This window comes from Rhinoraja longicauda, chromosome 30 (genome assembly GCF_053455715.1).
Source record: "Rhinoraja longicauda isolate Sanriku21f chromosome 30, sRhiLon1.1, whole genome shotgun sequence".
Lineage (NCBI taxonomy): Eukaryota > Metazoa > Chordata > Chondrichthyes > Rajiformes > Arhynchobatidae > Rhinoraja > Rhinoraja longicauda.
The window spans coordinates 27,334,759-27,406,847 of NC_135982.1; the positions used below are offsets into that span (position 1 = coordinate 27,334,759).

At 43.3% G+C, this 72,089-nt stretch overlaps 3 protein-coding genes across 4 annotated transcripts in view; 1 reads left to right on the top strand and 2 right to left on the bottom strand.

The window, feature by feature from the left end:
* Window positions 1–4,217: 4,217 nt before the first annotated feature.
* On the bottom strand, window positions 4,218–34,989 carry padi2 (peptidyl arginine deiminase, type II). Its single transcript, XM_078425116.1, has 16 exons — window positions 34,881–34,989; window positions 28,601–28,781; window positions 28,047–28,119; window positions 26,150–26,211; window positions 24,446–24,563; window positions 23,268–23,396; window positions 21,757–21,902; window positions 20,677–20,780; window positions 18,681–18,792; window positions 18,033–18,140; window positions 15,779–15,924; window positions 14,536–14,683; window positions 13,722–13,815; window positions 8,112–8,188; window positions 7,889–8,017; window positions 4,218–6,048 (listed from the first exon to the last, which is right to left on the bottom strand). Exons 1-16 carry the CDS (start codon window positions 34,970–34,972, stop codon window positions 5,815–5,817), a joined length of 1,953 nt encoding a protein of 650 aa, XP_078281242.1. The 5' UTR covers window positions 34,973–34,989; the 3' UTR covers window positions 4,218–5,814.
* A 13,438-nt stretch (window positions 34,990–48,427) lies between these two features.
* Window positions 48,428–65,733, top strand: sdhb (succinate dehydrogenase complex, subunit B, iron sulfur (Ip)). Its single transcript, XM_078425117.1, has 8 exons — window positions 48,428–48,981; window positions 54,295–54,434; window positions 57,713–57,798; window positions 60,006–60,142; window positions 61,019–61,135; window positions 62,721–62,822; window positions 63,254–63,376; window positions 64,606–65,733. The coding sequence occupies exons 1-8, from the start codon at window positions 48,919–48,921 to the stop codon at window positions 64,684–64,686; spliced, it is 849 nt and encodes a 282-aa protein (XP_078281243.1). The 5' UTR covers window positions 48,428–48,918; the 3' UTR covers window positions 64,687–65,733.
* Window positions 62,165–72,089, bottom strand: part of atp13a2 (ATPase cation transporting 13A2) — a 66,785-nt gene continuing 56,860 nt past the window's right edge. The window contains exons 26-29 of one of the 2 annotated variants that reach the window (XM_078425114.1): window positions 70,987–71,210; window positions 69,689–69,837; window positions 67,872–68,044; window positions 62,165–67,005 (exon numbers count right to left, since the gene is read on the bottom strand). In XM_078425114.1, the coding sequence (XP_078281240.1) occupies window positions 66,835–67,005; window positions 67,872–68,044; window positions 69,689–69,837; window positions 70,987–71,210 (717 nt within the window). In that variant the 3' untranslated portion in view covers window positions 62,165–66,834. The remainder of the gene's footprint in view (window positions 67,006–67,871; window positions 68,045–69,688; window positions 69,838–70,986; window positions 71,211–72,089) is intronic. The other variant, XR_013549151.1, reaches the window with a different exon arrangement.

Genomic DNA, 72,089 nt, shown 5'->3' on the forward strand with positions numbered 1-72,089 from the left:
GTGCCTCGCTTCCAGCGGCTCTTCGGCCCCTCACCGCTCCTGCTGGCCCTCCACCCCTTCTCCCCGCTCGCCCTCTCCGTCAACTGGGCTCCGCTTTCACTTGGCCGGCGCTCAACACCTCGTGGCTGGGGCCGCCGGGCAGAGCCATGGCCTGGTCCTCCGCCTCAGCTCCCAGCCCAGCTCCCAGCCCAGCTCTCGCTGCCGATCAGCCTCTCCCCGGCTCCTCTTCGGGCTCGACGCTCCTCGTCTTCCACCGTCTTCTCCAAGGCCGTCGAGCACTGCTCCCTGGGCCCGTCGCCCTCAGGCCCCGGCGGGTCGCCGACCTCCAGCGCTCGCTGCTTCTGCCCTTGCAGACCCTCAAAAGAATCCCTTAAATTATTGGCCCCACCGCGCGTATATTCAAGTGCCCCTATCTATATATTAAAACTCTTGTTTGTTTGTTTGTTCGTTCCTGAACCAGAGCCAAAACGGTACACGATAGTGCGACAACTTTAGGCCCACCTTACTCACCATCGTCCCTTTGGTGCTAATGGAAGAGGTTTCATTGAAATCGGTGTTATATTTTTTAAGTTATTCATATTTTAAAGTTTAAATCTATCTCCTAGTGATAGGAGGGGGAGGAGGGAGGATAAGGGGTGATGAGGGGGGAGAGGGTGTTGCACCAATGCAGGAGAGGTTTGGGCCCAACGGGTCCACTTGTATCAATTAAAACTTCAATCTCCAATCTTTTTGCTCTTCGATCTGGAACTCGGTGAGTTTGTGCTTGGAGTATTGTGTTCAGTTTTGGTCACCATGTTTTAGGAATGATACCATTAAGCTGGGAAGGGTGCAGAAATAGTTTATGAGGATATTGCCAGAACTCGATGGATTGAGTTATTGAGAGGTTGGGCAGGCTGGGGCATTATTCCTTGGAGTACTGGAAGCTGAAGGGTTATCGCACAGCGGTGTATAAAACCAGGAGGGAAATAGATAGGGTGAATGTACAGAACCTTTTTCCAAGGGTTGTGGAATCGTCAACGAGAGGGTAAAGGTATAATAATAACATATGGAGTGACTTTTTCACACAGAGGGTGATGGATTAAGCAGCCAGAGTAAGTATTTGAGACTATAAAACCCGTTTGACCAATAATGCTAAGCCATTGCCTCTGTTCTTGCCACAATTTACACATTCTCTTTCTGTCATTTCACATATTTCTTATTTCCACTTCTCCATGGATATTTGTTTGACTTCTCCTTCATGGATCTTCCTTCCTGATAATCATTCTCAAGGACTAAACACGTCTGACGGAGACTGCAACTCAATTTCTGCGGGAGGCACGCAGCATCATCAAAGACCACAGCCACCCAGCACACAGGCTGTTCTTGTTACCGTCAGGCAGACGGTACAGGAGTATGGCTGCGTGTACCACCAGACTTAAGAACAGTTTCTACCTTCAGGCCATCAGGCTTCTGAACTCATAAACACATTTCAAATCATATATGTTGATTATTTTTAATATTGTCTTTTTACCGTACTAATGTCATTAAAAAAATCTTATTTATCCTTGGAATACTGCTGAGGTGACCCGTTGTCTTGTCAAATACATTTCATTGTACCGTTAACCCTGTGCCAACCTACATATGACAAATAAAATTATTTATTTATTATGTATTATTTATTATTTCTTTCTTTCTTTAAAGCCTTAGCCAGTTTGTCCCCCCCCCCCCCGTTGTATGGACAACTTTCTCAATGCAGGAATGTCTACCATAACTGGGTCTCCCAAGTCAGAAGCCAACATGGCTTCAGACTGATGGTGTGAAGAAGGATCTCGACCCGAAACGTCACCTATCCATGTTCTCCGGAGATGCTGCCTGACCCGCTGAGTTATTCCAGTACTTTGTGTCCTTCCATGGCTTCATTCACAGCAGGTTCTTTGCATGTTGTCAAAGTTCTTGACTAACATGGAGATTGTCTCCTGACAATTGATTCCAATCAAATCCACCTCTGTATTTCACTGTAAAAAGCCACAATCTGTCAGCAAATGCTTCTTGGTGCTCCTCCCTCTGGAGCGTATAACCACTTCAACACCTGCAGCTGCCCGTGTGTGTGGTTGGGTATCATCCCAAGTTACTGTTGATTAAAAGACTTGCTGCCTTTGGAGAGTGAATTTAAAAGTATTTTTTCAGATGCTTCAAACCACTGCATCATAGCTAGAGTTCCCAAGGAAACTTTCATATCTCCTGGATAGAACAGTACGGAACGGCCCTTTGGCTGAAATGACCATGCCAAACATGATTTTAAGTTAAACTAATCTCCCCTACCTGCACATGATTCATATCCCTCCATTCCCTCCATATCCATGTGCCTATCTAAAAGTCGCGAAACACCACTGTCATATCCACATATGAAAGTCCTGCCGCCTTGCTTCCTTGTGAGGGAACTGAAGCTTCTACATAAAACTCCCTGTATCATTATCTCTGCAGAAGTAACTCCTATTCCTCAGCCTCCCTAATAGGACGATGCTTCTCCCAATTGCTGTGATTTTTAGAGATACAGTGTAGAAACAGGCCCTTCGGCCCACCGAGTCCACACCGACCAGCGATCCTGGGATCTTACATACTAGGGACAATATTACTGAAGCCAATTAACCTACAAACCAGTAAGTCTTTAGAGTGTTGGAGGACACCAGAGCGCCTGGAGAAAACCCACATGGTTATGGGGATAACGTACAAACTCAGTTCAGTTTAGTTTATTGTCACGTGTACCGAGGTACAGTGGAAAACATCGTACAGACAGCACCTATAGTCAGAATTGAACACTGGTCTCTGGCGTTGTAAGGCATAAACTTTGCCACCCTTGCACATTTTCCATATCAGGCCTGGCATTGGGTGCTATCGGGGTCTCAGAATTGCTGAAATGAATTTGCCAGAAACTAGATTCAGGGCAAAAAACAATGAGTGAACTGGAGTAACCAGAGCTCAGCAATTAGTCTGTCCTGGTTATAATTGCTTAAAACTAACTCGGGTCAGTGTAAACCGTACCCTTTTATTTGGACCAATGTAATGAGGTAATGCCAACTGACCTCCCAGGGAGCAGAACCAACAGGGAAGAAACACGACCCAGGTAGTGGGTGTGGGTCGCTGAGAAACAGTCAAATGAGGGTGTGGATATAATAAGCTTGTGCGTTACTGTTGGTAGATGTGTCTCCTCTTTTCTGAAGACATTTAGTTTAGTTGTCACTTTGTTGCGTGCGACCCAGTCAGCAGAAAGACAAGTCCGATAAATGATAGTCCAAGGGTCACCAAAGAGGTAGATAGTAGTTCAGCACTGCTCTCCGGTTGTGGTAGGATAATTCAGTTGCCTGATAATAGCTGGAAAAAACTGTCCCTGGATCTGGAGGTGTGTGTTTTCACACTTCTGTACCTTTTGCCCGATAAGAGAGGGGAGAAGCGGGAGTGGCCAGGGTGTGACTTGTCCTTTATCATGCTGCTAGCCTTGCCAAGGCAGCGCAAGGTGTAAATTGAGTCAATGGAAGGGAGGTTGGTTTGTGTGATGGTCTGAGCTGCATCCACAATTCGCTACAATTTCTTGCTATCTTCGGAGTTGTTCCAAAACCAAGCTGTGATGCATCCTGATAAAATGCTTTTTCTGGTGCATCTGTAGAAGTTGGTGAGAGTTGTAGGGGACGCCAAACTTCCTAAGCTTTCTCAGGAACCAGAGGCGTTGGTGTGCTTTCTTGGTTGTTGCTTCAATATTGGCCCAGGAGAAGTTAGTGATATTAATTCCTAGGAATTTGAGATTTTCAACACATGTAAGTTGTGAATAAAGAAGCCATAAACTTAACGCTGGACTCCATGCGTTATTAAATAGCATGTTCTAACAGGTGCCAAATCTGTCACTGAATTGCTCTTGCATCTACAGCCTGAACCTGTCCAAGGCGGGACAATACAAGGGAGTGCAGATATAATCGGCCGAAAGAAGGGTCCCGATCCAAAAAGTTGCCTGTCCATTTCCTCCGCAGACGCTGCCTGACCTGCTGAGTTCTTCCAGCAATGTGCTGTGTTTTACTCAAGGTGGGGTGAACCAAATCAAAAACCCAATCAAATCCTCAGAGAGCAACACAATGCAATTCATTGATAAGTTTATTAAGCTAAATAAACACTACAACTAAAGCATAAATGCAAGCAATAGAGGCATTATAATATAATCAAATTACAAAGAATCATATAATTCTCAGCATTACAGCACAGTTCCAGAAAAAGTCTAATGTCCGCAATGGTGAATCGGACAATACCCTAGTTTATGGAAGGAATGTTCAGAAGCTCGACAACAGACGGAAAGAAGCTGTTCCTGAATCTGGTGGTACGCGCTTTAAGGTTCTACCTTCTGCCCAATGGGAGCGGGGACAAGAAGGAATGGCCGAGGTGGGACAGGTCTTTGATAATGTTGGCTGCTTTTCCAAGACAGAATGAAGGGAAGATGGAGTCAATGATGGGGAGTCTGATCTCTGTGACGGACTGGGCTACATCCATGACTTTCTGCAATTTCTTGCGATCTTGGGCAGAGCTGTTCCCAAACCAAGCTGTGATGCAGCCCCACTGTACGCTTTCTATGGTGCATGTGTGGAGGTTTGTAAGAGTCATTGTAGACATGGCGAATTTCCTCAGTCTCCTGAGGAAGTAGAGACGTTAGTGAGCCTTGGCTGTCGTCTCAATGTGCTGGGTCCACGACTGATCGTTGCTGATATTTCCACCTTGGGACTTTTAGTCTCAACCATTTACAACCCATTTAAACCTTCCTTTAGTGGGATCAGAGCACTGGCTGAGTGGAGGTGTGGATTTAGACTTTAGAGACGCACACATGGCCAAGTGCTTTGGCACCCATGCCCCTGCTTCTCGTGCTTTTCTTTGGTGCATTGATTATTGGGCAGAGAGAATTGATGGAGGACAACCAGTGGAACTATCTCTGTAAGATCTCAGTCTAGCACTGTGCTGGGAATTTCCAGGCGTCCCAGACGTGAGTAATCTTGGGACAACATGAACTAAATTCCTTGGCAGTTCACAAAGAGGTAAACAGTGTGACACTGAAATCATGTCAGACCTGCAAGGAAATTCATGTTAGAAGTCCTTAGGTGGCATGATGGCACAGCAGTAGAGTTGCTGCCTCACAGCGCCAGAGACCCGGGTTCGATCCTGACTAGTGGTGCTGTCTGTACGGAGTTTGTACATTCTCCTTGTGACCTGCCTGGGGTTTCTTCGGGTGTTTCGGTTTCCTCCCAAACTCCAATAATGTACAGGTTTGTTGGTTAATTGGCTTTGGTAAAATTGTTAAATTGTAGGATAGTGCAAGTGTATGGGGTGATCCCTGGTCAGCGCAGACCTAGTGGGCTGAAGGGCCTGTTTCCACACTGTATCTCTAAAGTCTAAATTCTAAAGAAATACTCATTCAACTTCCTGAGTGCTGTCAAACTCCACCCTCAGAAATGTTTCTTTTTGGTGCTGAGATGCAGGCATAAGGGGCAGCAGCTCTGATTATTTAATTTCCAGACCCTGTGATAAAACTTAATGGAAATGATGTTGGCCTGTGTGGGCTAGTTTGGCTAGTTGGGCCAAAGGGCCTATTTCCATGCTGTACGACTAAATGAGTGTGAGAATAGGACTGATGGGACTGCTATGAGATATAGACAATTGGACAAAATAACTTCCTACGTCCTGAGAAGGTATGAGCACAGGTTCCAAGTCATTAGATAACAGACTTTCCAGCAGGTTACACTTTTATCAAAGCTACAGAAAAATAAGGCAATGCTTGTTATGTGTGGGAACTGTAACTGGTGATTATATCTCCATGTTCCACCACTTGAAAGTAAAGGGTTTCCGACGAACATTGGAACCACAGTGAACCTCTCCCGAATATTTGTGGTAGGAGGTGAAATCGTCAATGAAGGTGCAATTCAGGTCAAGTGGTTCCAATGCTGAGCGCACTGCAGCTTCCAGTGCACATTCTCCATTGATCAGCGGCCCAAAGGGTTTTGGAATTCCCAAGTATTTGCCAAGAACTATCATGTTCACCTGACGAGAGACAAAAATAAACCCGTTTCAGCCCGTGGTGCCACTTTCAGACACACAATGATGGTTAGAATGTCTGAAGTCAAAAGAAACCTGATTGCCCAAAAGACAAGGAACTTGATGGTTAATAAATGAGTTAAGGACAACAGCAGAGAAGAAAGATTATAGAATGTTGAGGAAGATGGAAAATAAGTTCATAAAACATAGAAGCAGAATTAGGCCATTCGGCCCATCGCGTCTACTCCTCCATTCATTTGTGGCTGATCTATATTTCCTCTCAACCCCATTCTCTAACCTTCTCCCTGTAACATTTTGTTTATTTCTATCAGGTCTCACCTCAACCTCCAATATTCTGGAGTAAACAATGTCAATTTATCCAACCTTTCCCTGTAGCTAAAGAAGTCTGAAGAAGGGTCTCGACCCGAAACGTCATCCATTCCTTCTTTCCAGAGATGCTGCCTGTCCCCCTGAGTTACTCCAGCATTTTGCGTCTCTCTTCCATTTAAACCAGCATCTGAAGATCTTTCGTACACACTCTCCCTGTAGCTAACAGCCTGGGATCGACCTGCCCATTCTTAATAGATTTCACTCACCATAAAGACAAAAACAGGCTGCAGATGCACCAAATCCAGATCAATAAATAAAATGTGATAAGAACTCAAGACACACATTGCTGGAGTAACTCAGCCGGACAGGCAGCATCTCTGGAGAGAAGGAATGAGTGAAGTTTCGGGTCAATACCCTTCTTCGGACTCAATGGGTCATGCAGTATTTGTGGATGCAAAAGGTCTAAGAGGACTTTGGAATTGAGACGTTGCCTCAGGATTGAGAAGGAACTCTGGATTTGCCTCTACAGTAGGATGAAGAGAGCATAGCTTTGTACATTCGCATTCCAAGAGCTTCAGAGATGTTTACCAGAGGTTCAGGGGAGACCTGAGATATATATATAGAATTATGGAAGACAGATATAGGGTAGACAGTCAGATCCTTTTTCTAGGGTGGAACTGTCAAAGACTAGAGAGCATAGCTTTAAGGTGAGAGGGGGGAAGTTTAAAGGAGATGTGCAATGTTTTTAACAATATGGTGGGGAGTGCCTGGAACCTGCTGCTGGGGTTGGTTGTGGAGGCAGATACAATAGTGGCAAATCAGTGACTTATGGATAGGCATATGGATATGTGGGAAATGGAAATATATGGATCATGTGCAGATAAGAGGAGGTCTTGGCAACGTGTTTGTCACAAACATTGTAGGCCAAAAGGCTTGTTCCTGTGCTGTTCTACGTTCTAATTTCAGGTAACCCATCCACCTTGAGTTCTCCTACACACACTCACCCATCAACCTTGTTTTCTTCTCATTTGGTTCATCACTCCCATCCTTTTTCTCCCCTTCTTGCCACTGCATGCTAACAATTGTGCGGCGCAGTGGTAGAGCTGCTGCCATACAGCTCCAGTAACCTGGGTCTGATCCTGACTGAGTGCTGCCTGTAAGGTTTATACGCTCTTAGCCTTACATGCGTGGGTTTTCTCTGAGATCTTCGGTTTCCTTCCACACTCCAAAGACATACAGGTTTGTAAGTTAATTGGCTTGGTATAATTGTTAATTGTCCCTAATGTGTGTAGGATAGCGTTAGTGTGCGGGGATTGCAGGTCAGTGCAGACTCGGTGGGATGAAGGGCCTGTTTCCATGCTGTATCTCTAAACTAAACTAAACAATTGCTTCTGTTCCCTCTCAGTCCTGATGCAGGGTCTCAACTCAAAAAGTCCACTGACCCTTTTTGCCTCCGCAGTAATTGCTTGACTTGCTGAGTTTTTCCATCATTCTGCTTTCTTTGTTTTTCACTTACCATATCTGGAAAGTAAGCTGCTACAAGCTTTGGTCCATCTGGCTTAAACCATGTTGGGAGATCAATGATATCTGCTTCATCTAATCCCAATTCCACCTTTAGGATGTCTCGGTTCCAATCAATGCAATGCTGTGGGGAGAAACAGCAGAAAGAATCTGAAGTAATTAGCAATAAATTTCACATGTACACAGTTTCACGACTTCACAGTGTCACCTTGACTCACCTGTACATGGGAATTTAATTCATGCAGCTCTCGATTATTCAGGATTTCATTAATTTTAACCGGGTTATGGTCTGTATCTGATTTGTGAAACAAAAGTACACCATTAATATTTATTTTTTCTTAAGTATCTCTTTAACTTTACACTGAAGATCAGGTCACTAAAGTATAGATCAGCCGTGATCGAATGGCGGAGCGGACTCAATGGGCCGAATGGCCTAATTCTGCTCCAATGACTTATGACCTATGTTTGCGACACTAACTGTTCCATCCATGGACTAACTATCTACCGGGCCACGCCGCGATGGCAGTCTCTCCTACAGTCTGTCTGTCTTTTTCGTCTTTTTTGTTATTTTTAGTGTGTTAAAAAAAATTGTGTTAATGTTCTCTGGTTTGTTTTATGTGGGGGGTCGGGGGATTTTTCAATCTCTTACCTTGTCGGAGATGCGATTGTATTTCCGGATCGTATCTCCAGTCGCACTGCGGCCTAATATTGTGGAGCTGGAGGCCTTGATCGGGACTGACTTTCAGCCCACCACAGGGGTGTGGACTTACCATCAGAGCATGCGATCCCTTGCCTGGGATTGATGCTCTAACCTGTGGACTTCACCATCGAGGTGGAGTAGTCACTGTGGTGGATGTTCATGTTAAAATATATTTTGTGTGTTCTGTTGCTCTTTATTGGTATGGTATATTGGTACGGCAAATGAAATTCCTCGTATGTTGCAAAATTGCAACATTATGATTATGATCCATATATAAACTGCAGCCATCCTGAACTTGCCTGCACAATTCTCCTTGGGACATCTGCCCATGCTTTGTTTTATCAGTCCGCAATGAAAAAAAACACACTTTGGCTCACACTCGTGTGAAAGAGTCTGAGAAGGTCTCAACCCGAAACACCACCCATTCTGGAGCGACTAGGCTTGTATACACTGGAATTTAGAAGGATGAGAGGGGAACTTATTGAAACATATAAAATGATTAAGGGGATGGACACGTTAGAGGCAGGAAACATGTTCCCAATGTTGGGGGAGTCCAGAACCAGGGGCCACAGATTAAGAATAAGGGGTAGGCCATTTAAAACGGAGATGAAGAAAAACTTTTCCAGTCAGAGAGTTGTAAATCAGTGGAATTCTCTGCCTCAGAAGGCAGTGGAGGCCAATTCTCTGAATGCTTTCAAGAGAGAGCTGGACAGAGCTCTTAAGGATAGCGGAGTCAGGGGGTATGGGGACAAGGCAGGAACGGGGTACTGATTGAGAATGATCAGCCATGATCACATTGAATGGTGGTGCTGGCTCGAAGGGCTGAATGGCCTACTCCTGCACCTATTGTCTATTGAATGGTGGTGCTGGCTCGAAGGGCCGAATGGCCTACTCCTGCACCTATTGTCTATTGTCATTCCTTGTATCCAGAGATGCTGCCTGTCCCACTGAGTTACTCCAGCATTTTGTGTCTTTCAAAGTTGCTTGAATGTTGTCCATTGGTGACTTCCACCACCATTTTTCTAGATCATGTTACATGGGGATTGGAGGCCACAGATTCAAACATCAGTTGTTTTTGAAATTTTCCTTTTCCAAAGGAGATCAAAGGAATTGCAGATGTTGAAATTTTGAGCAAATCTTGGAGTAATTCAATAGATCAGGCAGCATTCGTGGAGGGAATGGATAGGCCCAATACATCAGGTCCTAAGCGATAAGAGTAGAATTAGGCCATTTGGCCCATCAAGTCTACTACGCCATTCAATCAAGGCTGATCTACCTCTCCCTCCTAACCCCATTCTCCTGCCTTCTCCCCATAACCTCTGACACCTGTGCTAATCAAGAATCTATCTACCTCTGCCTTAAAAATATCCAATGATTGGCCTCCACAGCATTCCATGGCAAAGAATTCCACAGATTCACCACCCTCTGACTAAAGACATTTCTCCTCATCTCCTTCCTAAAAGAAGTCCTTTAATTATGAGGCTTTCCCTATTCTGTATGTTTTAATTAAGTCCCCCCTCATTCTTCAGAGCCACCAAACAAATGCTCATCATAGGTTAATCTACTCATTCCTTTGATCATTCTTGTAAACCTCCACCGGTACTCCCAAGTCCCTTTGCACCATCGATTTCTGGATTCTCTCCCCATTTAGAAAATAGTCTACGCCTTTATTTCTACTTCCAAAATGCATGACTCCACACTTTGCTACACTAAACATAATGTATATAAATATACAGAAACAAACAATGTTGGCAAAGAGTGACACACAAAATGCTGAAGTAACTCTGCAGACGGGATAGCTGACCATTTTGTTCAGCAAGGTTTGCGTTTTGCATGACTACTAATGTAATGTTACAAAACACAAAGCGCTGGAGGCACTCACTGGGTCAGGTAGCATCTCTGGGGGAATGGACCGGCGATGTTTTATTTCAGGAACCCTCTGTGGACTTTACTTTACAATTTAAAGATACAGCGTGGAAACAGGCCCTTCGCCCCACCCTCCCCCCCCCCCCCAGGTCTGCACTGATCACAATAGACAATAGGTGCAGGAGTAGGCCATTCAGCCCTTCGAGCCAGCACCGCCATTCAATGCGATCATGGCTGATCACTCTCAATCAGTACCCCGTTCCTGCCTTCTCCCCATACCCCCTCACTCCGCTATCGTTAAGAGCTCTATCCAGCTCTCTCTTGAAAGCATCCAACGAACTGGCCTCCACTGCCTTCTGAGGCAGAGAATTCCACACCTTCACCACTCTCTGACTGAAAAAGTTCTTCCTCATCTCCGTTCTAAATGGCCTACCCCTTATTCTTAAACTGTGGCCCCTTGTTCTGGACTCCCCCAACATTGGGAACATGTTTCCTGCCTCTAATGTGTCCAATCCCCTAATTATCTTATATGTTTCAATAAGATCCCCCCTCATCCTTCTAAATTCCAGTGTATACAAGCCCAATCGCTCCAGCCTTTCAACATACGACAGTCCCGCCATTCCGGGAATTAACCTAGTGAACCTACGTTGCACGCCCTCCATAGCAAGAATATCCTTCCTCAAATTTGGAGACCAAAACTGCACACAGTACTCCAGGTGCGGTCTCACCAGGGCCCGGTACAACTGTAGAAGGACCTCTTTGCTCCTATACTCAACTCCTCTTGTTACGAAGGCCAACATTCCATTGGCTTTCTTCACTGCCTGCTGTACCTGCATGCTTCCTTTCATTGACTGATGCACTAGGACACCCAGATCTCGTTGAACTCCCCCTCCTCCTAACTTGACACCATTCAGATAATAATCTGCCTTTCTATTCTTACTTCCAAAGTGAATAACCTCACACTTATCTACATTAAACTGCATCTGCCATGTATCCGCCCACTCACACAACCTGTCCAAGTCACCCTGTAGCCTTATTGCATCTTCCTCACAATTCACACTACCCCCCAGCTTAGTATCATCTGCAAATTTGCTAATGGTACTTTTAATCCCTTCGTCTAAGTCATTAATGTATATCGTAAATAGCTGGGGTCCCAGCACCGAACCTTGCGGTACCCCACTGGTCACTGCCTGCCATTCCGAAAGGGACCCATTTATCCCCACTCTTTGCTTTCTGTCTGTCAACCAATTTTCTATCCATGTCAGTACCCTACCCCCAATACCATGTGCCCTAATTTTGCCCACTAATCTCCTATGTGGGACCTTGTCGAAGGCTTTCTGAAAGTCGAGGTACACCACATCCACTGACTCTCCCCGTCAATTTTCCTAGTTACATCCTCAAAAAATTCCAGTAGATTTGTCAAGCATGATTTCCCCTTCGTAAATCCATGCTGACTCGGAATGATCCCGTTACTGCTATCCAAATGCTCAGCAATTTCGTCTTTTATAATTGACTCCAGCATCTTCCCCACCATTGATGTCAGACTAACTGGTCTATAGTTACCCGTTTTCTCTCTCCTTCCTTTCTTAAAAAGTGGGATAACATTTGCTATCCTCCAATCCACAGGAACTGATCCTGAATCTATAGAACATTGAAAAATGATCTCCAATGCTTCCACTATTTCTAGAGCCACCTCCTTAAGTACCCTGGGATGCAGACCATCAGGCCCTGGGGATTTATCAGCCTTCAGTCCCATCAGTCTACCCAAAACCATTTCCTGCCTAATGTGGATTTCCTTCAGTTCCTCCATCACCCTAGGTTCTCCGGCCCCTAGAACATTTGGGAGATTGTGTGTATCTTCCTCAGTGAAGACAGATCCAAAGTAACGGTTTAACTCGTCTGCCATTTCTTTGTTCCCCATAATAAATTCCGCTGCTTCTGTCTTCAAGGGACCCACATTTGCCTTGACTATTTTTTTCCTCTTCACGTACCTAAAAAAACTTTTGCTATCCTCCTTTATATTATTGGCTAGTTTACCCTCGTACCTCATCTTTTCTCCCCGTATTGCCTTTTTAGTTAACTTTTGTTGCTCTTTAAAAGAGTCCCAATCCTCTGTCTTCCCACTCTTCTTTGCTATGTTATACTTCCTCTCCTTAATTTTTATGCTGTCCCTGACTTCCCTTGTCAGTCACAGGTGTCTCTTACTCCCCTTAGAGTCTTTCAGCCTCTTTGGAATAAATTGATCCTGCAACCTCTGCATTATTCCCAGGAATACCTGCCATTGCTGTTCTACCGTCTTCCCTGCTAGGGCCTCCTTCCAGTCAATTTTGTCCAGCTCCTGCCTCATGCCTCTGTAATCCCCTTTGCTATACTGTAATACCGACACTTCCGATTTTCCCTTCTGCCTTTCCATTTGCAGAGTAAAACTTATCATGTTGTGATCACTGCCTCCTAATGGCTCTTTTACCTCTAGTCCCCTTATCAGATCAGGATCATTACACAACACTAAATCCAGAATTGCCTTCTCCCTGGTAGGCTCCAGTACAAGCTGTTCTAAGAATCCATCTCGAAGGCACTCTACAAACTCTCTTTCCTGGGGTCCATTTCCAACCTGATTTTCCCAGTCTACCTGCATGTTGAAATCTCCCATAACCACCGTAGCATTACATTTTTGACACGCCAATTTTATCTCCTGATTCAACTTGCACCCTATGTCGAGGCTACTGTTTGGGGGCCTATAGATAACTCCCATTAGGGTCTTTTTACCCTTACAATTTCTCATTTCTATCCATACTGATTCAACATCTCCTGATTCTATGTCACCCCTTGCAAGGGAATGTATATCATTTTAAACTGCCTTTTCTACTGTAATTAGCACTTACTTTTCTTCTCAGCCAACGGGCGTCCTTGCTCTGCTCCCGGACTTTTCAAACTGACTACTAGCGTCCTTTTGGCGCTCTTTTTAAACTGCCTTTTCCACTGTAATTAGCACTTACTTTTCTTCTTAGCCAACGGGCGTCCTTGCTCTGCTCCCGGACTTTTCAAACTGCCCACACACTAGCACTATCCTGCACACTGGGGACAATTTGCAATTTTACAGAAGCCAATTGACCGACCAGACTTTTTGGAGACTGAAGAAGGGACCCGACCTGAAACGTCATCAGTCTATTCCTCCCACAGATACTGCCTGCCTCCAGCACTTTGTATTCACAAGGAACTTGAGCAGAACACAATTTAATGTGACAACTGTGTGGAGACTCACTTTCAAACATTGCAACTTCTCCATGACCTTCTTTCTGGAGCTTCTTGAACAGAGTGTAGAAAGACATGGGACTGGCGAGAAGGAGTCTAAAACCCTGCAGAATTCAGAAGAAAATATCAATATCCAAAAACGACACTTTCTCTGCACAGAATCTCAGACACTGATGCCTGAAAAGAGCAGGGGAACTGCCAGAGAAGATAGTTGAGGCAAGTATTGTAAAAACATTTCAAAGACCTTTGTGTAGGTACATGGATAGGAAAGGTTTAGAGGGATATGGGCCAAATGTGGGCATGTGGAATTATTGCTGTTCTTGATTGTGGGGAGGGGAAATAAAGGCCAGCAAGTAATAGGTGGACAAAGATTGAGGGAGGTGGGTGTTGATAGGGAGATGGTTGGACAAAGGCCAGAGATCAAAAGACAAAAGGTGTAAGATAAGGATAGAAGAGGTAAGAATTGTGAAGCCAGAGGATGGAATATCAATGGGAAGAGGTGTTAAAATGGTTAGCCACAGGGAGATCCAGTGGACAGAGTGTAAATGTTTGGCGAAACGGTCGCCAAGTCTGCACACGGTCTCGCCGATGTAGAGGAGGCCGCTTTGGGAACGCCAGATGCAGTAGATGAGAATGGGAAATGGGGTGTTGCCCAGATATCTGTTGAGTTGGTGGGTTTCTAGTAGACATCAGTCAATAGTCTATCCCCTGTGATGGAGATGATGCGATCAGGAAAGGGGAGCGAGGTGTCGGAGATGGTCCAGGTGAATTTGAGGGCAGGGTGGAAGTTAGTGTTGAAGTTGTAGTAGAATTATATTGATTACCTTTCTGTCGGGAGCTGGAACAAAGGACATGAACTCATCGACGTGACCAACAGTCAACCAGTCTGAGTATAGTATTATAGGAGACTGCACAGACTGAGCCATCAAAAGGTCCTTGATGACCTTTGCCATCTGTCTCCCATCGGGGTGGCTGGAAAATAAGTTTAAAAATGTAAATTCCACTTCCTTCTGCCTTTAAGGTCACAAATTTAGTTTAGTGTCGAAACACAGCCACGAGTCCACGCCAACCAGCGAACACCCCGCAAACAAGCACCATCCTACTTACTAGGCACAATTTACAAATTTTACCAACACCAATTAACCGACAAATCCGCACGTCTTTGGAGCGTGGGAGAAAAAATGAGCATCCGGAGACTACCCATACAGGTCACAGGGAGAACAGAGAAACTCCATAAAGACAGCATCCGTAGGCAGGATCTAGGCAGCACCGGTAGGCTGAAGCTTTATAAGGCACTGGTAAGGCTGCATTTGGAATATTGTGAGCAATTTTGGGCACCATATCTGAGGAAGGATGTGCTGGCTCCAGAGAGGGTCCAGAGGAGGTTTACAAGAATGATCCCAGGAATGAGTAGGTTAACAAATGATGAGCATTTGTCGGCATTGGGCCTGTACTCGCTGGAGTATAGAGGAATGAGGGGGGACCTCATTGAAACGTACAGAATAGTGAAAGACACGGCTAGAGCGGATGTGGAGAGGATGATTCCACTAGTGGGAGAGTCTAGGATTAGAGCCTCAGAAATAAATGATGTTATTTTCGGAAGGAGATGAGGAATTTCTATAGTCAGAGGGTGGTGAATCTGCAGAATTCTTTGCCACAGACGGCTGTGGAGGCCAAGTCAGTGGATATATTTAAGGCAGAGATAGATAGATTCTTGTTTAGTTCGGGCGTCAGAGGTTACGGGGAGAAGGCAGGAAAATGGGGTTGAGAAGGGAAAGATAGATCAGCCATGATTGAATGGTGGAGTAGACTTGATGGGCTGAAAGGCCTATTTCTGCTCCTATCACTATTGATCCTAAGATAGAACCTAGGTCTCTGGTGCTGTGAGGCAGTAGCTCTACCTGCTGCGCCACCGTGGCGCCCCGCTGTACTTTTGAAAGATTATTGTAATTTAGTAATTAGAGTAAAGCTCCAAGCAGACAGTTAACACCTGAGAAAGGTTTCTGGAGAGATGAAGCAAGAAGGCTTCACCTCCGCCTCCCAGCAAAACAGATGCAGTAACATTACATGGGTAGGTGGCTTCCGATGACAATCCTGCCCAGCGGATATTCCTTGCCATTCACTGTCACAGGAGGGCTGACCTCCAGATTTCCAAAGGCGTTCAGAGAGTCGGGAGTGTTACTTGTCAGGTCGATACGTCCAAAATCTGGGCCCTGACAATTATACAATAAAGGCAGCAATGTCAAATATTTGTAGATGTTAGCTTTTGATGAGGTGCAGTGTACGTCAAGCAGAGAAATAAAGTTTAAGAAAATAACTGCAGATGCTGGTACAAATCGATTTATTCACAAAATGCTGGAGTAACTCAGCAGGTCAGGCAGCATCTCGGGAGAGAAGGAATGGGTGACGTTTCGGGTCGAGACGTCTGAAGAAGGGTCTCGACCCGAAACATCACCCATTCCTTCTCTCCCGAGATGCTGCCTGACCTGCTGAGTTACTCCAGCATTTTGTGAATAAATCGAGAAATAAAGTTTTTTCCCTTAACCTTTGCCTCGGCGCTAACATAATTAAGAGCCCAAACATAGGCTGATGTTTGTGTATAACCGTTTTGCAGATGGCACGGTGGCACAGCTGGTAGAGCTGTTGCCTCATGCTTCCAGAGTCCTGGGTTCGATCCTGACCACAGGACCTGGACTTTGCATGCCTGCATCAATAGGGCTACCAGAACTAAATGGCTGTTAGTACCTGGCTGACAAATCATGGGCATTTTGAAAACAATGTTTTTCATTTACATGCTCTACTTCTGTTGTAAAATATGGAATATGAAGAAAAGAAAATTATTAAAAGTTATATAGCGCAGAAACAAGCACTTCGGCCCACCGTGAACACACCCACCAGCAATTCCCGCATATTAACCATATAACAATTACAGCACGGAAACAGGCCAGTTTGGCCCTTCTAGTCCATGCCGAACACTTTCTCCAACCTAGTCCCATCTACCTGCTCTCAGACCATAACCCTCCAATCCCTTCCCATCCATATACCTATCTAATTTACTCTTAAATAATAAAATCGAGCCTGCCTCCACCACTTCCACCGGAAGCTCATTCCATACAGCCACCACCCTCTGAGTAAAAAAGTTACCACTCATGTTACCCCTAAACTTTTGTCCCTTAATTCTGAAGTTATGTCCCCTTGTTTGAATCTTCCCCACTCTCAAAGGGAAAAGCTTACCCACGTCAACTCTGTCCGTCCCTCTTAAAATTTTAAAAACCTCTATCAAGTCCCCCCTTAACCTTCTGCGCTCCAAAGAATAAAGACCCAACCTGTTCAATCTCTCTCTGTAGCTTAAGTGCTGAAACCCAGGTAACATTCTAGTAAATCTCCTCTGTACTCTCTCTATTTTGTTGACATCCTTCCTATAATTTGGCGACCAGAACTGCACACCATATTCCAGATTCGGCCTCACCAATGCCTTGTACAATTTGAACATTACGTCCCAACTTCTATATTCGATGCTCTGATATATAAAGGCAAGCATACCAAACGCCTTCTTCACCATCCTATCCACATGAGATTCCACCTTCAGGGAACAATGCACAGTTATTCCCAGATCCCAGATTCCCAGATATTAACACTATCCTACACACACTAGGGACAATTTACATTTGTACCAAGCCAATTAACCTACAAACCTAGTGTGGGAGAAAACCGAAGATCTCGGAGAAAGCCCACGCAGGTCATGGGGAGAATGTACAAACTCCACACAGTCAGCACCCGTAGTCAGGATCGAATCCCATGATCTTCAGCAACTTCATCCATCCATTAGGGTGGCACGGTGGCGCAGCGGTAAAGTCGCTTTACAGCTCCAGAGATCCGGGTTCGATCCTGATTACGGGCGCTGTCTGTACTGGGTTTGTACGTTCTCCACGTGACCTGCGTGGGTTCTCTCTGGGTGCTCCGGTTTCCTCCCACACTCCAAAGACACACAGTAGGTTAATTGGCTTGGTAAAATTGTTTTTAAAAATTGTGCCTGGTGTGTATAGGATAGTGTTAGTGAGCGGCCGATCACAGGTTGGTGCGGACTCGGAGGGATGTAGGGCCTGTTTCCGCGCTGTATCTCTAAACTAAACTAAACTCTGGTTTTGGATCTAAACAAAGCTCATGCAAGGAACTGAATTCCCTTTACAGTCTGAATCAGGTACTAAAGCAGACAAATGAAATTGAAGTATCATGCATAATTCCAACAAAAATTAGTACTTTCGGAGAGTGAGCATATTGAAGTAATAAATTGGCAAGTCACAGAAATATTATCCCTTACCAAGAGAAATTTGTAGGCAAAATTCTTAAGGCCCCTATTTCGAGGAGAATCCAGCACTATATTCATGAACTTGTGTGGAGCATCTGTGTAACCAAACTCGATTTCATCCTGAGAGAGAGAGAGAATACATTCAGCATGACTATTCCACAGAAAGGTGAAGCAGAATAACACAACGCACAGTGAAAGGGAAGCCTAACAGTGACACTCCATGTGCAGGCAACAAAGATAGATTCCACTGATGGAATGAAGGATGAATGTGTCACACAAGTTAGTGGGTAAAGAGACAGGGCACACTTGGACAGATGCCACCGATATCTGGAGAATGGAGTGTGTGCACAATCCCACACACTCGGGACAATTTACAATCTTTACTAAAGTCAATTAACCTACAAATCTGAACATCTTTGGAGTGTGGGAGGAAACCGGAGCACCCGGCGAAAGCCCACAAGGTCATTGGGAGAATATACATTTACTCGCCTAATGATGGCTCTTTAATTACATACAGGAGACTAAATTGAAAGCTAATTTAGCTTGTATTGAAAGCATAATTTAAATTGAAAGCTTAATTACGCATTGTCTTGTACAGATGAGGATTGCAGTCACTTTGTGGGTGCTGCTTATGGGATAGACTGAAAATCATTGTTTTACCTGCATCCAGATATCACGTAAATTCACGTCGTCTGGGCAGATTGTTAGCTTGCAATGTGCTTTGTTCACAAACTTCTTGAATTCTATCAGGAACTTCTTATTCTTGGTCACGCTAAGAGAGGGGGGAAAATAGATTCTGTAGAGGAAAACTACCAAATTAGGTTGCCCTGAAACCAACCATGCTAAAGGGGAAACAAGGGAATAGAAACCATTTCATTGCAACCAGTTCATGTGTTAACCTTTCCAATCCTGATTATTCAAAGGCTGAAGAGAGACAAAATGCTGGAGTAGCTCAGCGGGACAGGCAGCATCTCTGGAGGGAAGGAATGGGTGATGTTTTGGGTCGAGACCCTTCTTTTGTCTGAGAGTCAGGGAAGAGGGTCTATAGATTTGTGGAATGGATAGCCATTCAATGCAAACCCAATATCCCAGGTTATGGGAAGTTTTTGTCTTGCCTCTGGGCATATTCAACTCAAGAAACGATGACGGAATTCACGGCTGTGAAGCTGCCATGGCGGCGGTGTTGTCAGTGCATTTGAGATGTGGCAGGGCCAGAAACTATGGCCATCTACAATAGTGGATGCAAGCTGTCGGGAGAAAATGCAGATTTACACTGGTTTACACAGAAGATAGACACAAAATGCTGGAGTGACTCAGTGGGTCAGGCAGCATCTCTGATGAGAAGGAATGGGTGAAGTTTCGGGTCGAGATCCTTAAAATGTATCCTTTTACAAGGTCAAAGTTTAAAGGCGATGTGCGGGGCAGGTTATTCTTACACAGAGGGTCGTGGGTGCCTGGCATGCATGGCCTGGGGTGGTGGCGGTGGCCGATACATTAGTGGTATTTAAGATGTTTTAATTGGGCACACGGATATGCAGGGAATGGATTGTGTGCAGGCAGAGGAGATTTGTTTCTCTTGACATCATGTTCAGCATGGACGTTGTGGGCTGAAGGACCAGTTCCTGTACAGCACTGCACTGTTCTATGTTTAGATGAGGTGCTCAAAAAGACCACAATACTTCAGAACAGATCCGATCAAGGGTGGCACGGTGGCGCAGCAGTAGAGTCCCTAGTGTGTGTAGGATAGTGTTAGTGTATGGGGGTTGCTGGACGGCACGGATTCAATCGTGCCGTATTTCAAAACTAAATTAAACTAAGCTGGTGAAAAATTGCACTCCAGCTTTTTATTCAGAAAAGAGTTTGTAATCTTTCTGAAGCCTTATAGTGACGGCTAAACATAGATTATTTAAATGTTCAGCTCTCCAGCTACCAATGTCTATCAACCTGTGGCCACAAATTCTCAAACAACTCCATCTCACTCATTTATTCTACATCACTCTATATTTCTCTGGCGCAGCGGTAGGGTTGCTGCTTACAGGGCCAGAGAACCGGCATTGATCCTGACTACGGTTGCTGTTTGTACGGAGTTTATACGCTCTCCCTTTTTCTCCGGGTGTTCCGGTTTCCTCCCACTCTCCAAAGATGTGCAGGTTTGTCGGCTATGTGGCTTGGTAAAATTGTAATTTGTCTCTAGTGTGTGTAGGATAATACTAGTGTGCGGGGATCACTGGTCGTGGGACACAGTGGACCGAAAGACCTGTTTCCACGCTGTATCTCCAACCTCAGCCACAGAATAAAAGGATGTTCCTTCAGGAAGGAGATGTGTAGGAATTTCTTTAGTCAGTGGGTGGTGAATCTGTGGAATTCTATGTCACAGAAGGCTGTGGAGGCCGTCAATGGATATTTTTAAGGCAGAGATAGATAGATTCTTGATTAGTACGGGTGTCAGGGGTTATGGGGGGGGGGGGGAGGCAGGAGAATGGGATGAGGAGGGAGAGATAGATCAGCCATGATTGAATGGCAGAGTAGACTTGATGGGCCGAATGGCCTAATTCTGCGCTGATCATGAACTTCTGAATAAACTAAAGGAAATATTGTGGCGATGTTGGTGCAGTGCTTGGAAAATCAGTTCATACTTTAAATGATATCCCCTTACCTACAAACAAACACCTCCTCGGGAGCCTGAGTATTAGGAGTCATAATCCATGGAGCAAAATGAAATACAACTTGATCAGTGAAAATAGGAAGCTCTTGGTGAACCTGAAATGAAAGAAGTAATGTGATGTGCTGAATGAAATGTATCTTTATTGAGATTTCAATTTCCATGTAATTCCTGTTGCATTTTTCTGTCCACACATAATCCATGTCCCTTCCAAAAGCTTTACAAATGCCACAATCGTATCTGCCTCACCTCCCCAGTGGTTCCAGGACCTTGCCATCCTCTGTGCAAAATAAAAACTCGCCCCACACATCTCCTTTAAATTTTGCCCCTCTCAACTTAAAGCTATTCCCTCTAGTATGTGAGTTTTTAATGCTGGGGAAAAGGTTCTGTCTACTCTCTCCATACCTCTCACAATTTTATGTTTTTTTACCAGGTCTCCTCGCAACCTTCGGCATTCCAGAGAAAACAATTCAGGTCTGTCCAACCTTGCCTTGTAACTAATACCCCCTGATTTAGGCATCTGGTAAACCATCTTTGCACCCTCTCCAAAACCTCCACATCCTTCTTATAATGGGGTGACCAGAACTGCACGTGATACTCCAAATGTGGCTTAACCAAAGTCCTATAAAGCTGCATGACTTCCTGACTCTTATCCTCAAAGCCCCAACCTCTGAAAGCAAGCATTATGGACATTAATCCCAAGTGTAAAGTTGCAACATAATGTTCAAACTGTTGTATTCTATTCCCCAACTTACGAAGGAAAGCATGCCACATGCTTCCTTCAAGTCAAGGCAGCGAGAAAATAACAGTCTGCACTGGATTCAATGTTTTGTGTTTATGACTCTTTTGTGTTTATGTCTGTTGGCAGATCAATTTCCTCCTGGGATGAATAAACTTCTATCATATCGTATCGTATAGTAAACCTCCACATACGACATTGATTCAAAACTTGTTTCCAATTATGTGTAAGAACTGCAGGTGCTTGTTTACACCGAAGATAGACCCTTCTTCACACAATTACATTTTTCACCGGACACATTTTAAATTGGATCAAAATTTAGCAATTTCTCCTACCACGCTGAGGTTGAAGGTCACCAAAGTAGCATTCTTATTATCAGGAAACGCAAGCCCTTCAGCGGAGAAATTAATCTCATTGCTGCCTTTGGTAAAATCCATAACAGTTGATTCCTTGGTTCTGCCCAACACACAGGTCATCTTTGCTGCAAATGAAAAAATAAAGGAAAGTAAATCAAATGATATCTTGAATACAAATAAAGTAAAAACAGAGAGAGTGGATTGAACTTCAACTTAGACTTGAAGTTCAAAAGATTTTCTTGTGTAAGATTTTTATAAATCTGAGAAGCCTGAATGAAAGGTTTAGTTTTGTTTAAAGATACAGTATGGAAACAGGCCCTTCAGCCCACTGACTCCATGCCAACCACCTGTTCACATTAGTTCTGCGTTATCCCACTTCCTAATCCACATCCTACACACTAGGGACAATTTACAGAGGCCAATTAACTTACAAATCCACACAACTTTGGGATGCGGGAGAAATGGGACCAACCAGAGGAAATTCACTCAGTCACAAAGAGAACGTGCAAACTCCATATAGAAAACAGCTAAGGGCAGATTCAAACCAGGGTCTCTGGCGCTGTGAGGCAGCGGCCCTACCCGCTGCACCACTGCATTGCCCTTGTGATAGCCGATTAGAACTAGAGTGACCAGAAAAAGAAGCAAATATAAAAAGTAGGTCAGTTGCTCAACTTGAATGTTAACATTTGGAAATTTGATAGAAGCAATCAAGGAAATTATTGAAATCCAACTACTCGTGATGAAAAACACAAGGTGCTGGAGGAAGTCAGCAGGACATGCAGCATCTGGGGAGGGAATGGACAGGTGACGTTTCGGGTCGGGAACCTTCTTCAAAGTCCCCCTTTTAATCTCCATTCCTTCCACAGATGCTCCCTGACCTGCTGAGTTCCTCCAGCACTTTGTGATTGGCTCAAGATTCCAGCATCTACACCATTAATTTTACACACTTCTACCAGGTCTCCGCTTGCAACCTCTGGCACTCCAGACAAAACAATCCCAGTCTGTCCAACCTCTCAATGTAGCTAATACTCCCTAATCTAGGCATCCAGGATTGGGTAAATCTCTGCATCCTCTCCAAAACCTCCACATCCTTCCTATAATGGTGTGATCAGAACTGTAGGCAACACTCCAACACTTGGGCAGCACGGTGGCGCAGCGGTAGAGTTGCTGCCTTACAGCGCCAGAAACCCGGGTTCAATCCTGACTGGGTGCTGTCTGTACAGAGTACATTCTCACTGCAAGCTGCATAGGTTTTCTCCAGGATCTTAGGTTTCCTCCCACACTCCAAGTACGTACAGGTTTGAGGGTTAATTGGCTTGGTATAATAGTAAATTGTCCCTAGTTTGTAGGATAGTGTTAGTATGCGGGGATCGCTGTTTGGCGTGAACTCAGTGGGCAGAAGGGCCTGTTTCCACACTGTTTCTCCAAACTAAACTACAAAACTAAACTTGTGTCTCTGCTCAGGGAGAATGTCAACCAAACATACTCACCAACATCATGCCGAAAGAGTTGGACTTTCTCTTTATCAGAAGGTGAAATGTGCAGATTCAGTGTGTACCCAGCTGGCATACTTTTTGGTCCTTCAGTTCTTATGATGATACGTGACATGTCAGCTAGGTCTGAAAGAAAGAAGTATTCACATTTGTTCATAAGTTCTAGGAGCAGAATAAGGCCATTCAGCCCATCAAGCCAGCCTGTTAATACAGTTTGAGTAACATTTAACTTTGAGTGAAAATCTGTCAACCTCCGCATTATAAATATCCATTAACTTGGCCTCCACAGCCTTCTGGGGCAATGAATTCCGCAGATTCAGCACCTTCTGACTAAAGAAATTCCTCCTCAACTTTCTAAAGGTACGTCTTTTTATTCTGTGGCTATGACATTGTATTATCTTATTATTCATTAGAAATTATTTTATCTTAATATTGTTGTCCTTGCAGCTGTGGATCAAAGGCCTCATGATTTACAGGTTCCTCTAAGTTCCTCCAGTTAAGTTCCCAAGCACCTATTTGTTTTTCTAAGCGAGCATCCTTGTTTGCCATGTGTTGCTGTTAGCAGACACCTCCACCTTAGCTGCAGAATCTGTTTAACTCTTACATTGTACTGTAGGGAGGTGGGGGGGAGAACAAAAGGGGACCTGGTGCTTTGTAACTTTTTAAGCGCCGTTTATGGATGACTATTTGCATACCTTGGGAATGCAAGCAAATAATTTGCAACGAATGGCAATAAAGTATTCATATTTATATCCACACTTAAAAATGTCACAAGCTGATGTGCTCTACCAACATATTTCCATCAAGACACAACTTGCGGCAGTGTAACTACACCTTGACACTGCCAAGACATCGTCTATGGTGATAAACATCGCCTGTTACCTGCAAATGAGTGAATTATATCATCCATGTTGTCATCCAATTCTCTGGATGGTTTCAAGAGAGAGTTAGATAGAGCTCTTAATGATAGCGGACTCAGGGGGTATGGGGAGAGGGCAGGAATGGGGTACTGATTGTGGATGATCGGCCATGATCACATTGAATAGCGGTGCTAGCTCAAAGGGCCAAATGGCCTCCTCCTGCACCAATTGTCTATCAAGACACAACTTGCGGCAGTGTAACTACACCTTGACACTTCCAAGACATTGTCTTTGGTGATAAACATCGCCTGTTACCTTCAAATGAGTGAACTTTATCATCCATGTTGTCAGTTCCAGAAAGAGTTAACCGTTCCTTGTCGCAGTTCACAAGAAGAACAGCTCCGTGTCCTTTTGGACCCCACATCCAAGAACTCTGGCAAAGCAATGAAAACAAGAGGCATTCTTGTATATATGTTTGGCATATTTGTGTATAAAAATCAAACTCCAAGAATCAAAAGGGCACGATGGCGTAAATTAAAACGAAAACTGCAGATGCTGAAAATCTGAAATAAAACAGAAGAGGCTGGAAACACTCAAAACATCAGGCAGCACCAATTGTGAGAGAAACAGAGTTATTGGGGTGGCAAGAAACAAGTTTGGAATGGTGACATAAGAGTGAGGGGCCAAAGGTCCATTTCTGCTTCAAGTTCTTGCATTCTTTTAATGCAAATTATTGTAGTTTTTAGTATTTATGCACCAAAAATAAAACAGTACATTGCAATCTGTCTCGTCAAAGGACCTTTCTGCCATCATAAAGAAGTAGAAATGACTGCCGATGATTGTACAATGTTTAGTTACATTGGCAACTCCTCAAAGAATGAAGCAGTCCAGGCCTGCACACAATGAAACCTAGAGCCGTGGGCTGATTAAATGCAAGTGACATTCATGTTACAAAGGTTCCAGGAATTGCTATCTCTATGAACATAACACTAATAATCTACCCTCGACTTTCAATGCATTGACAGGTCCTCACCATCAACATCCTGGGGTCATCATTGACCAGAAACTCATCCTGAACGGCCACATACATGATAAGCTACAAGATTAGATAAATGTCTGGGTGTCCTGCAACTAGTGAATGGCTTCCCAACATCCCAAGGTCTCCCCATCATCTACAATGAGCAAATCGAGTTTGATGGAAAACTCTCCGCTTGCTCAGGTGAGTTCAGCAAATGATCCTGCCGAAAGTAACTTTCTTGTCTAAGGCGGCACAGTGGCACAGCAGTAGAGTTGCTGCCTTACAGCACCAGAGACCTGGGTTTGATCCTGACTACCGGTGCCGTCTGTATGGAGTTTGCACGTTCTCCCCATGACCACATGGTATTTTTCCAGGTGCTCCGGTTTCCTCCCACACACCAAAAATGTACAGGTTTGTAGGTTAATTGGCCTCTGTAAATTGTAAATTGTCCCTAGTGTGTAGGATGGTGCTCGTGTACAGGGTGATTATCAGTCAGTGCTTTGGGAGGAGACAGGTGAATGGGGTTGGGAGGGAAATATAGATCAGCCATGATTGAATGGCGGAGTAGATTTGATGGGCCGAATGGCCTATTTCTGCTCCGATGACTTACGAACGTATGGTGAATCTAGGGAGATGGGCAAAAATGACCACCTTCCCCCCAAAATGAATACAATGTTTTAAAAAAGTGGGAAAAATTCACCTCAGACGTGTTATAAAACATGAATTATAGTCATAGAATCATACAGTGTGGAAACAGGCCCTTCGGACCAACTTGCCCACACCGGCCAACGTGTCCCAGCTACACTAGTCCCACCTGCCTGCATTTGACCCATATCCCTCCAAATCTGTCCTATCCATGTACATGTTTAGATACAACTATCTAAACATTGGGATAGTCCCTGGCTCAACTACCTCCTCTGGCAGCTCGTTCCATTCACCCACCACCCTTCTTTCCAGCACTGTGTTACCACCACAATTCTTAAGTTTCCATTTCTAATCACCTTATTAGGATTATTCTGTTCAACTATTCCATCGCGATCGGCATCCACATCCAGAGACACATCTGCAAATGAAGAGAAATGATGAGAACCAGCAGTTGGGGAGTGTATGTTCAGTGAAGTGGGAAAATAAACCAAGTTCAACAGTTCAACAACAGTTCAACAGAGCTTTATTTGTCATTCGGTACCAAGGTACCGAACGAAACTACATAGCAGTCACACACAAAAAAGAACACAAGACACATGACCCCAACACAAACGTCCATCACAGTGACCCCAAACACCCCCTCACTGTGATGGAGGCAACAAGTGATTATCACCTTGTCATTGTGATAAAAAAGTGGCTTGAAATTGCTAATATTGTATGCATTAGATGAATTCACTTCTGGGAAGAAATTCGATAAACATTTTTTTTCCCCTGGAGCAAAAGATGTGGATGTGTAATATGATAGAGATATATGTAAAATTATAACATGCATACGTAGGGTATAGAGTCAGAATCCTATTCCCATGATAGGAGTGTCAAAAACATGAGGATTTAATGGTTTAATGCTTCAATGGGGCATTATTTGTCACATGTGCAACTGCACTATGAAATTCCTTTTGCATATTTACACATGGGCGCCGCCATGTTTTGGCGCCATTTCCAAATTCCAGTCCACCCATGTGCTCGATCTACTGGAGCAGCTCCTGATCCAGGTAAGCCCCAGGCTCCTGTAGGGCCTTCCTCCGTTGCCTCCACCAGATCGACTTAAGATTTAAGATCAGCTTTAGGTTTAAGATGAGAACAAAGAATTTATATATATATATATATATCCTGCTTAACCTTAGACAATCTTCATTGTTATCCACAGTACCACCAACTTTATTGGTCATACCTTCTACATGCACATACATGTTTTTAAATATTGGGTCAACCTGTCCATGCTGACCAAGTTGTCCCATCTAAATGAGTTTGCCTGCATTTGGCGCACAAGTATGTAATAAAACAACAAGGATCATAGCAACAATCCCAGCGAGATACAGCTCATGTAAGATTTCCAATCAGTAGTCCACCCTTCCACCACCACTCTTTGCCTCAAATCATCGAGACAATTTTGGATCCAAGTAATCAGCTCGGCTCAGATCCCAAGTGTTTTTAGATTGTTGGACCAGCGCTGTGTTACCATACCTGTCCTGGTTCAACAAATATACCTTTTGTAATGTTGAACAACAGGTCTTGTATGTGAAATAGTGGCAATCATTTCTAGTCTCACTTGTATCCAAGTTGCATGACTGATCTATTTAATTTTTCTCTCAACAATGAAGAAGGCTATGCCAGCACACAAAACATCTCATCAATCCCATTCCCCTACTTGTTTCCCTCATCAACTGAGAATGATTGGTGGCACGATGGCACAGCGGAAGAGCTACTGCCTTACAGCGCCAGAGACCTGGGTTTGATCATGACTACGGATGCTGTCTGTACGGAGTTTGTACATTTTCCCTTGACCTGCGTAAGTTTTCTCTGAGATCTTCGGTTTCCTCCCACACTCTAAAGACGTACAGATTTGTAGGTTAATTGGCTTGATATGAATGTTAAATTGTCTCTAGTGTATGTAGGGTAGTGTTAATGTGCGGGGATCGCTGGTCGGTGTGGACTCGGTGGTCCAAAGGGCCGGTTTCCGCGCTGTATCTCAAAACTAAACTAAACCACTCACTACATGAAGCCTGTTCTCAAGATTCCACATACTCAAATAATATTCCCATTTACCATGATATGGATGTATCCTGACTGACTCAATTCTGATGTTAGGATGTCCCCAGAAACAGAGCCTAGCATCACTCTGGTGAAAGCACTGAATCTCACCAGATGGAAAGACTGGACTTATCTGGTTTTATCAGAGTGCAATTTACTCACAGACTGCCGTCAGCTCCAGGGTCATCTTGTCAACCGGTTTATCCAAATCGTCTCCATAAAATGTAACCTTAACCTGGAAAAGAATGCAGAATAAAACAGTCACAACAATACTGGGGCTGAGATGGTCTCGGCTCTTTCTAATTTTCAGCAGTTGGGTCAAACTGAACTTTTCAATCAGTTACATAATGTATATTGGCCTCCGTTTTTAGTTGGGAGATGCAGCACGGAAACAGGCCCCTGAAAGTGAGTCCCCGTTGACCATCAATCACCTGTTCACACTGGTTCTATATTATCCCAACTTCTCACCCACTCCTTACACGTCTGGGGCAATTTTAGAGGCCAATTAACCTACAAACCCACATATCTTTGGGATGTGGGAAGAAACTAGAGCACCCACTGGAGAACCTAAACTAAACTAAACTACCTGCACTGTGCCGCCCTAAACAATTCTAACAACTTTTGTCTTCCACATAAAGATCCATTTTGATATAATTCTACTGTGTTTATTATGATAACATTAATAATGCATGACAGCAGAGGCGTTATGATATTACCTTTCCATCATTGGCAGCAGAGCTCACTTTGTCCACCGTGACCAGAAGCAAGCTGTCTTCAGTGAGAGCCCAGCGGGTTGCGTAGTGAGCAACAATACTGACATTCTGTTTGTCTGAGAAGGAACAATTGACACCAGGGCTTGAGGTGACTTCAAAGGATCGACATCCTGGAGGAGATGGTCTGGAGGAAGAGGAAATATTTGTCATTGTAAGTTGTGTAAGAAGAAACTGCAGCTGCTGGTTTAAGTCGACGATAGACACAAAAGGTTGGAGGAACTCAGCAGGACTGACCAGCAGAGTTACTCCAGCTTTTTGTTTCAATGTAGGTTGTTGCTTCATCCAAACCTGATTTTCTAGTTTTTGTGATGGGTATAAGGGATGTATAATAAAGGAGCTCAGGCAGTCTTCACTCAATTCCTAATCAATGTAAATCATGTTGTTGGAGTGGATCAATTAGTTTAAAGGCATGTTTTTAGTTGGCGTGAGACTGTATTGTTGCAAACTCTGTCCTTGAAAAAATAACATTAGTTTGCCTTCCCAGACAGTGGTAATAAAGGTTCTTACAACCAAAAAATCCTAAAGTCATAGAACAAATTATAAAAACATAATCATAACATGACAAGGAATCAAGCATTCAATCAAACCCACGTCAGCCTTTAGACTTTAGAGATATAGCATGGAAACAGGCCCTTTGGCCCAATAAGTCCGCACCGACCAGCGATCCCCGTACACTAATACTATCCTACATATTCGGGACCATCTACAATTTTTATCACAGCCAATTAACCTACAAACCTGAACGTTTTTAGAGTGTGGGAGGAATCTGGAGCACCAGGAGAGACCCCCACATGGTTACGGGGAGAATGTGCAAACTCCAATAGTCAGGATTGAACCTGGGTCTGTGGCATTTTGAGGCATCAACTCTACCGCTATGCTACCCCATGCAGTGACAATCAAATTACCCAACTGGGGTCCATGTCCATAACTTCCTGAAAGTGGCAACACAATTAGATAGAGTGATTAAGAAGGCATATGGTTTGCTTACTTTCATAGGTCAGGGCATTGAGCATTAGAGGCAGGAAGTCATGATGCAGCGATATAGGACTTTGGTTTGGCTGCATTTGGAGTATTGCGTTCAGATCTGATCGCCCCAAGGATGTGGAAGCTTTGGAAATGGTGCAGAGGAGGTCTACCAGAATGAATCGGGATTAGGGCCAATTAGCTATAGGATGAGGTTGGACAGAGTTGGGATTGTTTTCTCTAGAAAGCCGGAAGATTTGAGAGTCCTGATATAGGTACATAGAATTATGAGAGACATAAATAGGATAGTCAACGTTGTTTTTACCCAGAGGGTGGTGTGTGCTTGGAACGTGTCGTGGGGAGGTGGTTGAGGCAGATAGGATAGGGGCATTTAAGAGACTTTTGGATAGGCACAAGGATATGCAGGGATATGGATGATGTGCAGGTGGGAAAGATATGGGCCTGGCATCATGTTCGGCACAGACATCGTGGGCCGAAGGGCCTGTTATTGTGTTGTAGTTCGATGTTCTCTGTGGCCTTGCAGTTTGTGCTCTTTCAAGTATCTGTTCAGCTGACTGTGTTTTTTTTTAATTAATTTTATTTATAAATATATAAATATAGAAAGAAAGAAAGAACAGTCAGTGTGTAGATGGAGACTCAACTCTTTACTATTGAAAAGGCAAGACTTTTGTGATTTTATTCGAGGACAAATTGGATTATTTTTGGAAACAAATTTAAATTCAGTTGATGATAAATTTATTGTATGGGATGCAATGAAGGCTTATTTGAGAGGCCAAATTATAAGCTACTCATCTAAGATAAAGAAAGATTATAGGAAGGAATCTGAAAGATTAGAAAAAGAAATCACCGTATTAGAAAAAGACTTACAGAAAGCTTCTTCAGATACGAAAAAAATACAACTTGCAAATAAAAAATTTCAATACAATACTTTACATACTTACAGAACAGAAAAACGAATATTACGAACTAACCAAAGATATTATGAATTAGAAGAAAGAGCGTACAAGGTATTGGCATGGCAACTGAAAGAAGAACAAATATTATGAACAATAAATTCAATTAGAACAGATCAAAACATTATTACTTATAAACCTAGAGAAATCAATGAGGTATTTAAGCAATTCTACACTAATCTGTACCATTCTGAATCTGAAAAGGATGAAATTAAGATAAATAATTTTTTATCCAAGATATAATTACCAACAATCTCTAATGAGGAGCAGATGGGACTAAATGCCTCCTTTACTTTGAGAGAAGTGGAGGAAGTATTATATTCTTTACCAAGTAATAAATCTCCAGGGGAAGATGGTTTCCCACCTGAGTTCTATAAAAAATTTAAAGATTTGTTGTCACCAGTATTTATGGAAGTGATACATCAAGCGGAAAAAACTTCTACATTATCAGAATCCTTCTCAATGGCAATTATAACCGTAATTTTAAAAAAAGGGAAAGACCCTTTAAATGCATCTTCTTATAGACCAATATCATTGTTGAATGCAGATTATAAAATAGTTGCTAAGCTTTTGGCAAGGAGATTGGCAGAATATTTACCGAAGCTGGTTAAAGAGGACTAAACTGGATTTGTCAAAAAAAGGAAAATATCTGATAATGTAGCAAGATTTATAAGTATTTTACATTTAGCACAGAAAAGAAAGGAATTGAGTGTAGCAGTTGCTTTAGATGCTGAAAAGGCATTTGACAGGTTAGAATGGGATTTTTTATTTAAAGTATTAGAGAAGTACGGATTGGGAAATGGTTTCATTAACTGGGTAAAAGTTCTTTATAAACAACCTAAAGCCAAAGTGGTGACAAATGGCCAATCTTCTCAATCATTTAATTTGGAAAGATCTAGTAGACAGGGATGTCCCTTGTCATCGGCTTTATTTGTATTGGCCATTGAACCTCTGGCAGAGCTAATAAGATCAGATTTAGACATTGAAGGATTTAAAGTTAATCAGGAAAATCACAAAATTACTTTATTTGCAGATGTTTTAATTTGTCTTACTAGACCATTGGAATCCTTAAGGAAATTATATTTCAGACTGGAAGAATATGGGAAAGTATCAGGATACAAAATTAATAAAGATAAAACTGAAATAATGCCTCTTTTTGAAGGTAATTATGATCAATGTAAAAGAGAAAGTCAGTTTAAATGGCAAAAAGAAGGCATGAAGTACCTAGGGGTTAAAGTAGATAATAAGTTAAATAATCTGTATAAACTAAATTATAAACCACTAATTAAAAAAATAGATGAGGACTTGAAATGGATGAATCTTCCAATTACATTGCTAGGGAGAGTGAACTGTATTAAGATGAATATTTTTCCGAGGATACAGTATTTATTCCAAACACTGCCTATACCTTTACCAAATATTTTTTTTCAAGAATTGAATAAAATTGTGAGAAATTTTCTTTGGAAAGGTAAAATGCCAAGAGTCTATGGAAAAATTAACATGGAAATTTGAATTAGGTGGACTGCAATTACCAAATTTTAAAAATTACTATCTGGCAGCACAAATGAGTTTTATTTCATCCTTTTATCAAGAGGGTGGAAAAACAGCATGGGTTAAAATTGAAATGGATAAAATAAAAGAACTATGCCCAGAAGAATTTATCTATAAATGGGAAGCGAAGCTATTAGTTAAGGATCAAGAGTCACCTTTGCTAAAACATTTAATTAATATATTGTTGAAAACAGTTAAAGCTAATGATAAAAGATTCTTTCTAACAGCTAAAACTCCATTAGTAAAAAATAGATTACTGCCGTTTGCTTGGAATAATCAAATATTACAAGTCTGGGAACAGAAGGGTATTAAACATATAGGAGATTGCTATGAAGGAAATAATTTTTTGACATTTTCTCAATTGAGAAACAAATATCAAATTCCAGGGAACAGTATTTTTTTCTATTATCAACTACAATCTTTTTTTAAGGGAAAATTAGGTAATTCAATGTTTTTATTTCAAATTAGAGGAATTGAATCCCTGATTCAGGGCAAGGGAACTAAAAAAATTATATCTTCAATGTATAAATTATTATAAAAATCTAGTCCAAAGACAGGAATTCAAAAATCAAGACAAAGATGGGAAACAGATCTGAATATTAGCATTGATGAACTAAGTTGGGAAAGATTGTGTTTAGAAAGTATGAAAAATACTATTAATGTGAGATATAGTTTAATACAATATAATTTTTTACATCAATTATATTTAACTCCGAAAAAATTAAACAATTTAAATCCAAATTTACCTGACATTTGTTTTAAATGCAACCAGGATGTGGGTACTTTTTTACACTCCACATGGGCATGTCCGAAGGTAACTCCTTTTTGGAAAGACCTAAAAAACCTTTTGGAACAATTGATGAATAAGACCATACCATTGGATTCAAGGTTGTTTTTATTGGGAGATACTAAAGGAATATTACCAAGATTAATTTTAGATAAATATCAGGAAAGATTTCTCAAAATAGCAATAGCAATAGCAAAAAAATGTGTAGCGGTCACTTGGAAAGATCATAAGGAAATAAGAATTGAAAGATGGTATGCAGAAATGCGTAGTTGTATCCCATTATAAAAAGCTATTTATAATCTGTTCAGCTGACTGTTGAAAACAATGGACTCTGCTCCAGGGCTGACATATTTCAATGAAGGAAATGTTAACCTGTCATCACCGGCTCAGTTTCCACCGTGTCTTGCAACCATCTCCTCAAACTCATGTCTCTGTTACTGTGGACATGCATCCACTCACTGAAGCACATGGTGAAAAGCTGATACCGCTGTAAACCCCAGAGTCTACCTTTTAAACATAACTTATGAATTTATATCTATTCACTTTATTCTCAGACAAGCCTATGTAATTACTTCGTTAGAACAGTTTTCGATTAGCAAGTATTCATCGAGTCATACAGCATGGAAACAGCCCCTTCGGCCCAACTTATCCTCAACGGCCAGCATGTCCCATCTACACTTGTCCCACCCAGCCTGCGCTTGGCCCATATCCCACTACACCTGTCCTATCCATGTACCTGTCCAAATGTTTCTTAGATGTTGCGATAGTACCTGTCTCAACTACCTCCTCCAGCAGCTCGTTCCTACACCCACCACCCTTTGTGTGAAAAAGTTACCCCTCTGGTTCCAGTTCAATCATTCCCCCCTATTAAATCACTCTCCCCATTCCTTGTGTAGTTTTATGTAATGAAAGTAGGCTGATCTCCAATAACGCTGGTCAAGGAGGATGTCCTATCTCACAACCTGAGTTATACTGTGTAATTTCAATGATGAGGATACAATAAAAAAGAGTGCTTTAAGCAACTTAAAGATGCTGCCAGGACTTGAGGGGCTTAGCAATAGGGAGAGATAGGCCAGACTAGGACTTTATTCCTTGAAGCACAAGAGGCCGAGGTGTGATTTAGTAGATGTGTACAATATTACGAGGGGAATAGATAGAGTTTTTTGCACAGTCTTTTACCCAGGCTTGGGGAATCGAAAACCAGAGGGCGTAGGTTTAAGGTGAAAGGGAAAGACCTAATAGGGAATCTGCGGTGTAACCTTTTTCACAGCCAGACGGTGGTGGCTATATGGAACGAGCTGCCAGGGGAGATAGTTGAGTCAAGTGTTATAATAGCATTTAAAAGACATTTAGACACGCACATCGATAGGAGAGGTTTAAAGGGATGTGGACCAAGTGCGGACAACTGGGACATGTTGGTCAGCATGGACCTGTTCTGTCAAAGGGCCTGATTTCATGCTGTATAATGGTCACTCATTACCAAGGGTTCCTTGTATAGTAATTCCTGTGAAACCAAGGTTAATCTCTAGGATGAATGCAAATACAGGAGGATGTGCTCTGCAACCTGAGTTCATTACGGTATGATTTCATTGCTGAGCGGGTTGGTTAGGGAGAGGATTCTGACACAGCTTCATGTCCAGTATGTAGGAATGAACTGCACATGCTCGTTTACACTGAAGACAGACACAAAATACTGGAGTAACTCAGTGGAACAGGCAGTATCTCTGGAGAAAGGTCTGAAGAAGGGTCTCGACCCAAAGCGTCACCCATTCCTTCTCTCCAGAAATGCTGCCTGTCCCGCTGAGTTACTCCATTATTTTGTGTCTATCTTCATGTCCAATTACCTTGTTATTTGCATGCCTGAAACCGGACTCCAAAACTTCTATTCCAAGCTCAGTTACAGGAAAAGTTTGTCAGTTGGACATTGTTAAACAGGCTGATGACTTACTTGTAAATGTCAATTTTGATTACAGTTCCAAGCACATAAAGTACTTGGGTTGGTTTCCCACACTCCAGTCGCACAGTTCTTTGCTTGGACATGATGAAGCTTTAGTCTTCTGCAATGTAAGAAAGTGTATTTCAGCAGAGGTAAAGGTTTAGACTTTACTTTTACACTCATCCTATCCTACACACACTAGGGACAATTTACAGAAGCCATTTAACGTACAAACTGGCACGTCTTTGGGATGCTTTTAAGGCAGAGATAGATAGATTCTTGATTAGTACAGGTGTCAGAGGTTATGAGGAAAGGCAGAAGAATAGGGTTAGGACGGAGAGATAGATGAGCCACGATTGAATGGCGGAGAAGACTTGATGGGCCGAATGGCCTAATTCTACTCCTATCACATGAACTTGTGTGGAAGAAAATCCGTGCGCTCACAGTGAGAACGTACAAACTCCATACAGAAAGCACCCAAGGTCAGGATCGAACCTGGGTCTCTGGCGCTGTAAGGCAGCAATTTTAACGCTGCGCCACTGTGCCAATGGACTATTGGCTGCTCACTAATAACCATTTGTTCCCTGGTGGAAATCCCTTGAAGACCAAAACAGTGTTAACCCTTGTCCACGGAGGGCTGCAGCTTACTGCAAAATGATGAGATAGCACCCTACCCCCAATACCATGTGCTTGAATTTTGCACACTATAATTATATAATTACATAGAAACATAGAAAATAGGTGCAGGAGGAGGCCATTCGGCCCTTCGAGCCAGCACCACCTTTCATTGTGATCATGGCTGATCGCCCCCAATCAATAACCCGTGCCTGCCTTCTCCCCATATCCCTTGATTCCATTAGCCCCTAGAGCGCTATCTAACTCTCTCTTAAATCCATCCAGTGATTTGGCTTCCACTGCCCTCTGTGGCAGAGAATTCCACAAATTCACAACTCTCTGGGTGAAAAAGTTTTTTTTCACCTCAGTTTTAAATGGCCTCCCCTTTATATTAAGACTGTGGCCCCTGGTTCTGGACTCACCCAACATTGGGAACATTTTTCCTGCATCGAGCTTGTCCAGTCCTGTTATAATTTTATATGTTTCTATAAGATCCCCTCTCATCCTTCTAAACTCCAGTGAATACAAGCCTAGTCTTTTCAATCTTTCCTCATATAACAGTCCTGCCATCCCAGGGATCAATCTCGCGAACCTACGCTGCACTGCCTCAATTACAAGGATGTCCTTCCTCAAATTAGGAGACCAAAACTGTACACAATACTCCAGATGTGGTCTTACCAGGATTAACTGACCAAACCCGTGGTCTGCAACTGGTGCCATGTATTAGCATGCCTTAACCCATCAAAACCACAATTCCTTTCTGAGCTTATTTCACAATTCAAATATTTGAAGTGAAAATGAAATGGAACAGTGTGCCAATTTCTAAAACTTTATCCACCTCCTACCTTTCTGTCTCACGACACAGTATATCTTTCTTACTCCAAATTACTCCCTTTTGTTCAGACCCAATTAAAAGTTACATTGGGCATACCTCTGTTGCAATTGCCAGCAACTCTTCAAGAGCTCAGTTGCATCTGCCTTCTAAGGGGACTTGCTCTTATAAAGAACACCCAAGTATTCTGATTCGCAAATGCACATTGATGACGAATAATCGTCTATCATCCACACCCAACCTCTTAAACCCTCAGCTTCTTATTTATTTCAAACACCTGTCCTCCCATTCTTCCAATCTCTATGGGCAACAAGCCTTGCCTGTCCAACCTTTCTTCATAAGACAACCCATCCAATCCAGAATCGTTCTAACAAATCTCTGAAAGAAGACACAGAGTGCTGGAGTAACTCAATGGGTCAGGCAGGATCTCTGGAAAACATGGATAGGTGATGTTTCAGATTGGGACTCTTCCTCAGACTCTGAAGAAACATTCCAGCATTTTATGTCTTTTTTTGTAAACCTGCATCAGCAGTTCCTTGTTTCTAAACCTTCTCTGAACTTCTTCTAGTGTGCTTACATCCTTCCATAAATAACAAGGCTATTACTGTGCTTAGAATTCCAAATTAGATTTCATATTCACCCTATATAACTGAAACATGGTCTTCCCATTTTGTATTCAATTTACCTAGCAATAAATAACATTTGGCTTTGTTAATTCTTTGTTATTGGTACACAGTATCCTTATGTGAGTTGCACACAACGACTCGCTGACCTCCCGGCATCTCAGAGCTCTGTAATCACTCACCATTGAGATAATATGCCTTTTATTCACTTTAGACTTTAGAGGTTCAGCATGGAATGGGCCCTCCAGCCCAACTTGCCCACACCGGCCAACATGCCCCATCTACACTAGTCCCACCTGCCTGCATTTGGCCCACATCCCTTTAGACCCATCATATTCATGTAGTAGCATTTAGTGAGATCACATTCCCAGCAATCTTTCAACATCATGCATATCAACAATCCATCTGCCTATGCTTTTAAAATTGCTCTTGCTGTCCTTTAAGCAAGAGTTCCTCATTTTATCTAATTTCTATCCTAAACGGGCATGTACTTATTGTTAAACAGTGACTGTTAATTTAAAGTTCTTCTACAAGAGGAAAATTCTCTCCACATCCACACCCAACCGCTCAAACCCTCAGCTTATTATTTATTTCAAACACATGTCCTCTCATTCTTCCAATCTCCATGGGCAACAAGCCCTCCCTGTCCAACCTTTCAATCGAGGAAAAAGACAGAGGAAAATTAAAGGAAAAATGACTTTGAGGTTCAAGAGGCTTTATTGCATGATATCATGGAGAGATGGTGGCAGTTAACTGCTCATCAGTTCTCTACCTGTGAAGCAGAATTAGCCGACAATTACAGAGTGCAGTAAACAACTTTTTTTTTGTTAGACACAATTATCCTGTTATTACTATGTACTGCATGCATGGGTACCAATTATTTAATTGGTCAAAACATACTTTTTGTTTATATCAATCTTATTCAACAACAGATGGTTAATACAAGTCAAACATAATGCAAGGGCATCTCGACACCCCTCCACCTCATCTTTCAAGCAGACTGCACCACTGCCCCTCTCCAAGCCATTCATAAGCCCCCATTTACTGTAACGTTTCTGCGCTTCTAGCGGTAGGAGGTACGGGTGGTCTACCCAACTATTGCTATTCTGTTTTTGATCACAATAGTTACCGACATTCCAGGGTTAACTATTGTGATCCAGAATTAATTAACTTTCCACTGAGAACAGGCTTCCTTATCCATGTGTATGCCTTATTTATCAATGCTACACATTCTCAGACAAGATTTAATGTGTCTGAAACTTGTTTTGACAAATTCCCATGATCTTCTGCACCTGGTTAACAAGAGATGCCAATTGCCACGCTCGCACACCCTTTCGTTACCAAGTTTAATTCTGATCAAAATTAAGTAAATTAAGGGGCAGGGTTCCTGTTGTCATTTGTCGCCCCATCAATATCTCGTGAGGTGTTAGGCTCGTGTTTCTATTTTTCTGATTTCTATGGGCATACACATTACTATGGGCATGGCGTCTGGCCACAACAACCTATTTTGCTGGCATACTTTGGCCAAAGTAGCTTTTATTTCCCCATTTACTCTCTCACTGGAACCCAAGAGCCTCAGTCAGGCTATGAATTAATTTACTGGTGAAATGAGCTCCTCTGTCACTTTTTATTCCCGTGGGTATTCCGAATCTAGGTATTATTTCTTCCATTAAAATATTTACCACTGTCCTTGCATCATCCTTCTAAGTGGGGTGCGCTTCCACCCATCTGGAGAACATATCAACTGTGACCAGAATGTACTTAAAACACTTTGCTTTAGATTTCACCATCACCCTATATAACTGAAACCTGGTCTTCCCATTTTGTATGCAATTGACCAAGCAACAAAGAGGATTTGGCTTTGTTAATTCTTTGCTTTTTGGCACACAATATCCTAATGTAAATCGCACACAAGGACTCGCTGACCTGATAGATATTTTTAAGGCGGAGATTGACAGATTCTTGATTATCTTTAACCCTTTTTGTTCACCGTGATGGTAGAGCTTCTTGGAATTATTTCTTATGAAAATGAATCTTTTCTCTGTATTCAAAGAAATCTCAAATGCCTATCACTGCATCTTGAATGAAAATTTCCCTTACTCTAATTTGCCTTTAGCTAGTTTTGCTTTCTTGTTCTCAGAGTACCTTGATTTGAGTTTCAAATCCTGGTTTGGGATCTATTATCTCTCTTTCAACTTTAATGTAAATTTCAGTTTAAATAATGTGCTCACTGCTACTTTGGTGTGCATTTACAGTAAGATCACCATTTTGTATTCAATTGACCGAGCAACAAATAAGATTTGGCTATTGTGCAATCTTATCTCATTGTACAATACCGATACCAGTATAGTCTGCCAACTGTTTTGGCACTGAATGTGCTGACTTAAAAATCTATCCCGAAAACACCCAAGTCAAGTTGTCAAGTTGAGTTTACTGTCTTGTCCCAAGTATAGTCAGCTACAGTTCAATAAAAAATCCTGCTTGCAGTTGCATCACAAGCACACACACTCAGACATGCAAGAACTAAGTACACATACATTAAACATGACATTTTAAACTCAGGAAGACTGTGTGCAAAAATCAAGACATTAGTGTAAAAACATAATGATTTTAAAAAACAAATCCATACAACAGGTGACCATAGTTCATAAGTTATATGGGCAGAATTATTCGGCCCATCGTGTCTATTCCGCCATTCAATCATGGCTGATCTATCCCTCTGAACCCCATTCTCCTGCCTTCTCCCTATAACCCCTGACGCCCATATTAATCAAGAATGTGTCAATCTCCACCTGAAAGTTTCCAGTCAGGTTTCAGAGCCCACCACAGCACAGAGTCTGCCTTGTTGAAGGTACACAACGACCTGCTTCTCGCCATCGACACCGGCGACTGTGCATTCCTGCTCCTTCTCGACCTCAGTGCAGCGTTCGATACAGTGGACCACACCATCCTTATTGACCGTCTCCGGTACGCGGTTGGCATTGATGGCACTGCCCTGAGCTGGTTCGCTTCGTACCTCAAAGATAGGAGTTTCGCCATCAACATAGGCAGTTATTCCTCTGCTCCAGCTAGCCTCTCCTGCGGAGTTCCACAAGGCTCCATCCTAGGCCCCATTCTCTTCTCTTTATACATGTTCCCCCTTGGCCAAATCATTCAAAGGCACGGCATTTCTTTCCACTGCTATGCCGATGACACTCAGCTTTACCTCCCCCTGAAACCCAACAACCAGTCAAATTTAAACAGCCTCTTACACTGCCTTGAGGACATAAAATGTTGGATGGCACAGAACTTCCTCCAATTAAATGAGAGCAAGTCTGAGGTCATCCTATTCGCCCCCCCCCACCGACTCCATCAAATTGATAACAGGCAGTCTTGGAAGCCTATCCTGCCTAGTCAAACCGCATGTCAAAAACCTCGGCATGATATTTGACTCTGCATTAAAATTTGATAAGCAAGTCAACGCTGTGGTAAAAGCCAGCTTCTTCCAACTTCGAACCATAGCTAAAATCAAACCTTTCCTCCAATTCGACGACACAGAAACAATAATTCACGCTTTCATTTCCTCCCGCCTAGACTACTGCAACTCCCTATACACTGGGATCAGCCAATCTTCCCTGTCCCGCCTGCAACTGGTCCAAAACGCCGCAGCGAGACTCCTGACGGGTACCCGTAAAAGGGACCACATCACCCCGATTCTGGCCTCTCTCCACTGGCTCCCTGTACGGTACAGAATCAATTTCAAGCTCCTCCTATTCACGTATAAAGCCCTAAATGGACATCCCCCCCCCCTACATCAAAAATCTTCTAACCCACCTCTCTAACTCCAGGTCCCTCAGGTCGGCCGACTTGGGGCTACTCACTATCCCGCGGTCTAGGCTTAAGCTCAGGGGTGACCGCGCTTTTACGGTTGCAGCTCCTAGACTGTGGAACAGCATCCCTCTCCCTATCAGAACTGCCCCCTCCATCAACTCCTTTAAGTCCAGGCTCAAAACCTATTTCTACTCCCTAGCGTTTGAGGCTCATTGAGGAGGCGCTGTGAACTGTTTGCGTGCTACTGTATGTTTCATTTTTTTTCCTTAGTACCTAATCAGATGTACAGCACTTTGGTCAACGTGGGTTGTTTTTAAATGTGCTATACAAAATAAAATTGACTTGACTTGACTTAAAAATATCCATTGATGGCCTCCCAGCCTTCTGTGGCAATGAATTCCATAGATTCACCACCCTCTGACTAAAGAAATTCCTCCTCATCTCCTTTCTAAAGGTGCATCCTTCTAAGCTGAGGCTGTGACCTCTGTTCCTAGACTCCTCCACTAGTGGAAATATCCTCTCCACGTTCACTCTATCCAGGCCTTTCACTATTCGTGTTGTGTAGTGTTTAGGCACACAGTCACTGGTGTGAAACGCACAGCATTGAGATACGCCTGTGTTGATGATTGTCGAGGAGGAGATGTTGTTACAGATCTGCACTGTTTGAGGTCTGCCGATGAGGAAGCCAAGGGTCCACTACAAAGATTCTCCAAAGAGATCAACATTACCCATCTTTTAATCAGAGCAACTCGTCCTTGATTATGCTGGTGGCCTTGCCAAGGCAGCAAGGTGTAAATGGAATCAATGGAAGGGAGGTTGGTTTGTCTGATGGCCTGGGCTGCGTCCACAATTCGCTGCAATTTCTTGCAGTCTTGGATGGAGCTGTTCCTAAACCATGCTGTGATGCATCCTTATAAAAGGTAGAAGGGTTGTGTGGGTTGGTTCAAGAACCTGATGGTCTTGGGAAAGTAACTGTTCCTTATCCTGTCGTTGTGGGTCTTCAGGGTTCTGTACTTCCTGCCCAATGGTAGCAGTGAGAGGGATGGCAGGGGCTGTATGGTGGTGGGGTAGGTGATAGATGTCTAGCTCTTGGGGCAGAGCCTCATCTAGATGCTACTGATGGTTTGGAAGGCAGTGCCCACAATGGACCGGCCTGAGACCTCCAATCTTTGCCTCTTGCATTTATGTGCGTATAAAAGCCATACCAGGCTATGATGCAACCAGTCAGAATACTTTTACAGTGCATCTGTAGTTACTTGTCAGAATACTCAGCCAAATGCTGAATCTCTTTAAACCTCTAAGGAAATAAAGGTGCTGGCACACCTTATATCTATATGACATTTTCTCAATTTCCCATTGTTAATTGTCAGTCTAACCCTCTGTAGGAGCAGTCATAACATTAGCTAATCTCTTCCTTATTTATATACCTCCTATTTCTGTTTCATACTTTATGAATAGTTCATAAGATTTTAGGAGCAAAATTAAGCCATTCAGTCCATTTGTCTACTCTGCCATTCGATCATAGCTGATCTATCGCTCCCTCCTAACCCCATTCTCCTGCCTTCTCCCCATAACCCCTGACACCCGCACTAATCAAGAATCTATCTGTCTCTGCCATAACAATATCCAGTGTCTTAACCTCTACAGCCTTATGTGGTAATGAATTCCATTTTGGCCTTCCCTTAGTAAACTTTTTTTTTCCAATTTGATTCCATCTACAGGGTTGTAGTGGGTGACTTTAGCTTCCCCAATATTGACAGGGACTTATTCAGTGCATGAGGATCAGATGAAGCAGAATGTGTTAGGTGTATCCAAGAAGTTTTCGTTAAACAGTCTGACCCGAGCAGGGACCATACTGGGCCTTTTATTGGGAAACAAGTCTGGCCAGGTGACTGGTGTTACAGTGGAAAAGCATTTTGGAGATAGTAATCCCAACTCCAATAAGTTTTTAAGATTGTTTTGAATAGGGATAGGTCTAGGGAGGGTAAGTTGGGAGAAGTTGTCATTGATTAGGTTTACAGTCGACATGTGGGAGTCATGTAAAGGCCAGCTGATCAAAGTGCAGGATCAGAATGTTCCAGTAAGGAGGAGGGATAAGGATGCCAAGATAAGGGAACTGTGGATGACGAAGGAGGTTGTAAATTTGGTCAGGAAGAAACAAAAACTGTGTGTCAGGTTTAAAAAGGTGGCATCAGACAGGGTTTGAGAGAAATATAAAGTGAGTAGGAAAGAACTCAAGTGGGTGATTTGAAGGGCTGAAAGAGGCCAGGACATGTCGTTGGTGAGTCCGATTAAGGAAAATCGCAAGCTTTTTCTACGTATGTTAAAAATAAGAGCGTGACCAGGGAGAATGTAAGGATGAACAAAGGCATTCACTAAGGAAGACACAATCTCCCAGAAATACTACGGGATCGAGGATCTAGTGGGAGGGAGAAACTGAAGGGAATCCACATTAGTCAGGAAAGTGTTGGTACTGAAGGCAGACTGAAGGTCTGCATCCCAGAGTACTCAAGGACGTGGCCCTAGAAATCGTGGATGCATCGGTGATGATTTTCCATTGTTCTCTCGACTCTGGATCAGTTCTTCTTGGTTCTTGGTCCTCCAAAATATTCTAAATGGAATTTAAACTGGAGGTGGCGGAGTATGGACTTAAGCAAGAAGTTCCTGTGGACTGGAGAGTAGCCAATGTAACTCCACGTTTTAAAAAAGGAGGGAGAGAGAAAACGGGGAATTATAGACCAGTTAACCTTATATCGGTAGTGGGGAAGATGCTTCAGCCATTGTTAAAGATGTTATGGCAGAGCATTTGGAAAACAGTGATAGAATCGGTCAAAGTCAGCATGGATTTATGAAGGGGAAATCATGCTTGACTAATCTTCTGGATTTTTTTGAGAATGTAACAAGTAGAATGGATAAGGGAGAGCCAGTGGATGTGGTGTATCTGGACTTTCAAAAAGCCTTTGACAAGGTCCCACACAAAAGATTAGTGAACAAAATTAGAGCACATGGTATTGGGGGGTGGGTATTGACATGGATAGAGAACTGGTTGGCAGACAGGAAACAAAGGGTAAGAATTAACGGGTTCTTTTCAGAATGGCAGGCAGTGACTAGTGGGGTGCCGCAAGGCTCTGTGCTGGGACCCCAGTTATTTACAATATATTTTATGATTTAGATGAGGGAATTACATGTGACATCTCCACGTTTGTGGGTGACACAATGCTGGGTGGCAGTGTGTGCTTCGAGGAGGATGCTATGAGACTGCTGGGTGACTTGGATAGGTTGGGTGAGTGGGCAGATGCATGGTCGATGCAGTATCATGTGAATAAATGTGAGGTTACCCACTTTGGTGGCAAGAACAGGAAGGCAGATTATTATTTGAATGATGTCAGATTAGGAAAAGGGGAGGTGCAACGAGACCTGGGTGTGCTTGTAAATCAGTCACTGAAAGTAAGCATGCAGGTAGAGCTGGCACTGAAGAAAGCTAATGGCATGTTGGCCTTCATTGCGAGAAAATTTGAGTTTAGGAGCAAGGAGTCCTGCTGCAGTTGTACAGGGCCCTGTTTAGACCGCACCTGGAGTATTGTGTGCAATTTTGGTCTCCTAATTTGAGGAAGGACATTGTTGCTATTGAGGGAGTGCAGCGTAGGTTCACCAGGTTAATTCCCAGGATGGCGGAACTGACATATGATGAAAGAATGGGTCGACTGGGCTTGTATTCACTGGAATTTAGAAGGATGAGAGGAGATCTTAGAAAAACATATAAAATTCTTAAAGGATTGGACAGGCTAAATGCAGGAAAAATGTTCCCGATGTTAAACGTAGAAAATAGGTGCAAGAGGAGGCCATTAGGCCCTTCAAGCCAGCACCGCCATTCATTGTGATCATGGCTGATCATCCACAATCAGTAACCTGTTGGGGGAGTCCAGAACCAGATTTAGACAGAAATATGAACGGATTTTCAACAGTGTGTTAAAGGAGACTGATTTCTAATAAGCAATCCAGCACTATGATTAAATGTAAATTGATATATATATAAATATGATACTGGGACATAGAAACGTGACATAGACACCCAAAAATTATTGTTGCAAAAACCAATGCAAACACATTTATTTACAAGTTTGACAACCGTCTGACTCTATCAAAAAGAAAGAAGATAGTTCCACAACCGCAAGTAGTCTTTTCAGGTAATGTAAAATTTACCACACAAGTGTTAACATATGTAACATGGTGTCTCAATGGCATTTGATTGCAAAGGTAGAACTTTTTTCTAATTCATTAAAGTGTACACTGCTGACGACCTTCTACCGCTGCACCATAGAGAGCATCCTAACGCATGGCATCCCCGTGTGGTACCTCAGCTGCACGGAGGCAGAAAGGAAAGCTCTACAGCGGGTAGTCCATAGAGCTCAGAGGGCCATCGGAACACAGCTACCAGACTTGGAGGGCATCTACAACACACGATGCCTCAGAAAAGCCACCAGCATCCACAAAGACTCTTCACACCCCTGCAACAGTCTGTTCGAACTGCTTCCATCGGGCAGACGATACAAGGCCTTCTATGCCCGCACCTCCAGACTCAGGAACAGCTTCATCCCCAGGGCCATAGCTGCTATGATCCGGTCCTGCTGAGCCGGATGGCCACAACGCATAGATCAACTTGCACTTTACCCTGTCCAAAACTGTTACAACTGTTTCGTTTCATTGGGTTGCTGCTGTCTAAATTACCTAAATTATTGCATCGTATGGGAGGCGCATTCCCAATCTCGTTGTACCCCTGGGTACAATGACAATAAAGATATATTGTATTGTATTGTATTGTATCCGTGGCGGTCCACAATGAAATTGGACAGTAAACCTCTAACCTAATTATGGCTGTGTAATACTAGATTGATTAGAGGACACCATTACGTACATTATCTACGCAAGGAAAGATTAAGTTTAGTTCCATTTCTGCATGCAGTACATCAAATAACCATTTAATATTCACTTTAGAGCAATGTTCTCCTCTCAACTGTTGGCTTTTTAAATAGTAATACTTTCCAGTTTTAGGATAACAGTTTGTTTGAGGGCGGCACGGTAGCGCAGCGGTAGAGTTGCTGCTTTACAGCGAATGCAGCGCCGGAGACTCAGGTTCGATCCTGACTACGGGTGCTGCACTGTAAGGAGTTTGTACGTTCTCCCCGTGACCTGCGTGGGTTTTCTCCGAGATCTTCGGTTTCCTCCCACACTCCAAAGACGTACAGGTATGTAGGTTAATTGGCTGGGTAAATGTAAAAATTGTACCTAGTGGGTGTAGGATAGTGGGATCGCTGGGCGGCGCGGACTTGGTGGGCCGAAAAGGCCTGTTTCCGCGCTGTATATATATGATATGATATATGATAATACCACATACGTAACGAGGACACCAAAATGTGGCATACAATGGAGTGTGTCAAATTCAATTCATAATATGGAAGAATGAATTTATGTAATATAAAATGGAGTTCTCTACTGATTAACCTTCTTAATATTACAGTGAATGAGTGGCAAGAACTTACTATTGCTTGTCCTTGGATTGTATTGCTGGTCATATTGAACTACCCGCTACATCACATAAAACATAGCACAAAAAGTAAGGAAATTTGTGTTTGGTAGATTATTTCTTTGTTGTAACAATGCTTCTTGGCAATAAATCTTATACCGTTGGAAAGCCTGTTTATTTCCCTTTTAAATGGTGCCACATTTGTAAGGAACATGCATTTGTGGGATGAGCAGCAGAGCTGATATATGGGTTGCGCCCATGAAAAATTTGCCAAATCTTCTCTGCCAATGCCAAACAGCTTATTCTGCTGTTGCTATTGACTCTTGTTTTGAGCTTCTGGTACCCCCAGGTGCTGACAATCAGGTGCCTGATTGGCAGCATCTGTGAGCATGGGCCCTGCTACAGTGGTCAGTAGGTGTCTGCTCCAAGAATCGGCATGCCACGTTTGACTGATCTGGATAGGGCCCGTGCGATAGGGCAACTTCAAGCTGGTGTTCCGCAAAACCAAGTTGCGGCATTATCTGGAGTGAGCCCTAGTACCATCTCCAAAGTGAAGGCCAAGTTCCATATAACGGGGGATGTCAGAGACAGGCCGCGAAGTGGGCGTCCCAAGAAGACGACACCTGAAGAAGACCGTTTCCTCACCCTGTCAGCACTTAGGAACCGTAGGCTGTCTTCTACAGATTTGCAGTCAAGGTTTGCAGGGCGATATGGCCGACGGCTCTGCCCAGACAATTCGGAACAGACTGCACGCAGCCGATCTCCGGTCTCATAGGGCTGCCAGGAGGCCTGCCATGACTGCCCTTCACCGTCAGGCCCGTTTGCGCTGGTGTCGGCAACACGTGCACTGGAACCTGAACATGTGGAGGAACGTTATGTTCAGCGATGAGTCCAGATTCTGCCTACGGCAGTTGGATCATAGGGTCAAAGTGTGGAGAAGACGCGGAGAACGCTATGCTGATTGCTGCACCGATAGAGTAACATCTTTTGGTGGAGGCAGTGTGATGGTGTGGGGCGGCATCTCCCTCACTGGAAAAACGAGGCTTGTCATCATTGGAGGCAATCTCAATGCAGAGAGATATCGAGATGAGATTCTGCAACCAGTGGCAATCCCATATCTCCACAGTCTGGGACCGAACTCTATCCTCCAAGATGACAATGCTCGCCCCCACAGATGAGGAGGTGCCAGGCTGTTGTGGCTGTGTATGGTTCTTCCACACGCTACTGAGGCTCCTGTTTATTAAATGAATAAATTGTTAAATTGCCAATATGTCTTGTTTCTTCAGACTTCAATCATCCAATCCACCAAACAACACCGAACAAGAGTCAATGGCAGAATAAGCTGTTTGGCATTGGCAGAGAAGATTTGGCAGATTTTTCATGGGCGCAACCCACATACTCAGCTCTGCTGCTCATCCCACAAATGCATGTTCCTTACAAATGTGGCACCATTTAAAAGGGAAATAAACAGGCTTTCCAACGGTATAAGATTTATTGGCAAGAAGCATTGTTACAACAAAGAAATAATCTACCAAACACAAATTTCCTTACTTTTTGTGCTATGTATATATATATATTATACATGAACCATAAAGGTCGAATCGCCTTTATGTTTATGTACATCATGTGAAAAATAAGATGAAGAGAGAAATAGAGCATTGCTTTAAATCATAGTTGTTTCTGATCCATGAGAAGGAACTTTGAGATCTATTTATCTTGCCTCGCGCACACATACACAAAACACACATTCATGTATATATATAAAATAAGTTAAATTTGTGCAGTGTGTGTTTGAGCAATACAAGGGCAACTGCACAAACACACAGGATTGCTATTTTTTAATTTCGTTGCACTTGTTGCAACGACAATAAATGAATATTATATTATAAAAGAGGGGGCTGGGGAGGAAGGATGGATGGGAGGGAAATGGGAAGAAACAGTAAGAAATAATAAATTCAGAGAAATTAAGCAGGGGGAAAACATTTAAAAATAAAAATAACAACAAAATGTGAGTTGATGGATGAGATATATTCTGCATTTTTTAGTGGTTTCATCGCACATACTGTTCCCCCACGACACTGATCACACTGCGAGAGGCGGGTTTTGCTTACTAAAATGGCGGCCGTTCCGCTCCTTTGCGGACTGCACTTCAGTGTCGGCGATTTCAACGGAGTGGTCCATCTTGTTCCTCTAGTATCTCTACTGCTGCTGCTGCTGCTGACTGACTGAAGCCGGTGCTTCTCCTCATACATGCCCGCCGCCGGCTGCTGACTGACTGACTAACTGACGCCGGAGCTGCTCCACACACACACACACACACGACCCCGCCGGCTGCTGACTGACTAACTGACGCCGGAGCTGCTCCACACACACACACGACCCCGCCGGCTGCTGACTGACTGCGAGGCCGGAGCTGCTCCACACACACACACACACACGACCCCGCCGGCTGCTGACTGACTGACTGACTGACTAACTGACGCCGGAGCTGCTCCACACACACACACGACCCCGCCGGCTGCTGACTGACTGCGAGGCCGGAGCTGCTCCACACACACACACACACACGACCCCGCCGGCTGCTGACTGACTGCGAGGCCGGAGCTGACTGGCGCCCGAGACGCTTCCAGACGTTTCCAGCTCAAGATGGCGGCGGCGAGCCTGAGGAGAAGCGGCGCCTTGCTGCCCTGGCGGGCGGCCTGCCGACAGGTGAGAGGCCCGGCTCTTTCCAATGATAAGTTCCTCTCCATCGCAGCGATGATTCGTGAGGCGCCCGGTGTTGTTGTCCCGGGCTTCAGGCCTCGGCCCAAGGGCAGCTCAGCCTCCAAGCCTGGCTGTGTGAAGGTCATGAAGACAGACACGAAATGCTGGAGTAACTCAGCGGGACAGGCAACATCTCTGGAGTGAAGGGATGGGTGATGTTTCAGGTCCAGACCCTTCTTCAGACTCTTGAAGTCGGGTTTGCGGTGAGACACAGAATTTTAATTCACCTGCAACAACCAAAAACACCTTCCTTTGGACAAGTTATGATTCAGCTTGGCTTCTGCCCGAAACCTCCACCATTCCTTTCCCTCCACAGATGAAGTTCGACCCACTGAGTTCTTTGTTCCTGATTGCAGCAGCTTCTGTTCTCCATTAATGTCATTCTTGGTCTAATGTCGCATTGATGTTAAGGGTGTGATGAGATCTGAAGGCAGTGAGTGGTCCCAACAAAACCCCTCTCTCTCTCCATCCCTCCCCCACCCGAGGTGTTCTACTAGTTTCACTGTCATCCTGTTGAGTTTTGTCTCTGTATAACTTATCACCTACCCCACAGCTAGCAATGGACCATTGTGGTCCATCTTTCCTTGATCATCATTGCTTTTTGCATATCTTTCATTCATTTGTTCTATATATCTTCTGTATAGTTTGCCTTTCCCCTGACTCTCAGTCTGAAGAAGGGTCTTGACAAGAAATGTCACCTTTTCTCCAGAGATTCCTTTTCTCCAGAGATGCTGCCTGACCTGCTGAGTACTCCAGCTTTTTGTGTCTGTCTTCAGTTTAAACCAGCATCTGCAGTTCTTTCCTACACTTTCTTTGTATCTTCCTTTGCTATCAATTTGATGAGTAAGAACAGACTTGGGGTGAACATAGAACAGTTCAGCCCTTCGGCCCACAATGTCCATGCTGAACATGATGCCAAGTTAAAGTCATCTCCTGTGCCTGCATGTAATCTATTCCCTACATCCAGAAGCCTCTTAAATGCCACTATCTTCCGTGCCTCCACCCTGGAAATGCATTCAAGGCTCCCACAACTCTGCGTAAACAGAAAATCTGAACATCTCCTTTAAACTTAATCCCTCTCATCTTAATGCTATGCCCTTTAGTCTTTGGCATTTCTGCCCAGGGAATAAAGTTCTCTGTCAATCCTATTTATGCCTCTGTTAAATTTATGTACTTCTAGCAAGGTGGTTATAAGCCATATTTATTAGTTTTATGAGCAGAGCAATTTTCCCATCTTAAGCCATATTTATTAGTTTTATGAGCTGGGCAATTTTCCCTGCTGTTGGGAAGATGACATGATGTTATAATCATTCTTCAATAACTTGTCCACTGTAATTTCTGGTACCCAAGTATTCAGTACTGTGACTGGGCTTTGTTTTATCCATAGTTGTAGGTCATCTATTGAGATGACATGGAATGGATTGAATTGGCTGAAGCCTGATAGGGCAAATTTCATCGGGAACCTGAGGTGGATCATCCATTCACTTGGCACTTTGGCTGAATATGGTTGTGATTGTGTTAACCTTGTCATTTAACACATATTATAGGCCCACATTCATTGAGATGGTTCTTGATCCCCTCTGCCTGTCAGCTGATTAATTCTTGAAATGCCCAGGAACACAAGGAGCTGCAAATGCGGGAATCTTGAGCGAAATACAAAGTGCTGGAGTAACTCGTTGGACAAGGCAGCATCTGTAGGGCACGGGACCGTTCCTCAGACTGAGCAGGGTCTGAAACATCGTTTGTCCATTCCCCTACAGATTCCAGCTGATTTCCTCTGGCACTTTGTCTTGCTCCTGCGTTAAGTATGTATCCACTGGAGTTCAGACGAATGAAAAGGGACATAATTGAAACACAGAAAATCACGAGGAGTGAATGTGGATGTTTCCTGCTATTGGATAATCTGGATCTCGTGATTACTATTTAATTATAAGCTGTTTCCATTTAATAAAATGAGACACCGAATTGTTTCCTGAGGGCTCTGAATTCCAGACTTCCGTGACCTTGATGAATATTTTTGATGTAGACGTGGATAGGTTATTGCTAAGGTCAGATATCACTGCTGGTAGACACAAATGTGGATTTGAAATTACATTTGGATCGGCCATTATCTTTATAAAGGTCGGACCAGGCTTAAGGGGTTGTGTGGTACAAGCCTGTTCCCAATTTTGCGTGTATGCACAGCTGTAGTATCACATCCTACCTTTGGCATGGCAATCCCCTGAGATTACTTCTGCCACTAAGATCTCTTCAGATGATGTTAGGGTAAAATGTGACGATGTTAGTTTGCACAGGTATTCTGATGACACTGAACTGTTCTTCCACTGTCATAAAGTTGTCAGACTGCTTGTTTGATATCAAATCTTGATGGGCCACTTTTGCTCCACTTAAATAACTGGGAAGACCAAAGTCATTGTCCTTGGTTTTACTGCCTCCAGCCCACAACCTTTGTAAAGACAGTGAATTCAGTGCCAGAGACCTGGGTTCGATCCCGATTGCAGGTGCTGTCTGCACGGTGTTTGTATGTTCTCCCCGTGACCTGCGTGGGTTTCCTCTGAGATCTTCGGTTTCCTCCCACACTCCAAAGACGTACAGATACGTAGGTAAATTGGCTTGGTAAATGTAAAAATTGTCCCGAGTGTGTTTGCTTGTGTTAATGAGCGGTGATCGCTGGTTGGTGTGGACCCGGTGGGCCGAAGGGCCTGTTTCCGCGCTGTATCTCTAAACTAAACTAATCATGTTCTGCTTGGGTTTCTACAATCTCATCTCACCCTTCTTGTCTTTTCATGTCTGACCTATGTTCAACCATTTGTCTATCAACACCCCTCTCACCCGTATCCAACTATCACTTTTTCAGGCTTTGCCCTGCCCCTCCTCTCTTTCAGCTTCATCCCCCCTGCCCACCATAATCAACCTGAGGAAGGCTCCCGACCATGTTTGCCAGAGGTGCTGCCTGACCCTCTGAGTTATTCCAGCACTTTCGTTGTAATTTTGCCTTTGACTCCACTCCTTTCCGCTCACCAACTGCAGTATGGGATTGCAGAAATAGAGGGAATTATTAGTGCAGAGATGGTGGCTATTGTAGCCTGAACTTGTTAGATGTTACCATTTTGGTAGAATCATGTAATTTGGCACAGTAAGGGGCCATTCAGCGAAATGTATCCATTTTGGCAACTTGGAACTATGCAGCATAAAAATAATGCTGGTAGTGTGAACGGTGAGGAAGATGCTATGAGGTTGCAGGGTGACTTGGACAGGTTGTGTGATTGGGTGGATGCATGGCAGATGCAGTTTAATGTGGATATGTGTGAGGTTATCCACTTTGGTGGTAAGAATAGGAAGGCAGAGTATTATCTGAATGGTGTCAAGGTAGGAAAAAGGGGCGTACAACGAGATCTGGGTGTCCTAGTGCATCAGTTACTGAAAGGAAGCATGCAGGCACAGCAGGCAGTGAAGAAAGCCAATGGAATGTTGGCCTTCATAACAATAGTATAGGAGCAAAGAGGTCCTTCAGCAGTTGTACAGAGCCCTAGTGAGACCGCACCTGGAGTACTGTGTGCAGTTTTGGTCTCCAAATTTGAGGAAGGATATTCTTGCTATTGAGGGCATGCAGCGTAGGTTTACTAGGTTAATTCCCGGAATGGCGGGACTGTCATATGTTGAAAGACTGGAGCGACTAGGCTTGTATACACTAAAATTTAGAAGGCTGAGAGGGGATCTTATCGAAATGTATAAGATTATTAAGGGGTTAGACACGTTAGAGGCAGGAAACATGTTCCCAATGTTGGGGGAGTCCAGAACCAGGGGCCACAGTTAAAGAATAAGGGGCAGGCCATTTGGAACGGAGATGAGGAAAACCTTTTTCAGTCAGAGAGTTGTGAATCTGTGGAATTCTCTGCCTCAGAAGGCAGTGGAAGTCAATTCTCTGAATGCATTCAAGAGAGAGCTGGATAGAGCTCTTAAGGATAGCAGAGTCAGGGGGTATGGGGAGAAGACAGGAACGGGGTACTGATTGAGAATGATCAGCCATGATCACATTGAATGGCGGTGCTGGCTCGAAGGGCCGAATGGCCTACTCCTGCACCTATTGACTATAACACTCAAATATGGAAAAATGCACTTAGTGTTTCACCTCAATGCCTCTTTAGAACCTTTTTATAGCACTACAATTTCCTTTAAATTATTTAATTATTTCTAACTTGAAATACACCTTTTAATACAGTTTGTAAAAACATTAAAAAAGCTTCCCAGTGCTGTCTTTGGCCCCGTTTTCACTTTGATTCTGTATCCTTGCAGTTAGTGACCTATCTGTCATTGAAAAAATGAGGATCTTACCAGATCTCTTAATTTTGTTGGTGAGATGTGATTTTATTTTGTAGAGTCTGCTTCTTCTTCTTGAGTTTGAGGCAGCAGAAATTGTGTAACGCCCTCCAGGCGCTGTAGCCAGTGCAATGTGCTGTTGTCGAGGGCCGTGAGGTCTACCCCTCCACCAGGGGGACGGAGGACAGTGCAGTCGAAAATGACATGTTGCGCTGTTTGCTGGTCTGCTCCACACACGCAGGCTGCTGATGAATGCAACCCCCAATGATGCATGTTGGCATTGAACCGGCCGACCCCTGTGCGGAGCCGGTTCAGGGCGACCCACTCTTTGAGGGGCATGTCCGAGCTGGGAGGGGCTGTGGTGTTCGGTGCGACAGTGAATTGAGGAGGTCGCAAAGTTTTTTCCCAGCTGGTTCTCCATGCTCCTAGTATGTTGAAACTGGAGCCACAGAGGGTCACTGTAGAGTCTGAAGAACGGTCACAAAAGAAAAGACACAAAGTGCTGGAGTAACTCAGCGAGTCAGGTAGCATTTCTGGATAACATGGAAAGGTGACGTTTCGGGTCGGGAACCTTCAGTCTGATTGTAGTGGAGTGAGAGAAGAAAGCTGGAAGCGTGTTGGGAGAGGACAAAGTGTGGCAGGTAATAGATGAATACAGGTGTGGTGCGTTTTGGATAGGCAGATGGTTGGACAAGGATGAAAAAAAGGTGTGAATTGGGACGTCGAAGGAATGTAGGGGGGAGAAATAGCTCCGAGTCTAGGTGGGCACAGGGGAGGTGGGAGCGGGGAGGTTGTTAGGTTACCCAAAATTGTCGCTGATTTACTCCAGCGCTTTCTTTTATTTTGCAGACCAGCAACTGCAGTTCCTTGTTTCGAGACTTCAATGGCTTCGATATAGGTTGGTTTGTGAATTAACCGGTGCCTTACATTGCATTGCAGACGACCCGCAGCGCCCAGACCGCAGCGGCGGCTGCACCTGCAACAACCACTCTCATGAAGAAATTTGCAATTTACAGATGGGATCCGGATAAACCAGGAGACAAGCCTCGCATGCAAACCTATGAGCTTGACCTCAATGCGTAAGTCATAAAGTTAATTATCACAAGATTCATATCTGAATCCATTGAAACTTTAGTTGTAGGTAGACACAAAATGCTGGAGTAATGTAGTGGGTAAGGCAGCATCTCTGGAGAGAAGGAATGGGTAACGTTTCGGGTCGAGACCCTTCTTCAGACTCACGAGGTCACACATGTGACCAGTCATATTTGACCTCTGACTCGAAACAAACATTGTCAGTGTAACATATAAAAATTTCACTTGATAAACATCGACATCTATAAGTCATATATACAGTACAAAACAATATACCTGTAATGCTGTCAGAATTATAAGAGATGTATTCCACAATTTTTCACATTTTTGGTCATACACGTAACTAAGAATGGCCCTCATCGATGTTAAATGCGAATCACTGAAGAACTCGGGGGCAACCTTGAAGAAGGCAACCTCGATCTGAAACATCACCCATTCCTTCTGTCCCAAGATTACTAACCTGCCTCTTCGGCAAAAAGAAACCAGTTCGATCCAAAACATTTTGGTTAATCTGGAAGGTATATTTGTGATCAGTTGAGACCAGGATGCATTTCTTCAACTGGAAAATAAAGATTTACAATGATATTCAACAGATGTGGAAATTGTGTAGTGAGAGAAATGTAAACCAGGTCATCTGCCCTGCAAGGTCTTTTCCATAAATGAATATTCTTACCTGTTTGTCTAATGTTAAGGATAACTGAACAGCCAATCTGTGGGGGGAAAAAACACTGGAATTTCTACTAACTTCACTCTCATTTACAAAAAGTAATTGTAGTACGTATACAACATACAATTGTTTACATACAACTGCTATAGCAACTTCCTTCCACTGATCTCCTGGAAGGAAGTTACTATCTGTGCCTTCCTTGTCTCAGTTTCCTGCATTTATTTTCATTAAACAAAATGTTATTGGGAAAATAGGAACAACATTTTCTGAAGATAGACACAAAATGCTAGGGTAACTCGGCAGGTCAGGCAGCATCTCTGGAGAAAAAGGGATCTTTGTTTTGGGTTACATCCTCTTCTTCAGACTGCAACTCTACCGCTGTGCTGCCCTGCTGTCCGGAGACATGATAGCAAACACAGAGCAGAAGTGCGTGCAGTTAGAGTAATATAAGAAGATAACTGCAGATGCTGGTACAAATCGAAGGTTTTTATTCACAAAATGCTGGAGTAACTCAGCAGGTCAGGCAGCATCTCGGGAGAGAAGGAATGGGTGACGTTTCGGGTCGAGACCCTTCTTCAGACTGATGTCAGGGGGGCGGGACAAAGGAAGGATATAGGTGGAGACAGGAAGATGGAGGGAGATCTGGGAAGGGGGAGGGGAAGGGAGGGACAGAGGAACTATCTAAAGTTGGAGAAGTTGACGTTCATACCACTGGGCTGCAAACTGCCCAGGCGAAATATGAGGTGCTGTTCCTCCAATTTCCGGTGGGCCTCACTATGGCACTGGAGGAGGCCCATGACAGAAAGGTCAGACTGGGAATGGGAGGGGGAGCTGAAGTGCTCGGCCACCGGGAGATCAGTTTGATTAATGCGGACCGAGCGCAGGTGTTCAGTGAAGCGATCGCCGAGCCTGCGCTTGGTTTCGCCGATGTAAATGAGTTGACATCTAGAGCAGCGGATGCAATAGATGAGGTTGGAGGAGGTGCAGGTGAATCTTTGTCTCACCTGGAAAGACTGTTTGGGTCCTTGGATGGAGTTGAGGGGGGAGGTAAAGGGACAGGTGTTGCATCTCGTGCGGTTGCAGGGGAAAGTGCCTGGGGTTGGGGTGGTTTGGGTAGGAAGGGACGCGTGGACGTGGGAGTTACGGAGGGAAAGGTCTCTGCGGAACGCAGAGAGGGGAGGGGATGGGAAGATATGGCCAGTGGTGGGGTCCCGTTGTAGGTGACGGAAATGTTGGTGGATGATTTGTTGGATCCGCTGGCTGGTGGGGTGGAAGGTGAGAACGAGGGGGATTCTGTCCTTGTTGTGAGTGGGGGGAGGGGGAGCAAGAGCGGAGCTGCGGGATGTAGAAGAGACCCTAGTGAGAGCCTCATCTATAATGGAGGAGGGGAAGCCCCGTTTCCTGAAGAACGAGGACTATCTGAAGCCCTAGTGTGAAACACCTCATTCCGGGCGCAGATGCGGCTTAGACGGAGGAATTGGGAGTAGGGGATAGACTTTTTGCAGGGGACCGGGTGGGAAGAAGTGTAGTCCAGATAGCTGTACGAGTCGGTGGGTTTATAGTAAATGTCCGTCACTAGTCTGTCTCCTGTGATGGAGATGGTGAGGTCCAGAAACGCGAGGGAGATGTCGGAGATAGTCCAGGTATATTTAAGGGCAGGATGGAAATTGGAGGTGAAGTGTATGAAGTTAGTGAGTTCTGCATGGGTACAAGAGGTAGCACCAATGCAGTCGTCGATGTAGCAGAGGTAGAGTTCGGGGATGGGGCCGGTGTACGCCCGGAACAGGGATTGTTCGACGTACCCGACAAAGAGGCAGGCGTAGCTAGGGCCCATGCGAGTGCCCATAGCTACGCCTCTGGTTTGGAGGAAGTGGGAGGAGACAAAGGAGAAGTTGTTGAGGGTAAGAACCAGCTCTGCTAGGCGGAGGAGAGTGTTGGTGGATGGGGATTGCCTGGTTCTGCGGTTGAGGAAGAAACGGAGGGCTTCGAGACCATCCTTGTGGGGGATGGAAGTGTAGAGTGACTGGACATCCATGGTAAAGATGAGGGAGTGGGGGCCTGGGAACCGGAAGTTATCGAGGAGATGGAGGGTGTGTGAGGTGTCTTGGACGTAGGTGGGGAGGGATTTAACCAGAGGGGATAGGATGGAGTCGAGGTAGGTGGAGGTACATTCGGTGGGGCATGAGCAGGCAGAAACAATGGGTCTGCCGGGACAGTTCTGTTTGTGGATTTTGGGTAGGAGGTAGAATCGGGCCGTGCGGGGCTGGGGAACTATGAGTTTGGAGGCAGTGGGGGGTAGATCGCCGGAGATGGTGAGGTCCGTGATGGTGCTGATGATAAAGGTCTGGTGTTTATCGGTGGGGTCATGGTCCAGGGATAGGTAGGAAGAGGTGTCTTGAGAGTTGTCGTCTGGCCTCGGTCCGGTAGAGGTCAGCACGCCAGACTACCACAGCACTTCCCTTGTCAGCGGGTTTGATGACCAAGTCCGGGTTGTTGCGGAGTGATTGGAGGGCTGCACGTTCAGGAGGGGAGAGGTTAGAGTTAGTGCGTGCAGTTACACTTGACAGTTTTAACTCTTAAGCTGTTGTAACCCTACAGATGTGGTCCAATGGTACTAGATGCTCTTATTAAGATCAAGAATGAGATGGACTCAACACTAACGTTCCGCAGATCTTGCAGGGAGGGTGAGTATGTGGTGTACGTTTGAGACAAGTGCGAGATGAAAGTGTTGTATCTAAAGCGTTTTGTATATTATAATTATTTAATGAATTGGGAACTGCGGTAGAAAAATATAATGCACGTGTTGGCCATTAACAACCCTAATGCAGAAGCTATTTTTTTTAAACCTCTAACCTTCGCCTAAGTATATCTGTTTCCACATAGAGTGAACAATTTTATTTCCATACAGGGCGTAGCTCTTGGTTGCCAATGATTTGTCTCTGAGCGATTCAACAATGACTTCTAAAAATAAAGTAATCCCTGTAGTTTCTTCATTACTAAACTGGGATGGGGTGAGGGAGGAGAAATATGGTAAACAGAATGTTGCGTGGGGAGAAAGACAAGGAAAAAGTGCCTCGGGGAAAGGCAGATCACTGAAAGTTAGGGTGGGGTTACTGTCTGGGGAGGGACACTACTGCCTCATGGTGAATCTGTAATTCATTGTCATAGATCCATAACGGTGGAGGCCAAGTCAATGGATATTTTTAAAGCAGAGATAAGATAGATTCTTGATTAGAATGGGAGTCAGGGGATATGGGGAGAAGGCAGGAGAATCGTATTGAGAGGGAGAGATAGATCAGCCATGATTGAATGACGGAGTAGACTTGATGGGACGAATGGCCTATCACTTATGACCTTAGGACCTTCAGACAATTCTGACAGTTCCTGTCTCTCTCAAGTCGACAGCTGACCCAAGCTGTGGAAAATTGGAGATACAAGGAATTGCTGATGCTGGTTAATAAAACAAGACACAAAGTGCTGGAGTAACTTAGCAGGTCAGGCAAGCATCTCTGCAGAACAAGGATAGATGACCTTCAGGTCAGGACACTTCTTCAATTTGAAAAAGTGTCTTGACCCGAATTGTCATCTATCCATGTTCTCCAGAGATGCTACCTGACTCGCTGACCTCCTCCAGAACCTTGTTTCTTTTTTTCTTGGAAAATTGAAATTGAATTTAGAATAAGTCTGTGTTAAATGCAAACAACAGAGGACCTCTGGGGCATAGAGCCTCATCGAAATGTTTTAATTACTAACCTGTCTCTTTGGAAAAAATAACTAGTTCAATCCCAAAGCATTTTGGTTAATCTGGAAGGTATATTTATGGTCAATTGAGACCAGGATGCCTTTTTTTTATAGCAATTTATACCTGTCGTGGAGGAGAACAACCAAAATATCGAAACATATAAGATTATTAAGGGGTTGGACACGTTAGAGGCAGGAAACATGTTCCCAATGTTGGGGGAGTCCAGAACCAGGGGCTACAGTTTAAGAATAAGGGGTAGGCCATTTAGAACGGAGATGAGAAAAAACGTTTTCACTCAGAGTTGTGAATCTGTGGAATTCTCTGCTTCAGAAGGCAGTGGAGGCCAATTCTCTGAATGCATTCAAGAGAGAGCTAGATAGAGCTCTTAAGGATAGCGGAGTCAGGGGGTATGGGGAGAAGGCAGGAACGGGGTACTGATTGAGAATGATCAGTCATGATCACATTGAATGGCGGTGCTGGCTCGAAGGGCCGAATGACCTACTCCTGCACCTATTGTCTATTATGCCCCCATCACCCTGTTTTTTGTAATGTAGAACCTATTCTAATGTTTCCCGTTTCTAATATGCTTATGGTGATCAAGTATGTTCCTTCAGCATTCATCTCCAAATGGCAAGCTCACCAAATCTGCATTGCACAGTGCAACGCAATGCAAGCGAAACAAAGCAGACAGCCCTAAAATGTCGGCGGTTATGGGGCGAAGGCAGGAGAATGGGGTTGAGAGGCAAAGATAACTCAGCCACGATTGAATGGCGGAGTAGACTTGATGGGCCGAATGGCCTAATTCTACTCCTAGAACTTATGAACATGGATGAGACCTGGTCTTGTGCTTGATTCATCAGATTATTTGCATGGTCCTAACTGATGGTGGGCAGCTAATTACTATTTTGTTGTTTAAAGATCACGCAGTAATTTTTAATTATTTGTAAAAATTAAAATAAATAAATTTAAAAATCAGTGCTTGATCTTCAAATAACAATAGAGCCATTTTAGGGGCAGGTTAGGCTGACTGTTTTGTATGTTGTAACTTGCATTGAGCTGTGCAGTGCAAATTTGTTGAGCTTGTCATTTGGAGCTTCGGCACAGTCGTTCAGAAGGCACGGTCAGTTCAGCAAACATTTGTGTTGTCAGGAATCTGTGGCTCCTGTGCCATGAACATCAATGGAGGGAACACGCTGGCATGTATCTGCAAAATTGACACCAACCTCAACAAAGTCTCCAAGATCTACCCCCTGCCTCATATGTATGTGGTAAAGGATCTCGTCCCGGTGAGTCTTTTGTTCGGTCTCTACAATTTCTCTCTCCTTGGTTGATTTCTACTGAACATTGCCCATATGACATCCTTATTACTATGCCAGCTTAGTCAGTAGTGCTACTGAACCACTTCTGATTGATCTTGAGGTGCACTGGTACAGGTAACAGTTGGGCACCATTGCCTTGTTCTCCCCTGAAGTGTTTTATTAAAAACTAAAATTACTTCATGCTTTATGTTTTTGAATATGAATGTCAGGGGTTATGGGGAGCAGGCAGGCGAATGGGGTTAGGAGGGAGAGATTGATCAGCCATGATTGAATGGTGGAGTAGATTTGATGGGCTGAATGGCCTAATTCTGCTCTTATCACTTAATTCATTGGGTTCCACTTTCTTTTCCTTTGGTTTAGTTTTGCAATCTTGAAGCATTCCCCATGATGACCTGGTTACGGGCTTATTCTCGTGAAATATGGTTTAATGCTCATTCAGTTAAATATAGAGATGTAGCACGGAAACAGGCCCTTCAGCCCATCAAATCTGTGTCGACCAGCGACCCCTGCACACTAACACTATCCTACACACTAGAGGGGAAATTTACAATTTTATCAAAGTCAATTAGCCTACAAACCTGCACATCTTTGGAGTGTGGGAGGAAACCCATGCGGGTCATGGGGAGAACGTGCAAACTCCGTGCAGACAGCACCCAAAGTCAGGATCAAACCCTGTAAGGCAGCAGCTCTACCGCTGCGCCACATTTGTGTTGTGCAGCTTACTCAACCAATGCATTCTCCACTTCCGTGGACAAATGGTCCTAGATCCATTTACTTTTTGCTGTCTACATAATACTTTGGCGCTGTACTCAGATTGACTTTGTTCTTCCCCTTTTGCTCCAGGACCTCAGCAACTTCTATGCTCAGTACAAGTCAATAAAACCCTACCTGCAGAAGAAGGACGAATCTCAAGCAGGCAAGGACCAGTACCTGCAGTCAATTGAGGACAGACAGAAACTGGTAAGGCAACAAGAGCATGTATGTAAGCAGCTTACACTCTGTGACAAATTTCTTTCTTCCTCCAGATTCAAGCATTTATTTTAGTAAACATTCATAGGTTTTAGGAGCAGAATTTGTCTTTGTGCCATATATAAAGAAAGGTGTCCTTGGAGTGAGGTTGAGACATGATCCCACAAGGATTATGTGCAGATCTTTTAACGGTGGCACAGCGGTAGAGTTGTTGCCTTACAGCGCTGGAGACCCGGGTTCGATCCTGACTAGGGGTGCTATCTGTACGGAGTTTGTACGTTCTCCCCGCGACCTGTGTGTGTTTGCTCCGGCTGCTCTGGTTTCCTCACACACTCCAAAGATGTACAGCTTTGTAGTTTAATTGGCTTCAGTAAAATTGTAAATTGTCCCCAGTGTGCGTAGGATAGTGTTAGTGTGCGGGGATTGCTAATTGGCACAGACTCGGTGGGCCTGTTTCCGCGGTGTATCTGTAAACTAAACTAACAGTAGTTTAGCTGCTGAGGATGATAAAAACAATCTGATCAAATAGGCTTTGCATTCCACCTGCCCGGCATGTCATAGTGATACAGCACAGAAACAAGCCCTTTGGCCCAACTTGCCCACATTTCTGCGTTTGATCCATATCCCTCCAAACCTGTCCTATTCATGTACCTGTCTAACTGTTTCTTAAACATTGGGATAGTCCCTGCTTCAACTACCTCCTCTGGCAGCTTGTTCCATACACCCACCACCCTTTGTGTGAAATGTCCTTTACTACTCCATCAGTGGCAGTGTTACTCCAAGGTATATCTGCACCCTTGTCTTTCTCACTTCTATCAAATAGTATTCAGCATGAACTCCTGGTGGAACAAGGTGGATATTGCCATGGTGCTGAGGTGTTTAGATTCTGTGACGGTGACCATGCCAGTCTTTTATGTGGCTCCAATTTTAGTGAGTGGGACCTTGCTTGCAGTGTTGGCCAGGGTGTCATTCATTTTCATCAGGAGCACAGTGATTAGATAGATGGTCGGTCGGTTTTGTTTTATTGCTTTTATTGTGATAATGATACAACTACAGAGCCAGTTTGGTGAGTACAGAGTTGAAAACTTCGTTATATAAAATATTAATTCATTTAAAACCAATAGTGTGGATTTAAAAAAAATGTGTATAATCACCATGCTGGCCACACACAAATGTCAACAACATTCTTCATGATACAATATTCTGAAATGCTGGCATTAAAGGATAAAAATATTTTAATATAAGCATTTGGTAGGTCTGCTTATTGATGTGCAAATTTAACAAATTATCATTCCTACTGTTTCAGATTATTTAACTGGACATTATACTTGTGTTATACTGATTGTTCGCGTTAGTTTATTAACAGGGCAGTTTTAAATCTACAAATAAATTGCTGGTGTGGTGCAGTTTACTGCACTTCTAGCCTATTGCCATACTATATACATTGCATCCTATTCAATGAGCTGCACAACAATCTACCTGCCTGTGGGAGCATCCTCAGCATGATGTGTATCTTTCCTTAGAGAATAGTATTGTTTGTTGAAAATAAATTAAATCAGCTTGTTTTCTCTGCCAGGATGGTTTGTATGAGTGCATCCTCTGTGCCTGCTGTAGTACCAGCTGCCCTAGTTACTGGTGGAATGGAGATAAGTACTTGGGCCCTGCTGTGCTGATGCAGGTAAATCTGCTTACTGCTTATAAAACCCTTGCCTTGATTGATTGTAAAGTCCACACCATCCATTAATCAACCTGTTCACACTAATTCTATGTTATCCCACTTTTGATCCACTCAATTTATAGAGGCCAATTAACCTAAAAACCCAGAGGAAATTCAAACAGTAACAGGTAGAATGTGCAATCTCCACACAAACAGCATTGCTGGTCAGGTTTGAACCTGGGTGAATATATCTACCTCAAGGCAGTGAATGCTCAAAGATTAAAAACCCACCAGGTGAATCAACTTCTCCCACGCTGAAAGACTATTTCTCTCTCTCGCTCTCGCTCTCTCCCACCTCCCCCCACCTCAACCTCACTCTGATAACATCTCACATTATCAACATTTGACGTTGTTCTGTACTGTTCGACGTTTAGTCCTTGTTTCCGTTCCAGGCATACCGCTGGATGATCGACTCCAGGGATGATTTCACAGAGGAACGCCTGGCTCAGCTACAGGATCCCTTCTCCCTCTATCGCTGTCACACTATAATGAACTGCACTCGGGCCTGCCCAAAGGTAGGTGGTTTTGCAGCCAGAAGCCTGGGCTTATACCTAACCGGACATCACTGCAGTCATTCAGAATGTTATGGAAGGAAGTAGTTTCAACAGAGTCATTAGTTTTTTTTTTAAATCCAAAAAAGCCTATGCCAAAAAGCTAACTACCCTTTGCTGGGATTTTACTGAAGTGTCAGAACAAATTCATTGAATTTTGATGCTATGTTTTGTGGAAGAAAGGCAAAGATCTAGATAATGGTGGAGAAAAAATAAAGTGGATGAGGTCCAGAATTCTCTAGCAAGGTTGTACATTTGGGGGAGAAAGACAATTAAAATGTAATTAAAATCCATTTCAGGCCTGAGATCTTCAAGAAGCAGGACGATTGGAATATTAGGTTTTAGGCAGCAGAAGTTTGGAAGTATTTCCATTAACTTCATGGAATTAGTTAGCGATTTATTTTAAGTCAAATTAAAACCATAGGCATGAGTTTCAGCAACAATGACTAGCCAATGTTGGTGATGGGTTGAAATGTCAATGTCATTTGCTAACAAGGAACACAACCCATACCGAGGTATGTAGGTTAATTGGCTGGGTAAATGTAAAAATTGTCCCTAGTGGGTGTAGGATAGTGATAATGTACAGGGATCGCTGGGCGGCAAGGACTTGGTGGGCCGAAAAGGCCTGTTTCCGGCTGTATATATATGATATGATATGATGATAAAGTGAATATATTCCTGAAATAATGTTGGCAAGCCTTAAGTCTATCCAACTACATTGCTGTCCCTGTGAAAGAACAGTTAGAATACACCTAGAAAAAATTGACCACCAAGAAAACTACAGATTCTGTCAAGCTGAAGTGAAAATTGCTTGAAGTATTCAGCAGCTCATGCAGTCTCTATGTATAAAAGCAGTTAATGTTTCAGAGTCTTGGCCTTGCATCATGACTAGGCATGGTTAGAAAACAAACATTTTAATTTGTAGGAAAGTTGTGGAAAGAACAAAGAAAGTGAGTGATATGGTAGAGATGGATATGAAGGATTGTAAATTGCATCGAATCTGTCTCGTGGAGGTATAAAAGGACATGAATAATGCTATAAATTAGATGCACTGAACATGTCCAATCTTTCCAAGTTTTGGCACTAAGATTAACACAAGCTTATTTTTATGCCCTCTTTTTGTAACTTCATCCTTATGAAGTGAGTATTGTTTTTTTTTTTTAAATTGAATAACTTTCTTTTCTTTTTTTCAGGGTTTGAATCCAGGTTTAGCAATTGCTGAGATTAAGAAAATGATGGCATCATATAAAGCCAAAGCTTCAGTGGCACAGTAAAAGTGTGTCTGGATATGTCTATATGGTGTAATTATTGTAAATCTAGAGTGTCCAATAAACCATTGGAGTTAAAGCATTAGTTATTGGAACTGGGGGGTGATTTTGAGTAGAGTGGAGAAAGATTTTTCTCACATCTGCATTGGATTTAATGAAAACTAGAAGAGTTAAAAGTTTCATGTCTGAGTTTAATTGCCAATGATCGAAAGTGAAATCCAGAGAGAGAGAGTACAGATTTGCACGTTAGGGTAAGCTGTTCAAGGGTGGGGAGATGAAGAAAGCCAGCCACATTTAGGTGAGATCATTTGTTTTCAGACTTCTCCAATTACAGGTGGAAGGTGTGCAAGAGTGCAGTTGTGATTCTGAATGATTTAGCTGAGGCACAGAAATAAAGTCTTTATATACTGTACAGTCAAACATCTCGTGACATTGCTTTGTAAAAGTAGCACAGTAAAATGTAACAGCACTTGTCCTGTAAACTGTACATAAATGTCCATTATAAAAATCAATTACAAAGTCTGTTTGTACACTTTAAAAATACTCTACGTTCTTAGACTGGTTAAAATGAATGGAGTAGAGCAACTGTAAAAAATATATGCTTAAACATCCAACACTTCCAGTCACCATCTTGCCCTGTCTGAGGTGTGTTGCTCAAGAACTAATTAACACCCATGAATCCAGATTTGGAGTTAAGGATGATTCAACTGATGATTGTACAAACAAATCCAGCTAGTGGCAAATGATCAATTATCTGGCATAAATATACTAGTTGTAAGGAAAAAGAAATTCAAGTTGCTTACTGAAATCTACTTCATGAAGGAACTGCAATTTTCTGCAAACATGATCAGTTTTATGGAAAGGAATGAAGGAAGAATTCATTCAAGAGGAATTTTAAATCAAAATTACAGGTGCTCCTCAGCTCACGATGGGGTTCCGTTCCGAGAAACCCATCGGAAACCGAAAGTATCATAAGTCGAAATGTATTGAAAATACACGATCACGTGTGCGGAAGCGAGTGAGAGCTGGCTGCCATTTGCACCATCGTAACCTGGGAGGACCTGGAAATGAATTATTGCATTTGTTCAACTTTTGATAAATTAAGTAAAATAACTTATTTCTGCTTTATTTGGACCAGGGTACAGCAATCGTAAGCACAGCTCAAGGCCATATTCACCACTTTACCCCTTCTCTTAGAAAAAGCATGCTGCATTTTGCAAAAGACATCATTCACCTTAATAGACAAAGAACCAAATACATCAATCAGGGCTAGGTTCAAGCGAAGACATGGTGGTGTATATAATTGGTTTGAACAGACTGGACCAGGAAGGAAACATTTAAGCATTGTTCCAACTCAATGAAAAGTGCACAAGTAAAGAACTTGGGTGAAGACAAATGAACCTGCTTCGTCCCATATAAACTGACAACCATAACCTTACATAAATGGTTACAAGTTCAGCACGAGGGCTACCAGCACCCATGGAACAGAAGGTGCCAACACAGATCGGCATGACAAGAAAAAGGAAATAAAGAACATATCTTTCAAACCTTTTTAAAACCTTAAGACAAATTGATGAAACAATAATTCAACCTAAAAGTGGCATTTTAAAGTTCACCTAAATTTATAGTTGTTGATTGATTGTAGCTTTCCACATCTTGCAAGGGTGAGGATGATAAAAGTGCCTATCTCTCCTTCCTTATCTCTCTCAAAGGCTGCACACACAAACACTTTGATCCCAATACCAGACTTCAATTAAAAATCTTTGGAGTATGTAGTGTAAAATAAATAACAATACAAATCACCATAGAACCGAGTTTCCCACACCCACAAAACCATGAATGATTTTGTTCAAAATCAGGACATTTGATTTCATTGACAGACCCCGCTGGTAGTGTTAGCAGTGAGTGCCCTGTCAATTCTTTCTCAAAAGGACAAGATATTGTTCAGCAAACTCATTCTCTGTTTATGACTTTCGAAACATTTGGCCTTGGGTTTTTTTTGGTGGGGTAAGATTGGTAAAGAATTACATCCAGCTCCGTATTCTTCTTGCATTGTCTGATGCATGTGCTTGGCATCCTGGTCAACCTCAGGTAGTATATTTTTGGTTTAAAAAAAACTGGCCTTTGTCCCCTCGCCCCTTTCCATGGAATGTGTTATTCCATAATGACGACATTCCTTGATTCGGCATATATAATTTCATTAAGAGGCGGCCACGCTATATTGTAGCAAAGCTCTTTATCCAGTCTTTTATACAGCTTTTGGGATGATTTCTTCTTGCACAATGGCCTTTTGCAAATGTTTAGAAATCCATTATCTATGGCGATCTGAAAGAGTGGAATGGGATTATAGGTAAATGCCAAGATCCATAATTTGGATTCTTACTCATCTTTGCTTCTAATCTATATTTGATTATTAACTGGCTCCAAAATTATCATTGCAGAGTGTACAACTGGTAATAGTATGACTTGAAGATATGAATATCTGGCTTCCAAAAACTAACAAAAGGATTCAACATATTGTCTTCAAACTCTTAACTCACAATTTCATCCACAGTTGCCCAAAAAAATAATTACCTACACTTGGTTTTAGTCAACAGAAAAACAATGCACATCAAAAAAACATATTTCCAGAATATAGAAATTGGGAGGTCATGTTATAATCATATAAGACGTTGGTGTGGCTGCATTTAGAGTTTTGTGTTCAGTTCTGGGCACCATGTTATAGGAAAGATGGAAAGAGTGCAGAGAAGAATTACAAAAATGTTGCCAGGACACGAGGGTCTGAGTTACAGGGAGAGGTTGAGCAGGCTAGGACTCTATTCCCTGGAACGCAAGAGGATGAGGGGTGATCTTGTAGAGGTGTATAAACGGAGGAACAGAATGGGTAGACACATGGAGTCTCCTGTCCAGAGTAAGGGAATCAAGAATCAGAATGCATAGGCTTAAGGTGAAGGGGGAAAAATGTAATAGGAATCAGGGGTAACTTTTTCACACAAAGGGTGGTGGGTGTATGGAACAAGCTGTCGGAGGAGGTAGTTGAGGCAGGGACTATCGCAACGTTTAAGTCGCAGTTAGACAGGTACATGGTGAGGACAGGTTTAGAGAGATATACGAGTAATAAGGATTACTGATTACTCATCCACTGGATAGTTCAGACATTAAAATGTTAAATGCTCGAGAGATTTTCTTACCTCAAATAGAAAGGAAACAAAGAATTGCAACGTTGCAAAGCCGAGCAGCATCAATTTAAATTTCAAGTCACCGATGAACATCAGCTGCAGAATCTTTCGCATGAACTGAAGTGGGTAAACAGTCAAAAATATCATCATGGCATAAAGTAGAATCAACGCAACCAGGAACAGCACTGAAAGAGAAATTCAGAACCCAGTCAAGCATTGCTTTCAAATTGTAACCCACAGTACTATCCATGGGGAGGGGACTTTCAAGAACTGCAGCATTTGGAATACAACATGCTTCGGTGGCAACAATCATAGCTGCTGTGTGTAAGGACCTGACCAGAACATTGCTCCCTTTTAGTTCAATATAAAGTTACTAAAAGAAACTTGGTAAAATTCTTAACGGTCAAACTTGGGGCTCCTCAGCCATTAAGTAACAAAAAAACCCATACTTAATGAAACACCCCCTAATGTGAACATAATCTTTTTGTAGAGTACAATACATCTGTTTATACATTGAGGGCGTGCAGCATAGATTTACTAGGTTAATTCCCGGAATGGTGGGACTGTCATATGTTGAAAGACTGGATCGACTAGGCTTGTATACACTGGAATTTAGAAGGATGAGAGGAGATCTTATCGAAACGTATAAGATTATTAAGGGGTTGGACACGTTAGAGGCAGAAAACATGTCCCCAATGTTGGGGGAGTCCAGAACAAGGGGCCACAGTTTAAGAATAAGGGGTAGGCCATTTAGAACTGAGATGAGGAAAAACTTTTTCAGTCAGAGAGTTGTGAATCTGGAATTCTCTGCCTCAGAAGGCAGTGGAGGCCAATTCTCTGAATGCATTCAAGAGAGAACTAGATAGAGCTCTTAAGGATAGCGGAGTCAGGGGGTATGGGGAGAAGGCAGGAACGGGGTACTGATTGAGAATGATCAGCCATGATCACATTGAATGGCGGTGCTGGCTCGAAGGGTCGAATGGCCTCCTCCTGCACCTATTGTCTAAATCCTTTGCCCAGCCTCACTTCGAAGAGAGGTTGCGTATTGTCCCCTCGCTAACAGGATCCTCAATTCTAAATGGCTGGGGTATACAGGCAGTAAGTGAATCGGAATTGTTGGGGGCTGCAGAGATATTTAAACGTTTGTAATCCATCACTACAACAGAGAAGCAGAAGTGCAAACAAGAATCAGATCTGGGACGACACAGGTGTGCAATGGAAGACCAGGTCCTTTTAGTATTCCGTTATGTAATGTTTCAGTTTAGTTTATTGTCACATGTACCGAGCTACAGCAAAAAGCTTTAAGATGTAGCTCGGTATCAATGAGAGATGGGAAACACCACAGTTTCATGCAGCTTAAACTCTTATGGCCGAAAAATTTACGTCTATAAATTTACTAGCCAACTGCCTTGTATCTGAAGGATAACAGTAGATGGAAAATGCTGAATAATAATAATAATAATAAACATTTATTTTATATAGCGCTTTTCCAAATGCTCAAAGACGCTTTACAAAAACAGTCATGACATAAAAACAAACAAATGAACTATCCTGACGGAGAAGCGGCGGACAAATAGCGCCAGCGTCCTCTCACGTCAGGGTCCGGCAGTAGACAATAAAGAACACAAGACACACAATTACAATTTTAACACAAACAGCCATCACAGTGATTGCTCCAGGCACACCCTCACTGTGATGGAAGGCAAAGAAAAGTCTTATCTCCTCCTGAAGCAGAACGCAGCCACGAATAACAAAATGCTCCACTCACAATCTTTACAAAGGTACGCTTAAATAATATCTTCATTAAATATAGTAAAAGAACAAGGTACCGTTAGAGTACAGCGGCTTGCGAAAGGGTTGACCTTTGGAAAGTGCTGTTGCCAGGATGAGGTATTGGAATCCAGATATACAGAACAACGCAGTGTTTTCATAGTTTGGCAGTTTGTTGCCAGCGGAGCTGATGGTGGCAGGAACAAACCTTCAAAAACAAAGGAACCTGACGCTGTTTACAGTGACCAGCAAAAGGCAACCCGTAATATCCGCGACGTCTCTACACTAACAACAATCTACAAAGGGCGACATATGAAATATTCTAGTTCAACCACTGGAAATAAAAACACGTTCACCCAGATTTTGTTTCTTAGAGCGGTCATTCCAGGAACACAAAATTGAGGAAGGATGTGGGAACCAAAGGTGAAACACAAATGGTGACAACCAAGTTTTGGTTTTGTGAACAACAAAAAAAACTGCTGGAGGAACTCGGCGGATCTGGGAGCATCTGTGGAGGGAAATCAACAGATGATGTTTCGGGTCAGGCCATTTCCTTTGTTCTCCAGAAGGAATAAATAATTAAAATCTTCAACGTCACAATTCTATTGATTATGCTGCATTATTTTTTTCTTTAGCACTTATGAGTGACCAACCTCCAAGGCAGATGACATTGAACACTGAAAACATCACACCATTATACACCCAACCACAGATAGATAAACAGATCTATTGAGAATCAGAGTTTTTTTTTCTCCAATTTTCTTTCTTCAAAATTGCTGGCTTTCAATGTCAAAATTCCTTCTTTGTTACCACCACAAAATTACAATCCAAAATGTAAGAGTTAAGACAGTGAATGAAGGCAAACTATCAGCGTGGGAAAAGTCGCAGGAACATTTGCTCCACATTTTACTCTTAAGTTCTAAACATCTCCAGCAGCTTTGTATAATAATCACTATTGAGGGTGGCGCAGCACTAGAACTGCTGCCTCACAGCGCCAGAGAACTGGGTTCCATCCTGACCACGGGTGCTGTCTGTCCGGATGTGCAAGTTTGTAGGTTCATTGGCTTTGGTAAATTTGTACATTGTCCCTAGTGTGTAGGATACCGTTAGTGTGCGGGGATTGCTGGTCGGCTCGGACTCGGTGGGCCGAAGGGCGTGTTTCCGCGCTGTTTCGGTAGGGTGGCAAATGTCTAACCTTTCCCGGCCAATATGCCAAGAATAATTACATAAGACAGCACACAACTCTAATTTGAAAGATTCAGGTGGTTTGTGGTTTGCTTTAATATGTTTTTAATGTGACTACTTTCTTTCATCCCGTGGGTAGTTGTACAACTCGGGAAAATGGCCACATGCTTACCAGCTCTGTGTGGTGGTGACGGTGTACGCAAGGACCTGAATCAGGATTATCAGCACAGTCTGTAGCAGTAGGCTGCCCAAGATGGTAATGTTAATCAGACTCCCCACAGGCCGTTGTGCCACAAGCTCTTTTGCAGGACCTGTTCGGCCCATGAGTATGGCCACAGTTGTAGTGATGACCAGGTCAAAGTACAGGTACTGCCAGTCTCCCAAGTTTGAGTTGATCTGCATCAAAAATAAATAAAACATTTCAGAACAGTGAAGTCTCTGGACTGATGGACAGTATACTGACAAGTATAATCGAGACCGGAGGCTGCAGGACAAACTAAACGGAACTTTTTCTTAACAAAACAATAAAGAATAACATGAAGTTTCCCGGTAGGTGCAGGAAGGAACTACAGATGCTGGTTACAGGCCGAAGATAGACACAAAATGCTGGAGTAACTCAGTGGGACAAGCAGCATCTCTGGGGAGAAGGAATGGGTGACGTTTTGGGCTGAAATCCGAAGTCTGAAGAAGGGTCTCGACCCAAAACGTCACCCATTCCTTCTCTCCAGAGATGCTGCCTGTCCCGCTGAGTTACTCCAGCATTTTGTGTCTATTAAGTTTCCTGTTCTCTGCTACGGGCTGAACTCGATGGGTCAGCATTTGAAACACAAAATAATCACTGGTCAGGCAAAGGGTAGTAGATGTCAGGAAAGGGTGGATCAGGCCTGGAGCAAGATCAACAGGAAGGCAAGGGGGGGCTCACCCATCCGATGTAGAACAGAATCCAAAGATTGATCAGTGCCTTTAAAGGAAATGGGAACTGGATCTTACTGCAAACAACTTCCACATTACAACATACCCTGACCTGACAGTGCAATGGTTCACAAGTTCTCCGAGCAGAATTAGGCCATTCAGCCCATCAAGTCTACTCCGCCATTCAATCATGGCTGATCTATCTCTCCCTCTCAACCCCATTCTCCTTCCTTTTCCCCATAACCCCCGACACCCGTACTAATCAAGAATCTGTCAATCTCCGCCTTAAAAATATTAATTGACCTGACCTCCAGGCCTTTCATTATTCGGTAAGTTTTGGTAAGTCACTCCATTTTCTCACAA

Excerpts from the sequence above, each read along its gene's own strand:
- padi2 (XM_078425116.1), bottom strand. The coding sequence starts at position 34,972 with ATGTCCAAGCAAAGAACTGTGCGACTGGAGTGTGGGAAACCAACCCAA. Across the intron at positions 23,397-24,445 it reads TAAAGTTCACTCATTTGAAG|ACCTAGCTGACATGTCACGT; the intron begins GTAACAGGCGAT and ends TCTTTCTTTCAG. Across the intron at positions 18,141-18,680 it reads TACGTGATATCTGGATGCAG|GATGAAATCGAGTTTGGTTA; the intron begins GTAAAACAATGA and ends TCTCTCTCTCAG.
- sdhb (XM_078425117.1), top strand. The coding sequence starts at position 48,919 with ATGGCGGCGGCGAGCCTGAGGAGAAGCGGCGCCTTGCTGCCCTGGCGG. Across the intron at positions 48,982-54,294 it reads GGCGGGCGGCCTGCCGACAG|ACGACCCGCAGCGCCCAGAC; the intron begins GTGAGAGGCCCG and ends ATTGCATTGCAG. Across the intron at positions 63,377-64,605 it reads GCACTCGGGCCTGCCCAAAG|GGTTTGAATCCAGGTTTAGC; the intron begins GTAGGTGGTTTT and ends TCTTTTTTTCAG.